Source organism: Cetorhinus maximus, chromosome 1, assembly GCF_964194155.1.
Source record: "Cetorhinus maximus chromosome 1, sCetMax3.hap1.1, whole genome shotgun sequence".
Taxonomy (NCBI): domain Eukaryota; kingdom Metazoa; phylum Chordata; class Chondrichthyes; order Lamniformes; family Cetorhinidae; genus Cetorhinus; species Cetorhinus maximus.
The window spans coordinates 25193461-25265549 of record NC_135879.1 but is presented as its reverse complement, the minus strand read 5'-3'; the positions used below and the strand labels follow the sequence as shown (position 1 = coordinate 25265549).

Here is a 72089-nt window from a genome sequence, read left to right as displayed (position 1 = left end):
AGTTGTTTGATGGTGATCAAGAACATTAGCCATCCCTGACTTCCCTTTCCCCAGCCAGGATGCCAAAACTAATTATAGCCTTCCTCCTGTTGGCTAATTGAGGCCAACCACCTCAGGATAAACTGGGATCAAACGTTGAATCCTGCAATTTGTATAGCTCTGCTACTTGCTGGATAAACTTGCTGGGTCATCAGAGAAGCATTCTGTGATGAAAAACATCACCTGCAGCAGCCAATACAATGTTCCAAGGAAGATTTTGGAGCCCATGAGATCCCAACTGCTTCACTTGTACAACGTAATGGCTGTCTCAGGTGGTGTGTCTAGGACAAAATACCAATAAATCTTCGATCCCAAGTTAATGAAATTACAGTAAATTGAAGAAAAGAAGCAAGTCATATGCTAGTTCCATACCACCCAAGTCAACACATTTGGCCTGTCCAACTATTGTCAGTTGTCAAAGCAGATCATTAGGCTATTTGGATACTTCAGAATTGTTAACATTTTGATTCCTTAGCTATCAAGAAGACATTGTTGGCACTTGAAAAGGAAATTACACCTTATGACCTGTAAGTTTTCTCAAATCTTAAGTTCCCCATTCAACCCACCACTATTTGGTGTAAGCTTTGGCTCCGTAACAGTACACTATTGGGTTTTGGGTTCAAGCCCCACTTCAAAGGCTTGAGGCCATAATCTAAGCTGTCACTTTGGTATTGCATAATTGGAGGTTCTGCCTATTGGATGAGACCTTAAATCAAAGGTGCTATCTGCCCTCTCAGGTAAACATAACAGCTCCTATGGCACTATTCAAAGACTAGGGGGGGGAGTCCTGGTATTCAGACTAACATTTAGACCTCAAACAACACCTAAACAGATGGTCGATCATTTATTTAATGGCTATTTGTGTAACCTCACTATGTCCAAATTGGCTGCTGCATTTCCTATATGACACTAGCAAATGTATAGCGCCTAATTTTAATTCTGTATATGTGAATCGGTTTTGAATGATATAAAATCTTGTGCTATGTTTCATGAGCTTGTAGAAAATAACTGGGATGTTGTTGTTTGCAAAGTAAAATCATATACTGTATGATTGGTTTTTGCACTTCTTTTAGTATCTTGCTGAACATTTTGCCTCTATTATTTTACCTGAAAATAGAATTGACTAGTTCTCTCCTACATGCATTCATCTGGTAATATATTGCTTTCTGCCCTTGAAGGCAATAGCAGAATGTGCGCACTTCCCATGCAGTTCACTGATTACATGTTAATTGCTAAGCCTGGGCATATTAGCCCATATGCAGCATTGAAAATATGGACATTTCCGTTAAACAACAACAGCTTACATATATGTAATGCCTTTAGCACATTAATATGTCCCAGGCACTTCAGACAAAAAACCAACACTAAGCCAAAGGAGATATTAGGACAAGTAACCAAAAGCTTGGTCAAAGAGGTAGATTTAATGGAGCGTCTGCAAGGAGAAGTAGAGTTGGAGAGGTTCAGGGAGGAAATTCCAAAGATGGGGGTTTAGATGGCTGAAGTCACCACAAGGGACTCACTGTGCTTATGGAAACTATAGTCTTGCTATCAACACGATAGCAAGTGTTGGGGGGATGGGGTTAACAGACTTTAATGCCCTGCTTTCAATAAATGTCTTTCTTCAGTAAAAATAACTTTTGTTCAACAGCCTCAGTCAGTTTGCTCCTTTGTTAACAGACAAAAGTTATGTTTTGCGTATTTAGTTTCTAATATTGCAGAGTACATTTTAAGTGCCTGTTGTCAGATTTATTCTTGTTGCTCTTCTCTGAACTCACTCCAGTGTATTGATGTTATTTTGTTGATAGAGTGCCCAAAATTGCACATGATAAAATTGGAAATATGGCTTCTTCAATTATATATACAAAGTTAGAACAGCTTGTTTGTGCTTGATTGGTTGGTAATGGCTAGCAGCTTTTTTTATTACAAGAACTATGACAAAAAACACATACAGCAGTGACCATAGAACCATAGAACCATAGAAAAGTTACAGCACAGAAGGAAGCCATTTGGCCCATCTTGTCCATGCCAGCCCGAGGACACCCAGGTGCCCTTTCTAATCCCACCTTCCTGCACCCGGCCCATAGCCCTGCAGCATACAGCATTTTAGGTGCAGATCCAGATACTTTTTAAAAGAGTTTAGAGTTTCTGCCTCTACCACCAACTTGGGCAGCGAATTCCAGACACCCACTACCCACTGCGTAAAAAAGTTCTTCCTCTTGTCCCCCCTACACCTTCTGCCACTCATCTTGAATCTATGTCCCCTGGTTCTAGAATTCTCCACCAAGGGAAATAATTTTATCCTGTCCACTCTATCTATTCCCCTCATAATTTTGTACACCTCAATCAAGTCACCTCTCAGCCTTCTTTGTTCTAAGGAAAATAACCCCAAACTATCCAATCTCTCCTCATAGCTACACTTTTCTAACCCTGGCAACATTCTTGTAAACCTCCTCTGCACTCTCTCCAGAGTTATTACGTCCTTCCTGTAATGTGGTGACCAGAACTGCGCACAATACTCCAGTTGTGGCCTCATCAGTGTTTTACTTCAAATTTTCAAATCTCTATCTTACTTTACAAATAGGAAAACACATATCCATTCTATTTAAGCACTTTCTCAATTTGATTTGCTTTAAACATCATTTTGGTGAATTGTGCTGATCAAAGTAAAAGATGACATTGCTGGGAACGAAAGACATTTCCTCTCTTGATTCTGTGATAGAAGTAAGCACTCTGTGGTCAGCAAAGGTCAAGGTTATTGAAAGCTGTTTCTTGAGTGCCTCAGCGATGTTCTAACGTTCAAGTTTGAGGAGAGCTCCTTAACTGCACACCACAAACCCACTTTCCATTTCTATTTCGCACGTAGTTATCCCCTGCGTCTCACTGAGATAGATAACCTAATTGGTGCCAAATTATAAACAGCGGTGTACTGCAGATGCGTTCACTGGGATTGCCAAAACATGCAGGACATGACATTCAGATCTGTAGCACCACTGGGAATGGTGCTACAGGAACCATAGGACCTCCCAGTGAGCCATTCACTTGAAGAAGTGGTCCATGCTGAGAAAGGCATTCGTGCACGCATTCAGTGCATGCCCCAGAAATTTCCCAAAAGGTCATGATGTTATTTATCCCTACAAGCTGATCTGACACTGTATTTGCAAACTTAGACTGCATGGGTCCATTTAATGCAATCGCTTGACACTCACCAAAGAGCATGCATTCACCTGCAAGAGGAGCCCAACAGTAGTGGTATTTAAAGAGCCAGGCACACAACTCACGGTCAAGATAATTTAGAAGGAAGTATGCTGGAGCATGTTTAGAAGTGTTGTAGGGAGTTCTTGGATATGGGAGGCAGTGTTGCCACACCCTCCTGGGGAGGGCAGAGGACTTGATGACCTGACCACACGGAGGCTGCATCAGATAGCTGCAGTGCCTCTGGGTCGGCAGCATGGCAGGGAGATGGAGCAGAGGTTGTGGAGAGGAGAAGCTCTCTCCAATGGCCTTTGTCAAGTTGGAGCTGGACTCCTCCATGCTCATTGACAGTGTCAGGAGTTTGCCTGGCAGGTCAGCCAATGCACTCAGCATCTCATTGCACATCCTCACATGTGTTCTCCTGTATGCCACACCATCAAAGTATCTGTCTGAGCCCCCGTGGCAGGACGTGTTGGTGTACATTACATTAGGCACAAGAACTATCCTTCCCCTGGCCTGGCTGCACCCCACTAATGCCCAGTGACTCACCATGTGAAGATCTCAATTCTATACTAGCCCCTAAGGGGTACATGCAATGCCAGTATCAAAGCTGGTAGCAGGCTGCTTATTCTCCTCCTCCTGGATGTGCTGTGGCTGGGCAGACTGCAGCTTTTTGGGTATCTGAGAGTAGGAGATCAGGGAATGTAGAGGTGAGGGAGGGAGGCTGGGATGGAAGGCATGACATCATATGGTCACACCAACCACAGCTTGTTCATCATATCAGACAACAGGATGAGGGAGATGAGAGAGCTAGGATTCAAAAGGGGTATAAATCGATAACATACCACCATCCTCAATATTCTCAGTAATACTGGATGCCAGATTCTCTGTCACAACTAGCCCCATGATACAGGAAATCAACTAATCCGTAGGGCTCAGTTGTCTTTGTTCCCCACTGTTCTGCTTTTCTGGTCGAGGTTCACCTTGTCCTGCGAGACAGAGGGAAGAATGTCAAGGACTGTATTGCACAATGTTTGTGTAATGTGTCTGCCATAGCTGAATAGCTTGAGATATGTGGAAGTAGTAGGGCCTGGGTGCAAGGTTGGCATCATTGGAATGTGTGTGAGGGTGAAGTAGAGTATCTGGGTGTTAGGCATGCACCCTGAGTGCCAGGGAGTAGTGCTGGGTGAGTTGTGGAGTGGTGCGGTGCATTGATTAATGTGGGAGGTTGGTGAACAGACAGGAGTGTCATGTGAAGATGCATTCACTGACCTTGACCACTCTCATGAGTTCATTACACATCTTCTGGCATTGGTGCCAGGTCCTTTAGAACCATAGAAAAGTTACAGCACAGAAGGAGGCCATTTGGCCCATCTTGTCCATGCCAGCCCGAGGACACCCAGGTGCCCTTTCTAATCCCACCTTCCTGCACCCGGCCCATAGCCCTGCAGCTTACGGCATTTTAGGTGCAGATCCAGGTACTTTTTAAAAGAGTTTAGAGTTTCTGCCTCTACCACCAACTTGGGCAGCGAATTCCAGACACCCGCCACCCTCTGCATAAAGAAGTTCTTCCTCATGTCCCCCCTACACCTCATCTTGTTCTGCCGTTCAAACTCTTGAGAAGTAGAGAATAATCAGCTAGCTGCTTTGAAAAACCTTATGTAAACATTGTCATTCTTATTTATTGGCTCTGCCGCTATATGTGTTTCTTATGTCTCTGGTGCACTGTCGTTAGGCGTCAGCAGGATAACAATGTTGAGTTCAGTCGAATGATGTAACCTCAAAACAATGCTGCCTTTCTAACATGTTAACTTTGATACTATTTCCAATTTAGCCCAAATTTAAACCCCACTGTGCATATTTATATCCAAGGATGCTGGACTAGAAAGGGAACTGAAACTTTTATGGCTGGTATCATTTAGTCCTACATGATGTGGTTCCTTTAGTCAAGAGGCCACCACAGAATATGGAAATTTGAAAACATGGCTCCAAGGTGGTGAGTCACTGCCCTGACATTGCTGAGAGGTGGTGGAAATTTCAAAGCCAGGGCAGGGGCGGGGGAGATGGGAACCCTCTCATCTCCAATTAACTGTCTGTTAAGTTCCTTTAGGAGCTTGTTAATGGGCTGGGGAGGGCTAGGGGGCAATTTTCAAATTGCAAATCACCAAACCTGAACAAATTAGTACACAGCTGTCAGGCGCAATGAGAGGAGCCAGCAAGTAATGTTTTCTCGAGGAAAGATTTTTGGCAATATCTCAGATCGGGTGCAGTATCTTTTTGTTGGCTGTTTGGCCACCACTTTGCTGGTGAGGCTGCTGGTTCTCTGATATCCTGCATCTTCTATTCTTCAATGCAGAAGCAGGCCCCATCATGTCTGCCTTTGAGGATTTGCAGGCATTATGTGCCTCCTGACAGCAATCAGCACCATTAATTGGCCGCCGCGTTCGTCTCCAGTCCAAAATGGGCATTTGCATTTGAAGGCATTGTCAAATCAGTGACACAGACACAGACACAGCATGGGGTTGGCACCTGGAAATTAACTGACATTCGGGTTCCCAACCCCAGATTGAAAATCAAGCCCACCATGAGTTCTTGAGTCTCAACACAGCTGATTTAGTTTGTTCTTGTTGATTCGAGACATATGGGGTACAACTCTCATGTGCCTATCACCCGGTTCATGCTGAAATTGATTTTTTTTAACTCTCCCGCTTTTTCGCTGCCTCAGTCCTTCCTGACTCAAGTCTTCAGCAAACCATCGAAATGAACACTTAGCGCTCTGTCCCAAAATGAGCAGGGGCCTGATTTCATTATTTACACTGGGTGCCTACACTGATTGTATCACCCCTATTTTTCGACATAGCTGGGTGCACAAAACATGTTTCACACTGTGCTACTAGACCTGAACGGCCTACCTTGTGATCCTTAAACGGCCACTCATAAACAAGTAACTTTCAGGCTGAAAAATGACTCTTTCGGGTCAAGAGGAGCACAACTGACCCCTCAAAAATCAACCTCCATCGTCTTACCTGTCAGCAACTCACTGAGCCTGTGGTAGTGAGGTCATGCCATAAATATCATTTCCACTACCTACCTCACACCCCAGGGAATCACCCCCAAAAATGCACCAACTAAATTACAGGAAAATAAATTTGAGCGGAAGATTTCCTCCATAGATATAACAACAAAATATGTGAAAATTATTTATCAAGGAATCCATTAGTCTGCCACCACCACATTGATAAAGGCCAACATTTAGTTGTGCAGAGCCCATGCCTGAAACAGGCATTAGGGGCTGAATCTCCAGGCCTCTACTGAAGTCAGGAATGAAGGCAAATGGAGTCTGAAAATTCCAGCACTGGCTAGCATGTCAGCTCATGCACCATTCCTGGTGCTGACTATTTTGGAGATGCCAATTTCAGGTCCTGGGATGGTGCCCTCCCCCATGAGGTGGGCAGGCAATTATGCTCATTAGGATCCTTATTAAGAGTACACTAAGGGGGCCAACTGGGATTTTCCAGTCGACATCCAGTTTCCCAACCCAACAGGGTGGCAGATCAACTGCCAGAGGCGGACAATCTACAGGAGACTGGGATGCCAGCGTTCTTGGCAGGCTTACAGGCCCTCCCTGCCTGCCCAGTGATGGTGTGCAGCCAAATATCACCCTGTAGACAGGCTCCTTGAAGTACCCTAACCCCGGCAATGGCGTTCTGGCTGCTTTATCTGCGTGTTATTTATTTTTAAAAGGTGGCTGAGGGGCACCTCCTTGTTGAAACACCCTTCCAGTTACTTAGCAGGTAGTTCAGCCAGGTGCTTACCTGAAGCTAGGAAGCTTCTGATTGGCCCTCCAGCATCAAGAACATGCCCGCTGTCTTTAACTGGACACAATACCATCTCTAAATTAATTTACAATTTACCTATGCAAAAATTTTAACTTTAATCAGTTTCCCACCCCCAGAGACAGGTTTCTGGCCCCAAAAAGCCCAGCCCTTGTTTCCAGCCTTGGTGGCAAAAATTCAGCCCTAGGCCATTAGCATGCGCAAATAATTACATTTGTCTGAGGACCCCACTGCTGGATGAGTTGCCCTGAGCCAATCAGCACCAGCACTAACTACACCAGGCCTCAACCTACAAGTTTTTATAAATATTCATACCTGAATGTGGAGCCAGGAAGAACAGGAGAGTTCAATCTGACTAAATATTCAAAGAATGTAGGTCTCTATCGATTGCTCCCTCAGCCACCTGCCTCCCTCCTCTGCCCAATTACCCCCACTCCACCCTATCCCACCTCCTGATTTACAATGCTCCCTTGCCTCTGGCCATCACTACTTTTCAATACAGTTGCCATCATCTTCCTGACCCATTTGTTTCCCCCATCTTCACTCACATAAGGTCCACTGTGATGCCAAGAGCTGACCGATCTCAAATCACACTTTGCCAGGCTAAAGGATGTTTGTTAATAGAGTTGTCAATCAAACCTACTACTTCATCCAACATGGTACCTATATTGTTCAGCTAAGACCTCATGCTGTGCTCAATGAATGAAGATTTTACCAATATATCTAATTTGAATGTAACCGGAATATCCTCACAAACTCTATTTTCTCATAAAAACACTCCCATGGTCAGACATGTCTTTTGGATCTAATTCCAGAAGGCTTGTACTGTTTGGATTTAATCATTTGAGAGCTGAATCCTATTTAATAAAATATTCTTAACATAACGGGGTAAGAATCTTTTTAACAATTTGATAATTGCTAATGTATTGCCAATTTTTCTGGCCTAGAAAGGGAACAGTTTAAACTGTTCAATCTCATTCCTACATATTGCAAATTATCAGTGTTTTTAAAAATACCAACTTTCTCTTCCTGATCCCACATTGTTACCTCGGTGACCCCCAATGATGTACCCTTGGCCCCCTCCTATTGCTCATCTATATGCTGCCCCTTGGTGATATAATCCAAAAGGACAGAGTTAGTTTGCTCATGTGTGCTGACAACACCCATCTCTACCTCACCAGCTCCCCTTTCAACTCCTCTATCGGTACTAAATTCTCAGATTACTTTTCCAACCTCCACTACTGAATGAACAGAAATTTCCTCTTATTAAATATTGGGAAGAATGAAGCCAACCTTTTTGGTCGCCGTTTCAAACTCCATTCCTCGTACCGATTCCATCCCACTCCCTAGCAACTGTCTCACAACGTTAGTGTCATATTTGACCCTGAGATGAGCTTCCAACCTTATATTCGTGTGGTCGTGAAGCCTGCGTAATTCCACCTCTGTAACATTGCCCGACTTCATCCTTGTCGCATCTCATCTGGTCCTGAAGCCTTCATTCATGCCATTGTTACCTCTAGATTTGACTATTCCAAAGCACTCCTGGATGGTCTCCCACATTCTACCCTCTGTAAGCTAAAGATCATCCAAAACTCTTATGCTCCCACTCTAACTCATGCTAACTCTCACTTATCCATCACTCCTGCACACACCAGCCTGTGTTGGCTCCTGGTTAAGCAATATTTTGATTTTTAAACTCTCATCCTTGTTTTCAAATCCCTTCATGGCCTTACTCCTCCCTACCTCTGTAATCTCTCAAGCCCTCCAACCCTCTGTGACACCTGCGGCCTCTTGAGTATCCTCAATTTTAATTGCTCCACCAGTGATTGCTGTGCCTTCAGCTGCCAAAGCCCTTAGCTCTGGAGTTCCCTCTCCATCTCTCCACCTCTCTTTCCTTCTTGAAGGTGCTCTTAAAACTTACCTTTTGGCCATCTAACCAAGTATCTCCTGATGTGGCGCTGTGTCATGTTTTGTTTTATGGTGCTCCGGTGAACCACCTTGGGACATTTTATTACGTAAACGGCGCAATGTCAATATAAGTTGTTGTTTTTTTACAATTCCCTTACATTATCTTTCTGGGCGGAATCGTTGCGGATTTGCATTAAGTGTGGTAGCGGGCAGGAAAAAGGATGATTTACCTGTCAGCCGCAATGGCAGCTTTTCATGTCGTACTGCCCCAATCCCACCTCATTAATTATGCATTCCCGGGAAACATGCCACTTCGATGGCGGGTGGGGTCTCACTCGCCCACCACATCATCACCTCACCGCTTCATCAGGCTGGGCAGCATATTTGAAGTGCAGCCACGCGCACACCTCTCAGTGCTTCCAGCCCAAGACTGCTGCACAGAAGACATGGCCCCCAAAATCAAGAAGACTGAAGCCCTCCGGTTTAATGCTGCATCTCTTGAGCGGCTTTTGGACGCAGTGGAGGCCAGCCGTGATGCCCTCTACCCCTGTTCTGGCCGCAGGTGGGGCAGCAACGTCACTAATCTGGCATGGGAGGCAGTGGCAGCAGTGGTCAGTGCCAACTGACAAAAAAGGACAGCCACCCAGTGCCGAAAAAGGATGAATGATCTCTTCCGTTCCACCAGGGTAAGTCACTCTTCTCATCACTCTCAGCTCACACACTCACAAACCCATCATACATCCACAGGGATTTCACTCACTGCCAGTTCAAGGGACATCACCATTCACTCTCTCACACACACCGTCATTGTCCTCATCCTGCCCATGGGACCACTCACCACCCACAACATGCCAGGCATACTTATCATCTGGCCTGGCAGGCATCCTGCTTACATTCTCTCTGCTTTTATTCATGCAGGACAGGCTGGCAAACAACAAGAGGCAAAGGTCACAGACTGTTGGAGACATGCCTGAAATCAAGGTCCTCATGGACTTTGAAAACAGAGCCATCCAGCTGGCGGATGACGATCTGGACCGTTCCTGTGCTGACGGTGAAGTCAGTGGTGCTCTAGCAAGTGAGGATCCAGCAGTGCAACATCCATCAGACAACCCTCCTGTGAGTGGTGTGCCCTGTTTCATAGGCCACTGCCATGGACTAATTATCTCTCCTTGCTTTTGCAGGCACATCTGGGAAACTGTCGAAGGAGTCAATGACCAAGGGCCTCCAATCAAGCCCCAAAGAATCATCTGAAGACACCTTCCTTGAAGTCCCATCACAGCATTCACCCACACCCTCCACCAGTGCAGAGACACACACCCCGGTGGGACCTAGCTTTAGAGTAGCCTCGGGATCACAATCTGGTGAGCACATTACGCTGTCTGATCCACAGCAGGTGCCTTGCGCTTGGAGGACTGCTGGAGGCCAGAAACCTGCTGAGTCCGAGTCAGATGAGGAGGCCCGAGACTCAATTAAGTCTCAATTGCTGGAGTCACAAAGGCAATCTCAGGAACATCAGAAAGGGATGTCCGCTGCACTCCTCAGATTGCAAGGCACAATGGAGGAGTCCATCCGCCTTCACTCTGAGGTGATAGTGCCAGCATGCCAATGCACCGGGTCAACACTGGTAGGATGGCAGCCACCATGAAGACCTTGATCCAGGACATAGGTCCTGCACTGCTGCGTGGACTGAACTCCATCACTGCGCTATAGTTGGCCTCCAGCAGTGTCAACGCTGAGGTGCAGCTCGATCTCACTCCAGCTACCCCTTCTCCTCAAGGAGTCAGCCAGGGGCCCTCAGGTACCCTTAGGAAGGAGGATCAGCAGGTGCACACCCAGGGGCCATCTACCCAGCTGGCTCCGGGAGTGTCCGGCCCATCCGACTCCCCTCTTCCTGTGACCCCAGCAGCTCCAGCTCCACAAGCCGAGGAGGGTGCCACTGGCACATAGCAGGACCCTGAAAGCAAGCCGGGGACCTCCAAAGGATGCCCGCCAAGGTCATCACAGACAACAGGGCATAGCAATCAGCAGGCTGCCTCCACCGCCACTGTGGATGTCAGGGGAACACCAAGATGTGGCGGCATGACTAGGAAGGTTAAGAAGATGTAGTTGCACAGCCTGGGCACAGGTGTTAATCACTCGTACACTATTGTAAATAAACTATGTTCACTAGCCTATGGCTCCTTGTTCTTATGAGCAGTGTTCATATCACTCAAATGTGAGCCCTTGGTTCCTGAACAAGATAAAGGCAGGTGTCTCAGTCCAGGGCCTCTTCCCTGAGCTTTTTGCACCTTTCAAAACAAAGTGACGGTCTGGCCTCACACTCGCCTTGCACATTACTGATGCCTGCACCTCGTCGGTGCTCGTTGTTGCTGCCAGAATGTCGTCAGGCATCACAGAGTTCTCTCATTCTCTCTGTGTGCTCTGAGCTCCTTTAAGGTGTTGATGGCTCCCATCGTGTCAACATCTGTGACCAGTGACACTGTTCTCCTGAAGGGGACAGGTGCTGAAGGCTGACAAAGGAGCAGGTGCATTTAATGTTTCATGGCTGTGTCTCCATGATATGACCCTGATCACAGAGTGCAAGCGAGCTGCCCTTGGCCAGACAGGAGTCAGACAGAGGCTGTTTGAAGATCTATGAAGTGTCCTCACTGCATGTCACCATCATCCTCCTGGAATCAAGTGACTATTAGGGTCTCCGCTGCGTCTCCATGACAGGAGCTCTTTCACAGAGGGTATGTGTGCTGCCGTCAGCCAGACTGGAGTCAAACGTTCACAGATGCAATGTGAGGATCTATGGTGTCTCCTCACTGCATGTCATCATTATCCTCCACAAATCTGGCAGCTACTGAGTGTGCCTGCCTTGTCTGACCAGTGTGATGGCCTCATCATCATCATCGTCACCTTTGAGAACATCCTTAATCTCATCCACATCAATGTCTTCCTCATCAGAGGAGACCTCCAGCTCCTCCATCTCCTCCTCAGCCAGCTCCTCTCCCCGTTGCAGCACCAGGTTGTAAAGGGCACAGCATGTGAAATTGATGCATGGCACCCTCTGTGGACTATATTGCAGGGCTCCACCAGACCAGTCCAGACACCTGAACCTCATTTTCAGCATCCTGGTGGTTTGCTCCACCAAGGTGCAGGTTGCAGCATGAGCCTCATTATACATTCACTCTGCTGCAGTCTGAGGCCACTGCACGGGTATCATCAGCCACGTCCTCTGCGGCAGGCCTTGTCCCCGAGGAGCCAACCCTGAAGCCCCTGTGGACCCTGGAAGACGTCAGAGATCTGTGACCAGCTGAGGATGTAGGAGTCATGGACAATCCCTGGAAACCATGCGCAGACCTGCAGGATGCATTTGTGGTGGTCACACACCAGTTGCACATTCAACGAATGGAAGCCCTTGTGTTTGACATAGTTGACTGCTTGTTGTGACAGAGATCTAAGCGCCACATGAGTGTAGTCGATGGCACACTGCACGTGTGGGAAACCCGAGATTTGGGCAAATCCAATCACTCTCGCATCTGGGATCTCCTGGTCCCAGGCAAAATGTACAAAGTTGTGTGCCCTCACGAAGATGGCATCCATGACCTCATGGATACATTTGTGTGTGGAAGTTTGCGATATCCCACAGAAGTCACTTGTGGAGCCCTGAAAGGGGCCACTGGCAGTGAATGCCCTTCATGTCCCCATAGTGTCAAATCCTGCAGCAGCTATCAGATGTGACCAACCAGTTCCCTAGATATGCGCAGTCCTCAGCGACACTGGTTCTTGGTCATCTGCAGGAATGAGTGGCAGTGTCTGTAGACCCTGGGTCTAGCTAGGCTCTGACCAGCGATGGCTCACTGTGGCTCTTCAGCAGTGTGTGTGGGAGTTCCAGCCACCCCTTCTTCCTGAGGGTGCTGCTCCTCCCTCTGCACAGCCAGGGGCCTCTGTCGCTCTCTTCTCCTTCGTCTTTGCTCTCTGTAAGTCATGAGGCATACAACTAGGTCACCAGGCTCCATGCTGCTGACGTATTCCTCCTGCAGGATGAAAGAGAGAGAGAGACACGTGGGTTAGCTGGGGTGTTCTAAGAACCTCTCTTGGTTAAGTCTGACGGCTCCTTAATGCATCCCAGAGAGTGCTGGCTACCACTTGGATGGCCAGAGTTTTGTGCTCTGCATTGTTGTCCAAAACCCCGCCCTCCTTTCTCCCACTCCACATGACCAATTGGCGGCAGCTTTGCCCATTGGGCTGCATGCTGTGCTCTCAGCTCAGGCGCAGGCATTCTCTTAATCCGGACTGTAAGGCTGCATTGTTAGCTTGAACCATGGAGGAGACTGGTCTAAACCTGAATGATAACATTGCAAGGGGCTGTGAGCGACTCCACAGTGACTGCCCCATGGCCAGCTTTAGCAAGGAGATTGTACAACGTGCCCAGTCATCCAACTGTTCTGCAATCCACTAAAATGCTCAATAGTTTGCAGTCTCTGCCCAAGGGGTGAAAAGCTCTGGAGCATTTGGCGGCACTTTCATGCCTCTGCATTGCTTGAGCGGGCGGCTAATCTAGAGGCCTGACTCCAGGCATGTCAATGTGCCTGCTTCTGAACTGTCTCAGCCGCAGAGGAATGGTCACTTTATACAAGGTTTCCTTAAAACGTGGCTGCTTCCCTCCCCGTAACCACGCACATACTTGGGCACAACCATCAGCCACAGTGCAACCCTTGCCTCCCCCCTCCCCCCTCCCTCAAATCACCTCAGCCACTGGGCAGCCTTTGCATCCCCCCACCGCACAAGTTGCCTCCACCATAGTGCAGCCCTTGCCCTCCTCACAACTCACCTCAGCCACGGGGCAGCCCTTGCCTCCAGTCCCCAACTCGCCTCAACCTTGAAGTCCAACAGGCGACCCTGGCGAGTGCTGCGCAACGTTACTGTGTGCTCACCTCCGAGTTCCCCTCGAAGTGCAGCCCACCAAGTGCACACCTTTTATAGACTGTTGTGAAACACGTCGGTGTGTAATCACGCTGACGTGCTCACGTGACCCAGCGTGGGGTGATGATTCTGGCGGGCCAGGCTTATAATGATATGCAGATGTATCACAATGAGGTTCCTGACACCTGATGGTGGGGAACACGGCCCACCATTGACGGACAAAACGGACGGTTGAAAACTGGCTTCACAACATCATACAAGCGATTTTTGGCCTTCTCGCCATATTGTCCGCTCACGCCACTGAACATGCCTGAACCCCGCCCTTTGTTCTTGTTCCCTTAATCCAATCTTTCTTTCTCTCTGTATTTCTCTTTCTGTACCTGTTTTGGCTCTAATTTGCCCTCCTTCTCCATTATTTCTCTGTTTCTTTCTCAATCCTTAAATCCCATTGATGAAGGAGATACACTATTGGTCCCACTGTTCAATAAGGTCTCAGTTCCCACGTTGCCCTCACCATACAGTTATAAGCTCACACTTCCAGCAGGCGCCAGGGCAAAAACATTTTGAACTGAAGGATGCAAGAAAAGATCTAATAGCCAACACGACTTGACGCTCCAGTCAGCAAGATCTGGCCCATCATAAAAGCAATTTCAGATTGAGTGCAGCTGCCAGTTTCTCAAGAGGTTCACAGACTAGGAGAGAGCTCGGGGCTGGTGGTGTTCAGAGCTATGAGAAAATAATTAATTACATTACAAACATTGGCTCTAATCAACCTAAAATAAACACTGGTACCTGAAAGTAGTGGCTCTATAAAAGGTTAATGGTCACCTTGACAGAAATTATGGCTTGCTTATGCAGGCAACACTCAAGCAAGTTCTGTCTCTTGCCTGGCCTGAAGCAACAAAATTCTGCCCTTAGGATATTCTTGTTTTCATTAGTGATCGCTGTCTTATCTTCTTATTAGGAATTCAATTACGAATATGGAGAAAATCTGCTCTCCCAAGTTCTCTTTTTAAGTACATCAAGTGAGAAAGAATGCTTTGCATTTAGATGGCAACATTGTTACTTGTCCCAGAAATATCTTTGAAGCACAGTGGCTGTAACGTAAGCAAATGAGCACTCATTCTGCACGTAGAGTGATCCCACAGACAGCAATGCTGTGAACATCCAGTTAACCTGCCTTGTTTTGGTGGCGTTGGCTGAGCAAGAAGTGTTGGGCTGTATTTTATCATCCCTCTGGAGACAGACTGGGAGGTGGGAGGACTCGTCAAATGGCAGCAGAAGGCGTTGCCCGACATCTTCCTGCCACCATAGGATATTCCCGGACGTGGGCTGCATCTAGGGTGACAGTACATTCCTGCCTTACGCACCTTCTCAAATTCCACTTATGGCCATCTGTTGACAGAAAGCAGGGCTGCCAGCTAAACCAATTAATTGGCCAATTAACGGCAATTTTAGCAAGACACCAAAATTTTACCTGCATCTGCACGCACCCCACTCAATGTCGCTGGTAGTGGCGGGGGCTTCATGGCCGCCCTATCTCCCACAGTGCCCCCTCCCCCAGTGACAATGGCCGCCCCTGAAGGTCCGACCCTGCCGCTGGGGGGTTTGTCCTTCTGATTGCAGGGGCCTGACTGCCTGGCCCTCGCACATTAAAAAAAAGACCCTTTTTTGAGGGCGTCCCCATGTCCTTCTTACTGCAGCCTCAGCAGTGGTTACCCCTCACGATGGCGCAGTCCAGGCTGCTGAATTGCTGGCCCTCTGATAGGTCCAGCTGCCTGGAAATGCAGGCTGCTGTCCTGAATTGGATGGCAGTCCCAGCAGCATGCGTGTTAATTGGCTGCCACCAGTAAAATCGCCAATGTGGCCCCGTTGTCTGCCTGCCTGGGTCTGGAACCGGCTTTCAGTACCCCTGATGGCACTTCCTTGATTCCTGTAAAATTCGGGCCATTGAAAGGATAGTGCTTGTGTCATCTCCCTGAAGCGTGAGGTCACAGACAAGTTCTGCTGCAATGGGCATCAGTGGGGTAGGGTACAGAAAAAACCACATACATCAAAATGCTTGGTGAATTTGCAGGCCTGCCAGACAGCATCTCGCCACTGTCATGGAACATGGCATAAGGCTTTATTCAGAGCTTGGAACCCATCATGTCCAGGAAAGTAGTGATGGTCAATTTTATGACAACATTTGTGGAATGACGGCATCTGCCATTGCAACACAAGCAGAAGCAACTCAATACCTGAGTACTGCAGTGAAAGCTCAGACTGTCATGAGATCCATGCTTGTTACCATGCAAGCCCAGCTTGGTGCCATGCAGGCTCGGACTGCTGCCAACATATGGAGACCAGCGCTCAAAGGAGCTTAGAGGTTTTCATCACAGTCTAACAACCTATCATCCAGTAGATTACTAGATTGCTGAGGTGCTGCCCTGGTGAGTGGCAGTGGCTCTATAGTGCACAAGCATGCTGTTCCTGCTTGGGATGACATTATTCATGCCTACACCCCTGCCACTCTGCCAGCTGCTGTCCAGCCCAGACTGGTGGTGCCCAAGCCAAAGTGGTGCAGTCCAAAGCTAGGCCTTCAAGGCCCAGAGCGGCTCGAAGGCATTCTGCAAGGCCATCTGCAGTTTCCCCAAGGAAGGCCACCAACCTTCCAAGGCCATCCTGTAGTGCAGTGCACAGGAGCATTAGACCAGTCAAAGGCACCAGCAAAACTAAGGCAGTGCTCAAAGATGAATAGTTAAGTATTGTATGGATCATTGGAAGTGTTGTTGAATAAAGTTGGTATGAAGTGGTTGCTTTGTCATGTCTTTTGTTTCAGAATTGTGGCCAAAAGGATGCAGTGATGGCCTGTAACAGGGGGATGGCAGGTGAGGAAGTGTTGAGCAACAGGGGTATTTATTCAGGGGAGCTGGGGTCTGATGAGATGCTCATGGACATCCCATCAGGAGCAATGAATTGCCACCTGCATCCTCCATTCTTCTTGCCCCTCCCCTCATTCCTCCTCCTGAGGCGGTCACTATCAAAGACTGAGCCATTTTGATGGCAAGGTTGTGGAGGACTCAGCAGCCAAACACAAATCAGAAGACACACTCTGGAGGATGAGTGGCCCAGGGGTACCATTGTTTCAGGATGCCAGTGATCTGTCTCACAACATTCCTAGTCGCAGAATATCTCTCATTGTAAGAGAGCTGGCTATGTGTACTGGGGTGGCAAAGGAGAGTCATTAGCCATGTATGGAGTGGATAAACTTGTCAGCAAATAGCCATGCTCTGGTTGAATGTAATGGTCGAAGATGAAAGGAGCTGCAGGGTGAGAGCATTGTACATGTTGATAGGGTAACACCAACATGATGTTCTGGGTATTGGTGCACACTAACTGCATTCTGAATGAGTGGTAAGCTTGCAGCCTCAGTACATCTTCCCATTGATATATGGCACCGGTAAGGCCAAATGCATACAGTTGATGCCTCCCTGCATGTCTGGGATTCTTGCTATTCTGATAAAGCCATTGCCCTGTCCTCCCACTCCTCTCTACCTAGAGGGAAGATAGTGAAATTCCTCTCTTGGCATACTGAGCCTCTGTGACATCCCAGATGCAGCAATGGAAGTTTAACTACCACATGTTGGCAATGTCACCTGCCCTGGCCTAGAAGGATTCAGAGCCAAAGAAATTGAGGGTAAGGATCACCTTGACAGCCATTGACAGCACCATTCTTGCACTGATCTGAGGCTCCAAGACCAGGTCAAGGAGGTGGCACAGATCTGTGACAGTGCTTTCTGAAGACCTGAGGCGAGTAAGGTTTCCTGTTGAGGGTCCTCCTTTTCCTCTCTCTGAGAACATATTGTCTTATCTGCTCCATTTCCCTGTGAAACTGCAACCCAAGGGGAGCTGAAACTATAACCCCTGACTGAGAACAGCTAGTGTACTAAGGGGTCTTTCAAAAGCATCTAATTCCTTCCATAGGGACAGCACCATTCCCTTTTGATTTACAAAACATCTGTCAGCTCCTTTGACAATACAGTAATTCCACTAACTCTGCAGCTGCAAATAGATAGGCAAAATTACATCACCTGAAAGTTGAATGGTGATGTCTTTAAATAGCATGGTGGTGGTGGTGGGTGAGTAGGGTCCCTCATGCTACTGAATGCAAGTACAGTTGTGTCTATTTACAGGCAGGCATTAACAGGATCAGCAAGGGCCAAAATGGCAGGTTGGATGCCAAATCAGTGTTAGACACTGACCGACATCATGGCTTGCTCACTCTGTATACTTGCAGCGCATGCACGGGATACCTGTGCTGCCACCCTCAACAGCATGGCCATCAGCATGAACTGTGCTGGGAGGCATCATGAGTGTACCCTCACCATTTCTTTCCTTACCAGCCACCATAATGCTCAAAACAGCAGAGCTATGTGGTTGAACTTTGCTGCCCTGCTCTTTTGTTAATCGGGCAAGTAGATTCTAATGAAAGGAGTGAGATGTAACTGCGGATGCACCATGTAGTGCAGCTCCTTGCTTAAGTGAAGACAAAACAGAGACTGCAGCTCTGTGATGCTATCAGATTTATTTAGGCCCAGCTTTATATTCCCGAATTTAGCAGAGAAATTTCTACATATCCCTTCTATCAATAGCATCCCTTCAGTAGCCAATCCATTGCTGTTGAATTTGAATGACTATAAACAGGTGTAAATATTTTCTAGTGAAGACATGAGAGATCAATTAATCTGTGAATAACACACATAGGAAGAGATATGAAGTTTCAAACTTGTAGAGCATAAAGAGTCCATCTTACTTTCCTGTATATCATGGACATTGTGCAAGGGAAACATTGTAAATCCAAACCATCCACAAGTAGAACATGTGCAGAAAATTTTAATTGTCAATGTTCATTTGGACTTGCAGCATTTTGCAAATATACAGATGTCCTGCTTCTTTCAAGTTGCATTTGCATCTTTGAAAAGTGCTCTAACCTAGAACTGTTCCTGGTTAAACTACTTCTAAAGACTAACTACAACATTGTAAATGATTCACAGCAGAATGAGCATCTTTCCATTTTCAAGGAATAAAATGGCCATTATTTTCACTGGATAAACTCAGAGGTCTTCTCACTGAGGTACTTCTTCACATTCAGCTAAAGCACATTGAGGTGCTGTGATTTATGACTTATTAGCAAGAAAAGATGAAGAAACTTCAACACTATATATCCATATCGACCTAAGTACTAAAATTAGCAAAGACAAGAACCTCAGCCCTCTGGATTCTATTCCAAGACTTGCAGCAATCCAGCAAAGGATTGCATCATTAGCACATGCAATAATGCCAGATATACCAATGAGTTTTTAGTGCGGTGATGGTGATCAGAATAAAGATTAAAGTGACTTAGCTCTTAGAGATCTTAACGATTCTTGGCTGTGAATTATAGGGCTGGGTAGGTAGGTGGAAAGTAATCAAGGGTGTGGGTGCTTTGATTATTTGTTATATGGTTATAAAAAGTGTGTGGTAGATAGAAATCTCTGTCTTATAGCGTTTCATTTCAGGATGCTTCCAGTTGGCAGAGAGCAGAGACTGTTATCTCTTTCCAGCCTGGGCAGGATTTGAAGCAAGGACTGCAGAGGTGAAAGAAACATTTTTTTAATCCTACATTCAGCATCCAGCCCACCCTTTTACCAAACTGAAAAAAAACACTCAAAACAATTACCACATGCAATCTTAATTATATTGCCACAGTAGTTGGAGTGTAACGTCCAGTTCCTGCCGAACATCTGTTTTCTAACAAGCGCCATGGCAGCTAGAAGGGAAAGATTAGCCCAAACAATACAAAACTAAGCAGCTATAAATGTAGCCAAAGATGCATGAAAGTACAAAATTTACCTCACACACATAGCCCTCAAAAAAAAGCCCATGATTAGTTTTTGTTTTGAATACGATGACCCTGCTATAAATTACACAAAGGTAATCTTGAAGGCACAGTGCAAATGTTCACATAAAATCTAAAGGACTGATCAAGCCAGCAATAAATTGAGCAAAATATTCATTCTCCATTATGTCCATACAAGGTCTGTTGAATGTGGAAGCTGACACAGGAAAAAGCTAATCCTGCATAAACCCTTTCGTGACTTTGCTGCCTGTGGGTTATCGGAGAGCTAGATTCTGCATTGCTTTTCTGTAGAAAATAGGAGAGACATTTTGTGTAAGAGGTGCAAGACTGCATAAAAACGAATCTACCACTCAAAAGGGGAATGCAAGCACCTATACATTAGTAAATGTTATGTAGTTCAGAAGAAGAATTTATATCAATTCGTTGTTCACTCTTGTTCAACTATTTAACCATTTTCACAACTGAGCACTATATATACTGCATTGACTGAAATGTAAATTCATGGACAGCTTAGGAAATGTGTTAACATAAATTCTACTTAGTATACGGGAGATACATTTGGCCTGGATTTTGTGTTCAGGCGTTTGTCGTTCATTACACTTACAGCTGCCCGTAAACTTTTGTGGGCTTTTGAACCACCTCTTACAGTTAATTGAGATCCATTTCCACATGGCACCTTCTACAGGGGATCTATGACATGTGTAAGCAGGACAACTTGCCTCTTCAACAAATCAGATTGAAGAATGCTTACTGAGACATGGAAATGGAGGAAATTGATTCAGTGGTGCCTGATTATTAGGTGCTACATGGCACCCGAGATGTACACACACATTTCTGATGTGAACTGCAATAGTTGCCATCTTTGTGTTTCCGTGCGCGTACATAATGATTGTTTGCATCATGTAAAGCAGGCAAATTATGAAGCAAATTAATGTGAAACGCTGATTTGATGCCAGTGCTGTCATTTTTGAAAGCCATACTCCAGTTTATGCCCTGCCTTAGCCTCCCACAGCTGACCACAGGTTAAACAGCATGAAGAGCTCCTCCACCAATGCTATTTAAAGGGAACATGAACTGTTTACAAGTTAGTTGCTGGATTATTTCTTATTGTGCATGTATTTGGTTGCCTAAAGTTTGAATGGTCTACAGGGAATGGTCTGGCTGGTGCTGAAGTGCTTTTTAGTTCATTTAAAAGCTTGTGCTGAAACCATTTGCAGCTAGACACAATAGCCAGGTTGACCTTCCTCTTGGAATTGAGCATGGCTTCGAGAATGAAGAGTGACCACACGTAGCAAGACAAGCTGCTTGAAAGAGGAAGGAGAAAAAGGGAGATGACTCTCAGCAGCAGGCCATATCTGGCAAGGGTCATTAGGAAGCAATTGTCTCCCTTCCACTTCAGCGACAACCAATGCTTCAGATGTCTCTGCTTCATTGAAGAGGTTGTGACTGAGATCTGACAACTACTGCAAAAATTTTTAAGAAATGAGACTCCAAACTTGTAAAATATGTTTTCAGTGTGAGACAGGTTAAATCGGATAGCAACTTTTGAATTTTTGAATTTAATTGTGCGTATACTATCCAATTTGCCTCGTAACAGCAGTGAGCACTGATTGTCTCACCAGTATTCTTAATGCAAAATCCAGTTCAATCTTCCTTTCCATAAGAATTGCATTACACCCTGCCACCTTCTTCACAGAACTTTGTACCCAAATCAGTTTTCTTTTTATCTAAGCTGTTTCTTAATTATCATTGCTAAACAGTTTTTACAGTTTCTAATTTACGTCAGAAACTTAGCAACAAAGTTTTGAAAATAGAAATCTCTTATTGCACCAAAACAAGGGTGAGTGAAGAACCTAATTCCTAACACAGGAAATTCCTTTCAAAGAGTTGACCACAGGTGACTATAAAAATGGAACTTGATATTGAAGCTGTTAATTTCTGTAGTAACATAATCATGTGCTTGTGTATTTTAACAGCACAATATATAAACACAAGACATCATTTTATCTGTTGTAATGCTCCATAAACAGTATAGCCATGTATAAAGTGCAAATTAACCAATGTATAGCTTTTAATATTGTTTTAATTAAACTACAGTTTAATTTAGCAAAACTAAAAATAAAACTTTGCAAATTTTGCTGCTTAGGCAGATGCAGATCTAAGATAATAGCCCAAAGCCAGATTCCTAAACAACAGAACCCTACCATGAATCTAGCTCCTTTTACCATGAATCACATCTGTAAGCCAGACACAAAGACTTGTAAACTCAAAACTTCATTCCACATAATGATGATTTAGCAACTTAAACCCATGCAACTTTTCAAAAATTCCTGGTTCTTCTAATTCTCAAACTAGTTGGTGAGTATCCTGTGACCAGCACTATACCCTTATAGGCATTAAATTCTTAAAAGCAACATTTGGGATTATATTGGCACTTAATGAGCTCATAATAAATTCCTCTGCATTTTTATAATATGAGTGTTAATCCATTAAGAGCAGCCAGAGGAATTCAGTTTAAGTATATTTAGCATTCCAATGGGAACAGCATAGTTGAGGAAATGCACTATTGGCTTTAGTGACTGCATAAGTTTCTAGTTCTTAATGTTCTTTTTCAATAATGTCCAGATTTCTTCCCTCCCTTCATAAAAGTGCTAACTCTTGCTGGAGCACATTTCCACAGAAGCCAAACATCCTGGGGAACCTTACCCAAGTGCCTTTTGTCCTTGTGTGAGATGAATGGTGAGCAGTTATTTCTAACTCCAAAACAGGTGGCTTTTGGTCCAGTGGAATGTTAAAATTTTAAAGATCTCGGTCTCAACCTTAAAGTTCCTTCAACCCATCCACTCCTGGCTTGAGCAGAGACAAGGAAGGGGACAGGCAACCAATCCATGTCCAGGACACCGGTTGGCCATTTGAGTATTAAAGTGAAGCTACGTGCCACCTAGTTAACCTGAATTTTCAGTCTAATCCTAGCTGGCAGGGTTTCCCTGGCCTAGAGGTAAATAGTAGGTAAAGGAAAATGAGGAGTGCTGTGTGGAAAAGATAAGTATCTTTACAACACAATGTGAGGATGAGGCGAAGAAAGAATGCTTCTTCCTGATCCACCAAGCTTATCTTCTACCCCCTGTGTAATCAGCCCCACCCATGATCAGAAACCCTCATTGCACCCCATCTGAAGACTGTGCCACCACAATCGGAGACCCCCAAACCCTGCCAGATCTAGGATTGAACCCCCATCACGTAATTGATCCATCCCACTGAGGATCTGCCTCTTTCAATCCTCTCTTGGGATCAGGGAAAGGAAACCCCTCTCCATTGGATGTCTCAAGTAATTGGTAATCATCCCTCACCTTGCTACCCCACAAGATCTAGATACGCACCACAACCACCACTCACCACCCCCACCACCATCAAGGTGCTCCCTTGAACACAGAAGCAGGTTCCCTCCCTACTTATGGGGCTGCAGCTTCCTCTGGAGTGTTACCTATTTGACTGGGAGCCGCGTCTGTCCAATAGGCTACCTTCCAGGCAGGGAAACTGTTTGAAAAGAACGAAAAACACTGTGGAGTCAAAAATCCACAGGGAATCAAACTCCCTCTCTCCACCTTGCTCACAGAATCTGTTCCAGCCAATAGTTGGGCCAGTGTCAGAATGCTATTTGTCACAGCCACTCAAGGTACAGTTCCTGCCCAGAGTCCAAAGGAATGTATTAAGTAGCATGGAGCACTGGTTGGCAATCCAAACCAGGAACCATGGTTGATTTTTCACCTCTCCTTCCATACCTTGGATACCGAAAGCAATTGTACCATGGCGCTTACTGACCTAACCAAAACCACCATTTATTTTATTCTTTCCTGGGATGTGATGTTGCAGCAAGGCCAGCATTGCCCTTTGAGAAGGTGGTAGTGAGCAGTCTTCTTGAACCGCAGCAGTCCATTTGGTGTAGGTACACCCATAGTGACTGAGGGAGTTCAAGGACTTTGACCCAGCCATTGTGAAGGAATGACAGTATCGTTCCAAGTCAGGATGGTATGTGGCTTGCAGGTGGTGGTGTTCCCATTTGTCTGCTGCCTTTGTCCTTCTATGTGGTAGAGGTTGCGAGTTTGATGCACTTCATCTTGTATATGGTACACATTGCTGCCAAGGAGCTCCGGTGATGAAGGGAATGAATTTTTAAAGTGGTGGATGGAGTACCAGACAAGAAGCCAGCTTTGTCCTGGATGGTGTTGAGTTTCTTGAGCATTGTTGGAGCTACACCCATCCAGGCAAGTGGAGAGTATTCCATCACACTCCTGACTTCTGTCTTATAGATGGTGGACAGACTTTGGGGATTCAGGAGTTGAGTTACTTGCTGCAGAATTCTCAGCCTCTTACTTGCTCTTGTAAGCACAGTATTTATGTAACTGATACAGTTAAGTTTCTGGTCAATGTTACTGCCCAGGATGTTGATGGGGTATTCAGCGATGGTTGAGATGGTTAGATTCTCTCTTGTTGGGGTTGGTCATTCCCTGGCACGTGTATGGCAAAAATGTTACTTGCCACTTATGACCCCAAGGCTGAATGTTGTCAGGTCTTGCTGCACATGGACACGGACTGCTTTGGTATCTGGGGAGTCACGAATGGTACTGAATCACGTGCAATCATCAGCAAACATCCCTACTTTTCACCTTGTGGAGGAGGGAAGGTCATTGATGAAGCAGCTGAAGACAGTTGGGCCTAGGCATTACCCTGAGGAATTCCTGCAGTGATGTTATGGGCATAAGATGATTGATAACCAACACCCACAAGCATCTTCCTTTATACTAAGTATGACTCCAACCAGTGGAGAGTTTCCCCCTGTTTCCCATTGAGTCCAGTTTTGCTAGGGCAAAATTTGGAGGTAGTGCCATAGTGGTAATGTAACTGACTTAGTACCCAGAGGCTGCAATTAATGTTCTGGGAATATGAGTTCAAATCCCACTACCACAGCAGTTGGTGGAGTTTAAATTCAATTAATTAATAAATCTGGAATTAAATAAAGCTAGGCTCAGCAATGGTGACCACGAAACCAACCAGAATGTTGTAAAAACCCATCTGGTTCACGAACGTCTTTTAACAAAGGAAATCTGCTGTTCTCACCTGGTCTGACCTACATGTGACGTGACACTGATCTGGTTGACTGTTAACTGCCCCCTGAGATGGGCTGGTAAGCCATTCAGTTGTACAACCTAATTCAGTACAAGTTACGAATTGAAACCAGGCCTTTCTGATTTGTATGTTTAGTTGTATCATTGGATTGGCGGTAAAGGCACCACCCATTGGACATCAGAAGTGTCCTTTCTAAATATTCTTGTGCGAGAACAAGAAGAATGTTCCAGAATGCTCTCTGTCCTGGTCAGTGAACTTACTAAATCACTTCTAAGCTTATTATATTCAAACAACATCCATTAAGTATATTTCTAGGATATAAAGAGAAAATACTGGAAATACTCAACAGGTCAGGCAGCACCTGTGGAGAGAAACAGTGTTAATGTTTCAGATTGATGACCTTTCATCAGAAATGGAAAAAGTTAGAGATGTAGCTTTGAGGAAGGGAAATGAAAGAGGCAGGGAAAGAACAAACAGGAAGATGTGTAATAGAGTGCAAGGGAGGAGAAATTAAACGACAAAATGGATGATGGTGTAAGACAAAAGGAAATGATAATGGAACAAAAAAGAAACAAAAGATGGGTCGGGAGGAGGCATAAATGAGAATAACAGAATCCTCATCAACAGCTGAAGTCCGGAAAGATAGAGGTCGAAGTAATGACCTGAAATTGTTGAACTCAATGTTGAGTTCAGCTGTAAAGTGCCGAATCAAAAGTTGAGGTGCTGTTCCTCAAGCTTACATTGAACTTCATTGGAAAAATGTAGGAGCCTGAAGACAGAAAGTTCAGAGTGGCAGCAAGGCAGAGTTTTTTTTAAATTCTTTCACAGGATGTGAGCATTACTGCCAATCCCTAATTGCCCTTGAGAAGTTGGTGGTAAGCCGCCTTCTTGAATCACTCAGTCCATGTGTTGTAGGTGCATCCACGGTGCTGTTAGGAAGGAAGTTCAAGGATTTGGACCCAGCGACACTGAAGGAACAGCAATATAGTTCCAAGTCAGGATGGTGGGTGGCTTGGAGGGGAACTTGCAAGTGCTGCCCTTGTCCTTCGAGGTGGTAAAGTTCACGGATTTGGAAGGTTCTGTCGAAGGAGCCTTGTTGAGTTGCTGCAATGCATCTTGGAGATGGTACACACTGCTTCCACTGGTGGAGGGAATGAATGGTTAAGGTGGTGGACACCCAGGCAGGTGGAGAGTATTCCATCATACTCCTGATTTGTGCTTTGTAGATGGTACACAGATTTTGGGGAGTCAAGAGATGAGTTACTTGCTGCTGAATTCCCAGCCTCTGGCCTGCTCTTGCAGTATTCAGGTGGCTGGTCCAGTTCAGTTTCTGGTCAATGGTAACCCCCAGGATGTTGCTAGTGGGGAATTCAGTGATGGTAATGCCATTGAATGTCAAGATGTTTGGATTCTCTCTTGTTGGAGATGATAATTTCCTGGCACTTGTCTGGCACAAATGTCACTTGCCATTTATCAACCCAAGCCTGAATGTTGCTCAAGTCTTGCTGTAAATGGGCACAGACTGCTTCAGTACCTGCGGATTAAAATTACAGAAGTTTGGGGTTATGCTTGCAAACTGTGCTCTGTAAAGCTGTCACCCAATCTATGTTTAGTCTCCCCAATATAAAAGATTCTACGCTATGAGTAACAAATCCCCTTCCTCCAAGTATCATACCCTAAGATGGCATTAGCGACCATTGACTTCCATTGGATTAACCCATGATTATTCTTGGTAAAGAACTGCAATGGTTTGACATTGCCTTCTGCACTATGGCTGACCTGGAAACTCTCTCAATCTTTATCACCTGCCATCATGGAAGGGTTTACAGACTGATAATTAACCTGTTCAGCCACATTATGCACACACCTTCCATGTCCATCAACTCCTGAAGTGTGACTTAACTGGACCTTCTGGCCCAGAGGTAGGGATGTTACCATTGCGCCACAAGACCAGAGTAGGAAATACAGTGCACTAAATTGAAAGTAGCACAAGTAAATTGCTATTTTAATTCAAAGGAGTATTTGGGGCCCTAGACAGTGGAAAGAAAGGGGGTAAAAGGGCAGGTGCTGCATTTCCTGAACTTACATGGAAAGGTGTTTGGGAAGGGGAGGGGTTGTTGGGGGTGGTTGAGGAGTGGATCAGGATTTCCTTTGGGATGCTGAAAGGGGAAGGGAGGTGAACATGTGTTTGGTGGTGGCATCATGCTGGAGTTGGAAGAAATCGTGGTAGACGATCCACTATATATGGAGGCTGGAATGTGAGGACAAGGGGAACCTGAGTATGGTTCTGGGAGGGAGCAGAAGGGATGTGAGCAGAATTGTGGAAAATGGAATAGACATAGTGAAGAGCCCTGTCCAGCCATGATGGAGGAAAATCTTTGTTGAAGCAAAAAGAAAAACCTATCAGAAGGGCTGATATGGAAGTTGACATTGTCAGAACAGACGTGACTGGGACGGAGCAACTGAGAGAATGGAGTAAACCTCTGACAGGAAGTGGGTTGGGAGGAAGTGTAGTCAGGACAGATATTCCTAGAACTGAATCATGTCCATAATCTGCACTTAACTTTTAATGATATGAAATTAAAAAAAACAAACTTAGCTCAGCCTAACCATAATATTTAAAATGAGGACACTTCCAATCATGATTGCCAAATGAACAAGGACAATGGTCAACATGTTTGTCTTCAGCAAACAAATAGCTTCACTTTTTAATTTCCAGGACAAAATTAAAGGACAGACTCCCAGATTAGATACAGGGTTGGTTACATGTAGAGAAAACTCCTTGGCGCGATTTTTCACTGGGTCTCTTCCAATGCTCTGCTATAACTTCACATTTATGTAATTTTTCCAGGGTTTACACAGCTTTTCCCCTGAGGTGAAGTTATGGTAGGTGAGCAAGAAGATCCTCACAGAAACTCACCCCATTTGTTTTCTATCACAACTGTACCTAAATCTAATCTCTGAAAAAAAGTGCCACTTTGTCAATCTAATAGTTCCTTTTGTTACACTACCCATGTTCTCCTTTTTATTGCACATCTGGAAACTTTGGGCAGAATTGTTCCAGATTTTCTCTAAGTGCAGTAGCGATCAGGAAAAAGGACGTTTTACCTGCCAGCCACAATTGCGGCTTTTCATACCATACCATCCATTTCCCGCCTCATTCATTATGCAGCCACAGGTAACATGCCTTCTTGCTGGCGGGCGGCCTGTGAATCGCTCGCCATTTCCTTACGCCAGGTGCCAGGTCTAAACTGCAGTCACGTACACAGTTCTCAATACTTGCAGACCGGAACTGCTCCAGTGAAGACATGGCCCTGAATGCCAGGAAGGGTTCAGTTACCTGTCACTGGAATGCCTTTCAGAGGCCCACATGTCTTCCACCCTTGCTCTGGCTGTAGGAGGTCCAGCAATCTCACCACTCCAGCTTGGGAGGCGGTGGCAGTGGTGCTCAATGCTAAGGCTGCAGAAAATGGATGAATGATCTCACCTGTGCTGCCAAGATAAAGCAACCACCTCATCACTCTAAATTTTCACACTCACAAAGCCATCACACATTTACTGGCATCTCTCTCACTGCCAGGTCAAGGGGCATCACCACTCATTTTCTCACACACACCCTCACATCTCCACCTGGCCTCATCTCCACTGGAGACTGCCTCCTCAGCCCGTGCCATCTTGAGGCCACTTGCAAAGATGAACATGTGCCCCCCCTAACATACACTGGGATACCCCACTTCCCCAAACAAGCCGTACCGTTGCAGCCATTGAAAAGCCACCCCTGCCTTACGGCTGGTCTGGTAGGGTGGAGACCTGTCCTTGATTCCCCCCTAAAGGTGATGTGGTGCTGCCTGCGAAGCGGGGTGCTGGTGACCGCGAGTGCTGTCTGAAGCAAGGTAGGCAAACAAACCTCGAAGTCCCAAGCGAAGTGCAGCTCGCCAGTTGCATGCCGCTTATGTACAGTTGTGACGTGGTTGTGCCCAGATGATCCAGTGTGGCAGGGATTATAATGATGTGCAGTTGCATGAAAATGAAGTTCTCGACGTCTGGCAGTGGGAAATGTAGCCCGCCATTGGCAGGCGGAGTGGATGATTGCAAACTGCTTTCAAGACAGTGTGAAACCAATTTTTGGCCTTCGCACCATACTGTCTGCTCACGCCCGCCATGATGCCCAATGCCAACAAGCAAGGAAAATTCCGCCCTTTATGCTCTCAATTACTTGAAGGAAACAAACTTGCATTTATATAGCAGCTTTCACATCCTGAGAACATTTTAAAGCAATTGATAGCTAACAAATTATTTAGAAATGCTATTATTGTTATATAGGCACATGATGCAACCACCTGATGTGCAGCAAGATCAGACAAACATCCAGTTAATATGATCTTGTTCTTGATCATGTATTATGAGAAATAAATATTAGCCAGGACTCAGGGAGAATACAGGGCTAAGTTTTCCTGTTTAATGTAATGAGACAGGGCAGATTGTTCTCCTGTTCTAGGATCTATCCAATTTTCTTTTACGTTGATGTTTACAAAGAACTATTCACTCAAAACTCTTTGAGAAGAGATTTTCATTGCTTCAGTCTGTTTGTATTCTGATCCAAGTGAAAGACCATAGACATAATACTGTGGCACTCATTTCCCAAGTTTGTTTTGAATATATTTTCAAAGTGGAATCTCATTTTATGGTGCCATGATTGAGTGCATTGAAATTCTGCAAGGGGAAATAACTGAATCAACCTCTCGTAAAAGAGTTTTAATTATGTTCCCTTCCAAATACCCTCACCCCTCCTGTTGCAAAGCCTCCCCACAGTGTACCTAGCTATAAGAAGATATATGTGAATGGCACAGGTAAATCTCCTTCTAGTATCTCTTTGTTTGTTGTTGTTAATTAGAGACTCCCATTTTGTCACAGCCGAGACTGGGAACTCAGTTTCTTTAGAGTCGTGTGCGTGATACAGATAGGGCAGAATTTTAGTCCTTGGACCCATTCACAGTGGGGGACACTGGCAGGAGCCAAGAGCCTAAAAGATAGTGCAATGAGTTTTGCCATGACTTTTTAACTAACTCATGGCATTAGCATCGTGCTTCTAGATTTAAAGAAAGAAAGAATTTACATTTATATATAGTGCCTTTCATGACCTTAGTGCATCCCAAAAAGCTTTATCGCCAATGACGCATTCTTGAAGTCACTGCTGTAAATTGGGAATGTACTGGTTTTCCCGCTCAAATGTTCCCATTAATGTTATTTGCACAGGTAATGCAAATGTTCAAAGTTATGAGAGGTTTTTGTAGAGTAAGTAAGGAGAAATGGTTTCTACTGATTGGTAATCAGAAGGCACAGATTTAAGACAATTGGCAAAATAACGGAGGGGAGATAAGGAGATTTTTGTTTTATGCAGTTGTCATGATGTGCAATGTACCACCTGAAAGTGTGGTGGAAGCAGAATTAATAGTAACTTTCAAAAGTGAAGTGGATATAGACTCGAAAAGGGACAAAGGCAATTCCAGATTTCACCTCACCTGTGATGAGTTCATCTTGTATTTCTTGTCTGCCCAAGGAAAGAATACATGGAAAAACATAATCAGCACAACAGTGGGAAGTAAAATGAACCTTAGACTGGACATGAGTGGTTCAGTTGACAGTCTTCTAACAAGTGGTGACTGCCAGTGAAAGAGAAGGCCCATCCACAATGTCCAGCTACTGTTGGTAGACAGAGGTAGCTGTGTGTGACTTTTGTTGTGGAGAGATCAGGCCAAAGGCAAAAGTCAGAAGTGTGGTATGGTAGTAATGCAGCTTTCCAGCAGAGTTCCATGTATCTTGTGTCACTCTGTGGCTATAAGGATGGGTGGCTATCTGCTTGGTCAAAGACCTAGATTTTAAGGAGTGTTTGAAAGGAGTAGAGGGAACTAGAGGGTCAGCGAGATTTAGGTAGGGAATGCAGCTTTGGTCCTAGAAAGCTGAAGATACAGCCACCAATGGGGCGGTGTAGGGAATGATGGATGTAAAGGAATGCTACATTGCATCCTGTTCTTTACAGGGGACCCTGCTTGTTATTTTCATTAAGCATATTGCTTGATTATTTCATGATGTCCTTGGGTTTTACTACTGCAGTTATGCACAACTGCTTAAAACTGCAACTCAACTGCCATCTGTGGGTGTTAGTCAAGAGAAAGGTATTTGGGTTCTGTCTAAACAGTACCTATGGATATCCCACTGCTGGCCCCCACTTTATCAGTTGGCCCCAGAGGGAGAAAGGCAGGATGAGAAGAGACATAGTGCAAGCTGACCTAAGTCAAAATGATTATAATCTGATACACTATACAGAACACTGTCCATTAAAGAGCTATTACCATAGAACAGGTGGTGAAGATGGGGACCTGCCTCAAGCAATGACAGAAGGGGGCCCAACCATCAGCCACCTTATGTGGGTCTGGCAACGTGCCCTGTGTTTGCTGCATGATTGATATATTTTTCTTTATCACAGTTCATGGGCCGGAGTGCAATCTCATGGAATGGTATAAAAAGAGAGTGCAGTGCTAAAACATGAGAAAATTTGTACATTTGGTAAGCATTTTCTCTCTGTGATACTCCACCAAGCTTACAATGCAGCATTGTTCAGGTCTATTATAAGACAGCTTTATAAAATTAAGCAAAATATATTAAAGGAAACAGTATTAGGAGAATTAATGAAATGTCACAGCTTTTGTTATTTTTGTAAGTATGAAGGAGTAAGTTAATTGTTCTGTGATGAGGTGAAATCTGTTATATTGACTTTGTGTTAATAGTGTTTAATCTTTACTTTTAATAAACTTGATTTGTAATTTATACAGTCTGGTAGAATGTTTATTCTTCTGTTTTCCAAGGCCTGGGAGAACAGGAGAGAACTTGTTGAACTTTCAATAAGCTAATCAAACTGACTAGGGTTTTTATTTCAATTCTGGACCATACTACATAACCTGATATTGTAAAGATGAAGTCATGCTTCAATTCATAGGCAGTAAGGGCTCACTTTCAGAAGTGGGCTTTGACTGGGCCATAATGAAATATCTAGTGAAACCCTAAAAATAGAGCACCTTCACCCACAGCTTTGTCCAATAATCTTCTCACTACCCTCCTAAACTTCATCTTATTCAGAATTGTTCCATATTATATCTGGTACTAAGCTCCACTCATTAATTACCCCTGTTCTGACCGACCTCCACTAGGCTCCTTGTCCAACACCCCCATTTACATTTAAAAATACTGCAGCTTCCTCCAGCCCCATGTCCCAGCTTGAACCCTCTGCTCATTTGTGCATTGCCTTTAATTCCCATTGCCTTCTCCTATTTCTCCCCCCTTTCAAAAGCTCCTCAAAAAATGAGTGTTTTAGCTATACATTTCCTCATCCTCAAATTCTTGTTCAATATCAGATTCCACACATGAAGTGCATTGGAATTTTATATTATAGTAAAGGCACTGTCTATATGTGAATTTAATTCCATTCTCTTGAGCTACCCATAATTGTGAAGTACTATATATCAGAAGGTGCATCATCTCCATAGCATATATTTAAGTTAGAACTGTAATATAAAACCTCAGTTTCAGCATAATTATAAAGCTGAGAAGTTATATGGTGTCATCCACAGTTGACATACAAACTCTGCAAATAGACAAGGAGAATTTGTTTTGCTTGGAAAAGTGTTTATTTAAGGTATCAGTTCCGAAGGAGGGATCAGTTTGCCTTTTTGTACCTGGTGATAAAATTCAATATTTCCAGGTCCCTTGTATTGTGGGACAGATGCAAGGTAGAGCTTCCTCTTTTCAGCCTCCAGCTGCACCAGCGTGACATTGCAATTTTACACACCAACCATCCGAGCCTCCTGTCTGAATGTGACTGCCAACTTAGTGCCAATTACTGCTGCATTGTCACCATTCTGCTAATAGACAGCTTGGTGCCACCCAAATGCTTTATAGTCAGAGAAATAGGAGCTCTCACCCCATCAGCCCAGGTTTAACTAAACCGCTTCTAGAAGTAAAAGAAAAATGTGTTAACCCATTGGGCCAATGATTTCCCCCAAACACACTTGCAAATATTTCCAAAGTAAACTTAAGGAAAATTCTTTAAAGTTAATAACTTTATCCTAGCTTTAACTTAGCATATTTCAACAATTGTATTCTGGACTTGTAAACAATTGGTGAATAAGCGTTTCCATCATTTCAATGACTTCTTCACCTGAGCCTGATAAACAATTTATATTCATGTTGCGAAATGTGAACCAATACATTTTGGCAGTAAGAACAGGGAAATGATGTACACCTATTATAAGCAGTATAAATGGGGTGGGGGAGCAGAAGGATCTTGATCTGTAGTTATATGTCATTAAATAGATGAAAGCACAAGTAGTTAAATATCTAAAAACAAACACACTCAAACTGAACATTTGGTTTTGTATGTAGAATACAGAAGTTGAACTTATACAAAACTTTAGTTGGACCATAATTGGGGCATTTTGTACAGGTTTGATATCCCAATATAGAAAGGAGGCAAATGAATGGAATTGGTGTCATATTGATTCACTGGGATGTTACTATAGATTACAGCTAAGAAAAGATTGGAGAAGTTAAGGCTTTTTTCACTGGAGCTGAGAAGGATAAGGATGACCTGATTGGAAAACGTAGGCCTTAAGTGGAATGTTATTGTTATCTCTGGGTTCTAAATCTGATAAAATAGCATTCTTAGGTACACTGTTATGGCTATCTCTTGCAGTGATGTTGAAACTATTTAATCTTTGTGGATACAGCACTATAGTCAGATATTAGCAGTTGGCCAGAAGTGGAGAGTTGATTTTGAGGAATTTCTCTTCTTTTATCTTCAGCATATATCTGGCCAGTGACCAGGCAGAGTGCATTATCTACTCATTATGGAACCAGTCAATTTTCATCCCATTGATTTCAATCAGAATAAATATCTAAAGAGTTTTATAATGGAAGGTGGATCCACTTCACCAGTTTATTAGTCAGGTGTTGAAATTGAACATGAGACCTCTTGAATGGTTGATTTTCCACAGTTTTGAAATATATTATTTGTATTTGTGTTTGTGTCTGTGTGTGCGTGTGTGTGTGTGTGTGTGTATATATGTGTGTGTGTGTGTATGCATGTGAAGGGGTGCATCTGCACCTGTCCTCCACTTTAGTGGGTTGTGTTTAGGAGAAATCCCTTCAGTTTTGCTTGTATCTGTATTCAGGTATCCACTATGGGGAGGCTCAGAACATGATTACTCAGCCTGCCTCAGTTCTGCACTTGAATACCTGCTGGGCTCTAGGCAGCACATTTTCCCAGTACAGGTGGGTCTTCAAGCATGACTCAAAAATGTGAACCTGAGATTTTGCAGCCCCATTTGCTGGGGGACTGTTGTATGTACTCTAATGTTGATTTAAGTTTTCCCACTTTTAAACTCTTGCAAGTAGAAATTATACTTTGCCCCATAAATGAATTTGTACTAATTATTGGATAAAGCTTGGTTAAAGTCCTTTCATAGACTTTTGCTGCAATTGTGATTTCTGAACAGGCGAGAATAACTATTGCATACCCTAAGCAAATTAACTTTATGGAACGTGAGGAGGATTTCTAGGCCAGTAAATGACTAGGTCATTTAGACTCGGCAGGCCTGGTGGATGTGTGGTTAGTGGAAGGGATCATGTAATACAACACTGCTCCATATGATATCTGGAACTGAATTACCAGCAATTGGAAAGATTGTTATCTTACTGTCAGGACTTTTTTTTTACCATGGGGAATTAATTGTTTCTTTTATTATTACTTGTAATCCAGGCAATGAGTTGTAAACTGATTTCTTTTCTCAAAAAAGATTGGTACAGTTTGGAGTATGGAAGTCAGAGATTGAAAGTTAATTGAGTGGAATCTTCTGGATCAAAAGCCCAGTGTAACAGAAAAAACACCAGACATGGGATGCAACATTGGAAAAAGGTGGTGACCGAGAACAAGAAGGGAAGACATACGCACAATGAATATTCAATGATAAAGGACAAAGCTAAAGAGAAACAGGGAATTGCATAAAGATAGGCCTTCACTTTCTAGATGTTCTCACCCAGAAAAACTATACCCTTTAGCCATCACATGATCAGCCTTGATGAAAGCAAAATACTGCGGATGCTGGAAATCTGAAATAAAAACAAAAGATGCTGGAAAAACTCAGCAGGTCTGGATTGCTCTGAAGAGGAGTCATACGGACTTGAAACGTTAAGTCTGTTTCTCTCTCCACAGATGCTGCCAGACCTCCTGAGTTTTTCCAGCAGTTTTTTTGTTTAAACACGATCTGCCTTGATACTTTTGATATTTTTAATGAATTGAACAATAAGGAAACCCATGGAGACACACTAATTTGTAATAGTTGTATCAATTGATCAACTGGTTGTGACAACAACTTCAAGTGGCAAGCAAAAGTAGAATACAAAACAAGCTGGCTCCCATGCAAGATGTATGTTTTTGGTTGTACATAGTGATAAAGTGCATGTTTGCTTGTAAAAATCCTCGTGTCACAGCAGCATATGACCATTAGTTTAAAACAATAGGGATGCATTAGTCATCGTTCTTTCTATTCTCACTCCTTTCTTGTTGCAGCATCTTTGCCCCGATAACCTTCAGTGACAGAAGAGGGAGAACTTGACTCATTTGAATGGAGCAAGTAGTGATTAATATTTCCCATTGAGTTACCTTTCATTTGCACCGTTTATTTCAAAGTTGTTTTGCGCACTTAGCTATCAGATCCCAGAATGTCCTAATGACACTCCATAACCCATAGCTAGGGAGCAGGATCATGTCATCCACAGTTTAGTTTTTGGCTTTGGGAATTCTGAGTTCAGTTCATCCATAATTAGCTCAGGGCTTCTTGGGTACCTCCTAGAGGCTGGTTCATTATTAGCCTGCCTTCAGTTTTTTTTCTATAAAGTTCATTGAGCATACATCATGACATATGGTAGTCTTGGGATAGTTCTCATGGCCCTGAAGTTACTAAGGCCTGAAGTTTATTGCCTTAACCTTTTAGCTGTGATAGTCACATCTCTTGCTTAGCTTCTGATAGTCAAACCAATCCCCAGATTGCCAATATATTGTTTTTGTACTTCAATGATTAATTGTTCATTTGAACAAAAGCTGTGTTGGGGGTTTTGTACATAATTTCTAATATGTTGAATTATAATATATGCAGGAAAATAAACTGGCAGAGAGTCTTTTAATATATATATTTTCCAGAGAAATGCCCAAAGGATTTTAAAAACTTCTAACTCAGGCTATACATGTAACAGTTAGATGTGAGCAGAGCAGATAACCTAGACACAGCCATTGAACTTGAAAAAGTAATTCAGTGTGTGAAACACTTTAAGATGGCTATGTGAGGGGAGTATTGAACAAATATAAGTATCACTGGTACTTGTAATTATAATGTGCACAGAACCATGAACTCTGATCTGTGCTTTAGTTCAGAACATAACATTCCTCTTTCTCTCTTGCTTAGATTAAATCGTTTTTTTTCCATCACAATGAAACGAGTTTGGTCTGTAGATAAAAATAGTTTACATTGGGAATTGGGAAGATTGTGTTTATAACAGGAAGTGGCGCTTGAGAATATAGGCTTATGTGAAAGGTCTCAAATTCGAAACCATGGATTTGCCAGTATCCTAAATGAAAACCTAATGTTTCTGACTGCAGGCTTGGCTTCCTGTCATAGAGCGATCATTTGCAGATGGTTCGCATGGGGACAGTTAAAAGAACAGAAACGAACCTCTCCGAAACACCCCCCCCCCCCCCCCCTCCAAATCATTGTGGGCTCAGACCAGGCATAACTCTGCTAAGCTAAACAAAGAGGAGGAAGTCAGATATGTCATGCTGTTCTGCTACATTCAGCAGAAAGTGCTCTAAGCTTCTGGGACCAACTTCAGGCCTTATAAATATTGGAGAAAGGGGGAGGGGGGTGGAATGTGAGCGGCCAGAATTGCTATTGCATTTTTGGTAATGTCACAGCTCTGGGAGGGGACGGGAGCTGGCGATTGATGGGGTTGGCTCGTTTCTTAGCGCCTATGGAAATTAATCGCACGTTGCTTTATGCTTGTGTTGATTCAGTTATGCTCACAGTGAATCTGCCTGCCGCAACAACTCGGCTGCTCTATCATCGAGTACGAGGAGAGCTCACGGGGGGAAAAAAAAATACTAAATACCAGTCTCCTTATAAAACTTGGTGTACATTGAAGCGCTGCTTCAGAAAGAACTATGGCCACCTCAGTTGCTTCAAAGTAGAAAAGATGGGGTCAAATGTTACTTGCTGAAGTTGTCCTTAAAGCATCTTTTTTTTGTTTCAATAAAATAAATTTGAAACTCAAAAGAGAGCCAGACTATCTTGTTCATCGCTGATAAAATGGAGGTGGGCGGCTTGGTTCTATTTTGCTGGTGGACACAAGCCATGTAAACAGATGTGACCGCAGAGAAAGGCAGCAGCTGAATACTTGCATTGTTCAGCAAATGACTCCAAAGAGTTTGCGCGGAGTTCAGTCAAGCTGCCGGTAGCGAGCTGGAAGAATGAGTTTGTAATAGGGCCCACAAAGCCAGACAGTGCTCGGGCTCAAGAACGTTTCCAACTGAAAACACTCTATTTCATGTTATCCCCTGGAGATTTCTTGAATTCAATAGGCTTTTACAGAGGTATGCTGCTCAGTCTCGTGCAGTTACAGATGTTTCGTGTTCAGACCGAATGAAAAATCTGGAGAGACAAGGCAAATTGCAATAGCTTTGCTGTTTCTGGATATAATCTATAAAGCCCCGAGCGCGCGCGCCCGCGCGCCCGCGCGCGCGCACACGCGCAAACACACAGGGGCAAAAGATTCAAAATGTGACACTTTGATTTTCGTTCATGGAAAAAAAAATTAGCCAGACATAACGCCGCAGAAAAGTATAATCGCGCCTGATTCGATGCAAATAAGGATAACGCGTTGCTGTTAAAAGTCTGGCGAGCCTGCTTTTTGGGGGAATTTAAACGCGCTGGATATGACAACCTAATTTGTATTTGACACGAAGAGTTTAGTGTCCGGCCCTGATGTAACTAATGGGATTTCGGCAGGGAAGCAAAGGAGAGGGATGAACAGTGGAGAGAATCTCAGGCGCTTTACTCAAAAAGTGATGTCGTGTCCATCAACCTCCCCTTTAGTCCCCTCTGACAGGATTGGAGGCGCTTTTCTTTACATGAATGTGTCCCATGCATTCATGGACCTCTTTTAGGCTGATGCCTCCTTTGTTGAGAGTTGAAACCCCGTGGCATGTCCCAGCCCTCGCTCAGCTGCCATATGGCGTGGATGAAGCAGAGAGCTCACAGTGGAAATAAAATCAAACAGCCAGTAACAGATTACATTGATTTATTTTACCCTTAAGTAAAGCTGCTAGGAACACGAGGGCAAAGACTTTCCACTGGTCAAACGCATCTGCTGCAACTAAACGACAGATTCAAATGGTTCCCTTTCCTTTTTATTGAAATGGTTCACAAACGGACTAAACTGTAATTGTCTGACAAGGTATCCGCCTCCATTTCTTAAAAAGCCGCTCCACTTTTCCAAATGCACACCGCCTCAGGCCCCCCGCGCTCCCCGGGTCTGCTGCAAATACCGCAGCTTCCTTCCTTAAAACTTTCTTTCTATTTTTGCGAGCATGGGAATGGAATCTGTTCAGGACGCTGACATGCCTCCCTGCTGCTGCGTGAGAGTTTGGCCAGCTTTCTGATAGTTTGTTAAATGATGCTGAACCCGTCCTGCTAATGGTGGCTGTCAAATTCCAGCAGAGGCGGCCAGAAAATGCTTCGCAGTGGTCTTACTGGGGGTCTCAGGCTGAGCAGGCTGCTTGTCCTGCTGTTGCTGCTGCTGCAAGCTCTCTGCTCTCTTTGTCCTCCCTGCATTCGGGTCAGGAGATCAATCAGGCCTTGACAAAACCTCGAAAGACACCCCAATAAATTGCAAAGTGTGGCGATGCAGTGTGCTGATGAACATACTGCTGAGATTAACATCAGCGTAAGACAGTCATATTCTCAATTTTACCTATGAACTGTCCATTGGAAAAGTTGAAGGCGAACTATGTTACAAGGGCTAACTCTAGACAGCTGAATTACAATCTATGCCGCTTACTTTATTTTAACGTCCTATCTACTTGGACGCCCTGCCTATTATTAAGGGCCGCGGGCTGAAAAGAGCACAGCCAAGACAATAGAGCAAATGGACCTCTGTGCTCTGCTCATTCTGAAACGGAGGGACGCTCAGCGATGTTGCAACACTGCAAAGTGTAATAAAAAGTTTAAAATCAAAAATACGGATTGAAGCTACACACGTTTGCCTGGCCTAACTTTCCAATGTCTCGGGTTGAGGGAAAAAAAAGTCAACTGACTTCTTATAAGGTAGACAAAGGGAAGTGGGGGAGAAAACCACTGTTTAATCAGATAACACACACACACACAGATGCTACACAAAAGTAGAGCTTCTATTCCGTTTGCCAAATCCAGAATGATGAAAAAAAATGCGCTCTTTCAAACTACCGAGCTTAACAGAAATACAATGCCATTTAAAATCAGGAGTCTCGTGATAAACGCGGGGACCGTGTCTGCAGCTTGGTATAAAAAGACATGACAAAGAATAAAGATTAACATAAGAAGCATAGAAACAAACTAGCAAAATGGTGAGGTGGTTAGTAAGATAAACAGAGCTAGAAGTCTCTAGCGGACAGTTTGAATATTATGAATGATCTTTTATGTCAACACTGCAACAATTATATTACGGTTAAGTCTTTCAGTGTTGGCATGTACAGTTGGCATGCGTTTATGTAATTGTGCGGCGTATTTTCTATTCCATATTGTTCCGACTGCTTTTAGTGCAATGCAACAGTTTGTTTAAAATGCAAAAGTTTGGGTAACTATAAGATACTACCGACTAAGTGTGTAGGAATATTTAATGCCATGTGCAGCTTTACTCACTGCAACATTACATGATTAGCAATATTGTATTACTGCTGGCTCTGGCCGAGGTTTTAATACAGTAACAGATGTTTGCGCGTGTACTAAGCAGATCTTCCTTTTGGGGGACGATTTCGCATTATAGGACTTGGGACCACTTTCTGTTGTCACCAATGTCTCGGCTCATTGTGGAAAATTGCAAGCAAGTGATGCGCAGTGTTTTTTTTTGACTGTAGCACTGAATTAGAAAGGAGAGAGAATGCTTTAATAACTTTTTTTTTAGAACTGAAAGGTCAGAGTGTCATATGGATGAAAGGGAATATTGCCTGGACAAATGTTCATCAGCAGCAAGCCTGGCTGAAGACTGAACGCCTGAAGATTGATCGATCCTCCTTTGTCTTCACACTGAGCTCTTTCTGGTATCTAGCACCTGTTGGTGGGGGCAAGGATGATAAATTAAAGTTATATAAAATGCACCAAACATCGACGCGGCCGAAACCCGTAAAAAAAATATTCCAATCAAACGCCATCGCCCTTACTTCCAGTGTGATCAAACTTAATCAGCTCAATAAGTTGTGCAATAACTTCAGTGCCTTTAGACTAGTTGGCAGTTTACACTGGCAAGCCAGGAATATAGAGTTGGGCAGATGCCACGGCTGTACATGAGCTCATTTCAAAGCACGGTTCGCCTCGTCTCGTTTGCATTTGACAATAAAAGCACGGGCGTTTCTTGTGCGTTGGTAAAGAGCCACCTGTAATTTAAAGCTATAATGAAGACTGCAGTGGCTGGTGCCCCATTTATTGCCTCATCAGAATCATTTGCTCAATTAAAGGTGTCTGTAAGGATAAATTGAAACGCGAAAGGGAACATGGAAAGTAAGGGTTTTTTTTTCCAATTGTCAATTTGATAAACAATCTATCTCACCCAAAGACATTTTAACCTCTTTCCCGAATTAGTAGCACAATATGCAAAACTCGGAAACAACAAATGGTTGCTTTCAATAGAAAGCGGCCCCGTCACATTTAATGAAATACAACAGTGCTAATGAATAGTCTAATGAAGCTCGAAATCACCAAATGGAAGACTTGGGATAAAGTAATCTTGCCTCGGGAATGGTTTTGTGACAAATTTAATGGAAAAGCCATCTACCGCTTGGGTATAATATACTGCTGAGATGTTAATTCCAGAGTAACATTTTTGGATTGGCCTATCGGCATCACTTCCACACGACCACAATGTTGCTCACTGTACTGCAATACCATGTTTGTGGATGTCTGCCGCTCCTTCCCGCATCAGTGCAATCGTGCCGGATTCAATAATTTTTGCATCGCAACTTCTAAACTTGATACATCTACTCAAAAAGTTTTTTTAAAATAAAAAATAAAATAAAAGACTGTGTATTTTTGATGCACGTGCCAAGTTGTGTATTTTTTGTGTAGGTAACGGGGTCAATGGGAGTAGGTTGAGATGAATAATCAGCATTGTTGCGTGGAGAAAGGCAACAAAGGCCGTGTGCCTTTCACTGCTGGCTAGTGGGAGCTGCAGGGGTTAATTGTATGAATGCTAATGGCACAGGCTCAGCGGCAGATGCTCGCGTGCCTTCACAAAAATCCTTCTTCAAATTCCTACGACAACAACAAAAAAAAAATGACTGATGTGGTGGCACCCCGGCGATCGAGATGCCAGAATCCTAGCTACATGCCACCTGCCAGATCCATTGTCATTCGATTGACAATGACACCGCTGTTTATTATAGATCAGGACACATTTACAGCACTGCCATTGCCGTTTACTTAGAGACGTCTGACAATTAGCTATCCAACAAGTGAATTTATCACTTTGCAATGCTCGTTAAAGAGAGAAAGGTTTAAATGGAACGTCCAACAGCAAAATAGTAACTCCTTGCAGTAAATTGTTGGTGTCTGCATTAACAAATTCACCCCCGGGAAGATAAAACACAAATGCAACAATACAGGCAATGTTTGACAATATCAATTACAGTGTTAAAAAATAAAAGTTATTCAGAAACAAATCAGCTGCAAGTTAAAATAAAAAGCAACCAATTCAAAATACCCCTTTCACTACACAGTATGAACGGAATTCTAACTTTTCGGTAAGTTTGTGGCTGTGCAGTGTAACGCCTGAAGGCCTTATATTGGTGGTATCTGAGTCGAGCCTACCGCTACCATTAGAGTTTGTGCATCTTGAGGCACGTTTCCCAGTTTGTGTACGCATCTGTACAATAGAGTTTTGTTGTGCACCGTTCAGACTATAAGTGCCACCATGCAATGACTAACTTTATTAAAGTCTGTCTGTGCACTTGGTAATCTGATTTCCAAATTTTGTGTTCAGGCACAATGCAGTAAGTAGCCCCTATCCAACCTAATTAAACCTGGCAGAGTTTTTAGCTGCATTGTACTTGGGGGTGGGGGGCGGGTAGGTGATTATGATCTATAGCCATGTCAAACTTCATTATGGCTTCATCTGCACTTGGTGCTTTAGATGCCAGAGTTTACTTGCTAACTCCACAATGTGGTCTTAAATCCGTATCTAACTTTGTTTGCTTGACGGCGGTGCAACACCAAGGAGATTCTTTGTGTTATTGCCTAGAACTTACGACAAAATGTCTTTCATTTAGTACTTCAGTATTAAGGAATCAGTTTTCACAAAATCAGATGATCCTTTTAGCATTTTGATAAAATACATTTACTGGTTACCATAAACACACAAGCAATAAAAAACTATTATCGATAATATTATAAATGAAAATATCACAGGACACGTACCAATTATTTAATTTTTTCTTATATTAGCACATTTTCATATTTTATTGTGCTGTTTTGAATTATGCAAAATGAATTGTTCGTTCTACCACGATTGCAATGAGTACATTATAGAATTAAACATAAAATAAACAAAACAATTTGGGAATGCACCAACAATTTGGGTCACTGAAAAGATGCAATTCCTCGTCAGAATAATTGTTAAGCCAACAATTTGAAATGAAATGGAGAAGACATTCATAACCCAGTGCAATGGTAAGGGAAGATGCACACGTTTTTCTAAGAAGTGATGTGATACACGACAAATAATGCAGCAGAGGAGGGCAGAGTGGAAACGCTTGTGAGTGGAAAGGATGTTTTCCTGATGAAAGTGCAGAAAGTGAGTTTCATTGCTGAAATTAGCCAGGACAAAGAAAATGCCCCGATACCCTAAAAGTGTTAACTCAAGGGTATGATTTCACAAGCACTAGTAGCTAGCTGGCAATTCAGATGGGAACTTGAAGCAAATATAAGATAAGAAGCTCAGCTCAGGGTCAAACAATATGCCAATGTTGTGACTAGTCTGCTCTGAGTGGCATAATTTAACCACTAAGCCATCGGAGAGCTGAGAATCTAGCTGAGAATTCAAATGTAAAAGTGGCCTAACATCTATATTTCATCAATCAAACCCCTGAAACTCAAGCATAAGAAAGCAGCTAAACACATATTTCACAAAATCTATATTGTTAAAAACATTGTGAATGTGTATCTATGTGCTGTAGTTTAGAATGAATATACACATGCACATGCATGGTGTTGTAGGGTCACTTTGGCCAAACATTGCAGAACAAAAAAAACACTCTCTCTTCAATAACTCATAGTTTAGTATCTCAACCAATTCCAGAAACTGTTGTCCCATCAAATAATCACGTATGAAATAGGAGCAGAAATAGGCCATTCAGCCCCTCAAGCCTGCTCCGCCATTCAATAAGATCATGGCCGATCTGTATGTGTTTCGAATTCCACATTTCCCATCTACCACCTTTGATTCCCTTGCCTAACAAGAATCTATCTACCTCCACCTTAAAAATATTCAATGACCCCGCCTCTACAGTCTTCTGAGGCAGAGAGTTCCAAAGTCGCACAATCCTCTGAGAGAAAAAGTTTCTGTTCATCTCTGTCCTAAAAGGGCGACCCCTATTTTTAAATCAGTGCCCCCTAATTCTGGACACACCCACAAGAAGAAACAACCTTTCCACAACCACCTCGTTAAGGCTGTTCAGAGTCTTATATACTTCAATCAAGTCACCCCTTACTCTTCTAAACTCCAGTGGAAACAAGTCCAGTCGGTCCAACCCTTCCTCATAAGATAACCCGCTCGTTCCAGGAACCAATCTAGTAAACCTCCTTTGAACCACCTCCAATGCATTTACATCCTTCCTTAAATAAGGAGACCAAAACTGCACCAGTATTCAAGGTGTGGTCTCACCAATGCCCTGTATAACTGAAGCATAACATCCTTGTTTTTATGTTCAATTGCTCTCATATCTCCAAAAGCAGAAACAAATCCAATTCAAGAACAATTTCAATGAATCATGAGCTAAAATTATCAATCATATTGTAGCAAACAACATTCTCTGGTAATACAGATACCATGACAATTTCTCATGAATGGCAGAGTTATTGTAACAATGAAACTTAAATCATTAAAAAAAAACAAATGTTTTGGGGGGGGTGGGGGGGAAGTCTCAGTTACCCAAACCATCTTCCAATCATTCTAATGTTCTCAGTCATGACTCAACATACATGGCCTAAGTGTCATGAACATCAAAACCTTTAGTGTACTATCCAAGTATCTCATGACCTGCCTGACTTGGCAGCTGAACTTGAATTTGAACAGTGTGTTCATCAAAAGGTAGTACTAGTCCAGATATTTTTCCTCACATAGGGTTGGAATGCCTAGAAGTAAAACAATGAAATAAACTCAGGGGTTTACTGCCGAAAAAAATCAAGTTGAGAATGCATCATCGCGAAAGCTGGATTTGAAGTCTGTGGTTGTAGAAAACAAACAGGACAGGATAGCACCGAGCTAGAAAATACAAGTGCATATCAAATGAAGTCATAATGCAGCTGTGCAGTGAAGAGAAAGAATAATTAACTAAACAAAAACATAGAGGGGACCAGGCATCAGCTCGCAAGGGAGAAGATTTCAAAGCAGAAGGAGTAAGTTGCAAAATTGCAACAATTTCATTTATGATCACAATATACTACACATCAACCGACACTAACAACAGGGAATGCTAAGAGACTGATCTATGTAAATACATGAAAAACAACATATGTAATTGTATGTTATTGAAAATTTTGAAAAAATTTCCACTTTCGCTCCTTCATTTATCCAATTGTTTCCCCCTGCCATGATTCCACAGCTGCAAGTAAGGGAAATGAACATCATGCTCCCAAACCACTCTGGAATTGATTGGTAGAATAGGCACAATATTGGCTGTAGGTGTGTCTCTCTTTGATTTTCCACTCATTTAGTTCCAGTTTTTCAAACTCCATGGTTGAGATCAAAAATCTAGTGTTTTGGGAGTAGATGTGATACCATGTTGCATCAAAGATAGTTTGCATTTATTTAGCATCTTTAAAATAAGAAAATGTCACAACATTTGGAGAGCGAGAAGAATGGGGTGACAAGTTGAAAGATTTAGGGAAGAAATAACAGAGCTTGGGGCCCAGGCAACTGAAGGTACAGTTGCTAATGATTGCTGAAAAAATGCACAAAAGGCCACAGTAAGAGGAATGGAGACTATGAGGTAGGGTTGTAGGGCTTGAAGAGGTTACAGAGATAGCAAGGAGTAAAGCCATTTAAGAATTTAAACATAAGGATGAGAATTGTAAATTTGTGGCATTGTGGGATCAGCTGCTAATGTAGGTAAGTGATGAAGAAAATGAGAAGTGAGTGGCACCAAGGCAGCATATGGAACCAGGGTTTTGGATGAACAAAAGATTACAAATGTTGCTGACTGAGAGAGCAGTCAGGAGATGACAAAAGCATTAATGCGAGTCTTAGAAGCAAATGAGCCAATTATGGATGAAGGCAGATGCTAAAGAAGTAGATGGCCATTATGTTGGAGAAAAAAGTGGTCAAAGGCTCAACCAAGGCCCAAGAACACTAAATTTGTGAACAATGTTGTTGAGCCTGGGCTATTGGCCAGGGAGGGGTTGAAGTGAATGACAAGTGTATGGATAAAAACAAAAAGCTAAAAGCTACTGCGGATACTGGAAATCCAAAACAAAAACAGAATTACCTGGAAAAACTCAGCAGGTCTGGCAGCATCGGCGGAGCAGAAATCAGTTAACGTTTCGAGCCTTCATGGCCCTTCGGTAGAACTGAAGCATAATATTTCTCCCTTCTTCTAACTATGCTTCAGTTCTGCCGAAGGGCCATGAAGGCTCGAAACGTTAACTGATTTCTGCTCCGCCGATGCTGCCAGACCTGCTGAGTTTTTCCAGGTAATTCTGTTTTTGACAAGTGTATGGAGTCTGTCTTGGAGATCATGCCTTTATCTTTCTAATATTTAGTTGGAGGAAACTACAGTTTATCCAGCACCAGATGTGAGATAATTATTCTGACTGCATGGAGGCAGCAGAGGTGTCAAGAAAAGTAGTGGAGAGCAAGAGCTGGATGTAATTGGTGTAAATTTGGACACTGACCACATTGCTTTGATGATTTTAACAAGGGGAAACATCTAGATAAGGAAGGAGGGGCCTGGGATGGATCATTGAGATACTCTAGAGGTTTTGGTTTGAGGTAGAAAGTGAAGCTATTATTAAAGATACCCTGGCTATGATTGGATAGATAGGAGTGAAATCAATCAAGGACAATCTGACAGACTTGGACAATGAAGAAGACTACTGGAGGAGGATTGTTTGATTGACTGTGCCAAAGATTATTGAGTATTCACTAAAGATGAAATGACATAATGCAACATGGTCACAGTCATTAAATAGCATTGTATGTTCTTGCTTTAACACAGTGTACTTCTTTATTAGAAATTAATACTTCTGGCAATTCAATCTACCATTTGTGCCATTGCTGTAGCAATCTTAACATTATATGGTGTTGTAAAGTAAGTGGAATTTCCAAAAATGCAGCCCATGTGGTTTCTCATAGAGTCATAGCATCATAGAATTATATAGCACAGAAACAGGCCCTTTGGCCCATCGTGTCTGTGATGGCCATCAAGCACCTATATAATCCTATTTTCCAGCAATTGGCCTGTAGCCCTGCATGCTATGGCATTTCAAGTGCTCATCTAAATGCTTCTTAAATGTTGTGAGAGTTCCAGCCTCTACCACCCCCTCAGGCAGTGTGTTCCAGATTCCAACCACCCTCTGGGTGAAAATATTTTTCTTCAAATCCCCTCTAAACCTCCTGCCCTTACATTAAATCTATGCCCTCTGGTTATTAACACCTCCGCCAAGAGGAAAAGTTTCTTCCTATCTACCCTATCTATGCCCCTCATAATTTTGTATACCTCCATCAGGTCTTTCCTCAGCCTTCTCTGCTCCAAGGAAAACAACCCTAGCCTATCCAGTCTCTCTTCATAGAATGCAAGCAGTCACAAATGACTCGAAGAATAACTTATATATTATGCTACTTTAGAGAACTTCGTCGTTGGTATATCAATGTCAGAACGATCAATCGTTTAAGCAGCTGAACTATCAATATTTTAAGTTTCTTTTTTTCTTTCTTGACAGTTGTGGCGCTATTTAATGAGAAAATTAAGGTTCAAATGCCGAAAATAAGCCATGTTAAATTGAAGTATGAGTACTTCAGAATAAAAGGGAGAGGGGAAGAAAATAAACACTGAGCATAAGCAGAAAAGGAATTAGAGCAGGTAGCTAAAGGAAAGGCTGAAAAGAGTGACATTGAGCATAATTTCCAGTAAAACGGACAGCGAAGTTAATGAAGCTCGCCATTACTTATGTGCAGATGATACAGCAACTTCAGTTGAGGGCAGATACGAGGTTAAAAAGCTGCTGTCTGAGATGTGCTGCTCCGCTGTAAGCTTAACGAAAAGTGGCAGCTCACTGGTTGCCTCACCGATTAAATGAATTGAATGGCGTGAAGTTGCGGTACAGTGCTTGCACGCTAAATACGAACTTAAATTCCAAATAAAGGTTAAAACTTAAACGTGCAAGGGCAAGTCTAACTAATGGCAGGCATGTTAGATTCACTCCTACAGTAAATTATGGATCTTTATGTGGCTTTTGAAGTTAGAGAGACATGTGAGAAAGATCGCTAGAGAAATTTCCAGGGCGCAGGTTGAAAGCTCCATCACTGATAAAATTTAAGGAGGGGATGAATGCAAAGTAAACCAGAGTCAGAAGAGCAGAAGATATTTTTTGTAAAAGGTAACAGTCTTGTGTACATATTTACAAAATTACTTTTACTTAAATATTCCAAGTGTTCAATACCTCTTATAATGGGCATTATATTAACATTATATATAAAAACTGCTTGAAGCACACATCATTCTAGAGGGTACTTCAAGCCTCCTAAGAGCAGAATATAAAATGCTCATGAATATGAAGATTTACTTTGTTCACAATTTGCAGCAAAATCATAAGTTCAAATATAATGAGTGCATTTATGATTTTGCTGCAAGTAGTAAAGATAATTTTTTGCTTTATGTTCATACTACTGCCTTTCTTTCAACTGTATCAAAACTTCAACATCTTGCTCCAAATCCATCAGGAAGACAGTAAACCAGACATGGAGGGGTGCCAGGTGGGGGAGGGAGGATTTCATCTGTTAGCTATAAAACATAAAAGGTAGCCATTTAAAAGCAGCCAACCTTGTCTGTGACTACTTAATTGAGAACTTCTTGAAAGTTGCACATCAAAGTCAGTAAACGAAAACAGCCATCTTTGTAATCATACTTCAATGATATTCTTATCCACACATTCTATCTTAGCAAACAGTCATCATCCAGCAATAACTTAGGTAATAGTATCAGAACAATGTAAATAGACTATTGCTGAGCTATTGAGGAATTTCCACATTACTCTTTCATTATCTAATCGAGGCAGTATTGACGCTATTGAGCTGTCCGCAGCATCAAGACCCTATAATTGCAATGAAGTCCAAATTTGTTTTTTTCATAAACAGCAGTTACTCAAAGTTCTATTGTATGCTGTTTAAGAAAGTTGTAAACAGCTGTAATACTTTTTAAAAATCAACAAAAAGTATTCACTGAAGGGCATCCTGGGTATCGAATTGCCACACAAGCTCTTTATTTCTATTAAACCAGACTTTTGACCACATGGTTTTCTTCATATTTCCATAGTTAGTCAATGACTATTTTTTTCAACATTGTGGCTATTCATCCCTTAACCACAGCGGTGGCCCCACTGCCTTGGTTATCACCTCCGGCTTCCAAAACTGAAAAGAATTGAAATCCATTCCTCCAGAAAGATTTCAGAAAGTGTGGATAGCCTTGTTGATTTTCTTAATGTTCTATTTGAGTGGAATTCTAGGATTCTGAATTTTTAGATCTGGATTTTTAGAACAAATTATCCATAAATTTCACCAGTGTCAGCTGAGAACGAAGAACCAGGCATTTTGACTTTTTCAAAAAATGTTTCCACCATTGTAAAGTTGTTGCTGCTCTTTATATGATAATTTCTTCACAGAGATAACCTCAGCAGGGGTACCTATGATTTTTAAGTTTTGGCCTGCATTTTAGTCATGTAAGTATTATATACATATTTTTGTTCTACCAATGACCAAGTTACAGCAGTTGAAGTTAATATTTCTGGTTTGTATGTAAGAAAATAATTCGCATTTAAATAGGGGCATCCCAAAATGCTTTATGGTCAATTGGGTACTTTTATGGTTTATTTTCTGTTGCAGTGTAGGAAACATTAAAATATACTGTGTATATATTTGTTAAGATACTGTAATGTTGCAAAAGCTTTTTTTAAATACTTATATACCCACTAATCTGAAATCCATGACCAAGAACTAGGAAGGTGGTGAATTCAATTTGACCAAAAGAGAAAAAGGTGCCATTTGGTTGTGCATCAATGAAGCCAAAATATTTCAAACTTTTCCCAAATCAGTAGTCATCATCAGCGAAAGCAAACATGTTCACTGGGAAAGTTCAATGTGATGGGATAATTACAGTGGATCAAGGGAAAAATGGATCTCTTCTGTTTTACATTGCAAAGTCTGAAACTATACAATATCTGATACCAGCTCCAAAGAACATTCATGATCAATTGCATAGTACTACTAAAGAAGTGCTACTGAAGACACTTCCTGCACAACTGCATCCTCATTTGGTCACTGCAGTTCCAAATAACACACATGGTACAGTAAAGGCAAAAGTAAAAGAGAACCTTGCAATGCTGAGCAGAGAATTTGGGCCTGCTTTGCCTCCTCCTCAGACACTGTGTGTTTCTCTTTCTGGTACTTCAAGTGCTTTTTTATTATGGAGGTTGAAGCTTGCCTGTTCCTGTTGTTCAGTTTGACAATGCAAATGCATCTGTCACTTCTACAGTCTCTGGCACTGCTACAATATCTGAGTCAGATGCAACAAAATCAGCAGCATCAGAATTAAATTTGTATTGTGGTAATGAGATAAAATCTGCTACAAATTTAGCAGGGACCTAGTCTCCGAGAAATAGGCCGAGAAAGAAAGTCACCCTACATGTCTACTGAGAGCATCTGCAGTGCCATACTTGCTGCTACCAATCCAACACCCAGTGTTGCCAGTCCAAGGCTGTGAATGTTGCAAAAAAAAACTATTTCATTTTCCTCAGGCCAAAGCAGGAGATATCCATTGCCAAGAAAATAAACCAACAAAGCAACACCTGTCATCTGGCAACATTTAACAGTTCATCTGGATAGAGAACTGAATCAATTTGCATTATTTAAACGGTTATTATTAGCAGGAATAAACAAAGGGAGCACAAGAGCAGTGTTAATCACACATCTGAAACAATTTCATGCAGAAACAGTTATTTTGGTTACTTGGAAAGTGAATATTTTAGACACAACCATTGCTGATTCACAAGCAATACCAGAGACAGGAGAGGAGCTTTAAAAAAAAGCCTTAGCATTCCTTAACAGAATCTGATCTGTCATCTCAAAATTCTGTTTCTGATACATTGCTTACTTTTGACTATTGACTGAACCCCCACCGCTCACAAAAGCAAAGAAAATAACCCCAATTCAGCAGTACTTGGAGCACAGAAATATTTCTCCAAAAAAACCATCTGGTTATTGGAAAGGAAATATTTAGTTTAGTGGGGAAGGGAGTGAAGTCTGGTAAGCATATATATAGAAGTCTAGGACACAAACAAGTTAGCCCACAAGAAAGTGTAGTTTTATAACTAGGACCTAAGTTCAAATTTAACCCAAACACATGGGATAAAGGTATCTTTTCTTTGGTAGTTTATATGAGATGCATTTAAGCAGCTAAGCTCAACTCAATTTCTAATGGGATGAGGCCAAAGTCATGGAACTGAATGTACTTTAGCACAGAAACAACATTAACTTGGCAGTTTAAATTACACAAGAAAAACCGATGTTAGAATATTAGGAGGTGCTCTTCTGAAACTGGTAGTAAGTTATATCGATTGGAGTAGCTTTGTTCTCAATCAAACTTTATCCTGGCAATATTTATTAACCAATAGTGCTAAAAAAAAATGATCAAGGGGTATAGTAGCACAGTGGTTAAGCAGCACAATGGCTGAGGAATGCATAACTGCAGAAGTGTCATGGGTGTTAACACTGCACTTCATGAAGTGCTGAAAACTCCATACATTCACAGTGGCTTTTCCTCCAGGAAGCCGTCAAGGTGCTGGACAAATGACAAGTTCACTTCTGGCAGGCAGCTGTGATGGGGCACAGAATGTTACATTGATGGAGGCACTCTGTGCTGAACATCAGATTAACCTGATTAAAGTAAGTGATAACAAGAAGCTCGGTGAGTGGGTAGGTCTGTGCAAAATAGATTGAGAAGGGAAACATCGCAAGGTTGTAAGCTGCCTCCATGTTGCTGTCAAGGATTATGGCAAAGACTCATAAGCCAAGGATATAGTTGACAATTATTTCAGGGCAAAGTAACATGTTTCATAAATAAGTACAAACATTTCCAAAACAGAGTAGTGGTGGTGTAAATGGACTAGTAATCCAGAGGCCTGAACAAATTATCTGGAGACATGAATTCAAATCCCACCATGGCAGCTGAGGAGTTTAAATTCAATTAAATAAATCTAGATTTTAAAAAGTAGTATCAGCAATAGTGACCATGAAACCTCCAGTCTGTTGTAAAAACCCATTGGATTCACTAATGCTCTTTAGGAAAGGAAATTTGCTGTCCTTATTTTATCTGGCCTATATATGACTCCAGTCCCACAGCAATGTGGTTACCCTCTGAAATAACCCAGCAAGCCACTCAGTTGTATTTAAGAAGGTGAATCACTGTCACCTTCTAAAGGGAAATTAGGAATAGGCAATAAATGTTGGCCTTGCCAGCAATGCACACATCCCATGATTAAATTAAAAATATTTGCCATTATCACATTGCTGGCTGGGATCTTGCTGAGTGCAAATTGACTGCTGCATTTCTTACATTACAACAGTAACTACACTTTTTAGGAAAGTACTTACTTGGCTGTAAAGTACTTTGGAATATCCTGAGATCATGAAATACATTATAGAAATTTATTTCTAGTCATGTGATACTTGATCTGGGAATACTTGATACTGATATAAGTGGAAAAGGGGGTCCCATTCCTCACCACTTATATTTATTATCTGACAAAAGAAAATTGGATTAAAATCTTCACTATATGTTTTTCAACCAAGGAATGAATTGGAATATTCTTGTGCCTCTTTTTAAGTGTTTGTACAATACACAAAAAAGAACAGGGAGTAAAATTAGTACACTTTTATGTCCTGATAGTTGGGCAACATTAAGTGCATTTATTTCTACCTAGTTATCTTTTGGGCAGTGAGTTGGCTGAATTCCAAAGGAGACAGCACTTGAATGGCGGTTATCATTGAATACTGGGCAATAGATTTTCATCTGATGTGTTGATTGAAGTGAGGTCTTGTGGTATCCTTACATGTGGGCCAGATGCTCCCAGTTCAAGACCCACTTCAATGCTTGATGGCCATAGACGAGGTGTTCATAACACAGCCAAAAAGGTTGATAATAGCCTGTAAATCCTTCCAATATGCCTGATGGCAGGTGGTAAGTGTGGAAGAATTTCCTGGTCAGCCATATTGCAGAAGGCAATGGCAGTACTTTGCCAAGCATAATCATGGCCTAACCCAATGGAAGTCCATAGTTGCTAATGCCCTCTTCGGGCATTGTACCTGAAGGGGGAGGAGTGTTGCTTGAAGGCAAAATGCTACTTTCACCATCCCACAGGTGATATGGTTGACCTTGAAGAAATGGAATTACTGTGTCAATCCAGCAGCTGCAAATATGGCCACCAGTAAAGTATGATGAAGGCAACATGATGAAATTAATGTGCATATTCACTCTTTGACACATGGCATTTAATTTCAATATATTAAGATAGGGAAGTAGTAGTGCAGTGATATTGTCACTAGAATTATATTTTAGAGACCCAGGGTAATACTCTGGGGACCGGGGTTCGAATCCCACCAGGGCAGCTGGTGAAATTTAAATTCAGTAAAAGTATCGAATTGAAAGTCTGATAATGAAACCATTGCTGATTGTTGTAAAAACCCATCTGGTTCACTAGTGTCCTTTAGGGAAGGAAATCTGCTGTCCTTACCTGGTCTGGCCTACATGTGACTCCAGAGCCACAGCAATGCAGTTAAGTCTTAAATGCCCTCTGAACAAGGGTGATTAGGGATGGACAATAAATGCTGGCCTAGCCAGCGATGCCCATATCCTATGGACGAATTTTAAAAAGCCTCCTGAGAACATGTGTAACAATCCTGAATATCACAGTCCATGTTTCCCCCAAAATATGTCATGTTTTCAATATTTTTACTAGAACGTTATCTAATTCAGGATCTCATTGCTTGATAAAATTCCACTCTTTATACCCAAATACCTATTGACACCAAACTCATTATGTTGAAGGCAGAGTATAGACTTGGGAATGGAGGTGCTGCCAGTCAACACATTGAAAATGAAGAAAAACATTGCTGAGCATTGAACCACTATAAAACATATAACACTGCCGATAAGAATAACTCCCTGTGGATGTTTACATTTAAGTGGGAGTTAGACTGCTAGACAAGTAAAAAGGTTGGCCGCACTCAATATTAAATATAATTGGGATTGAAGTGTCTTTGCAACAATACTAGGATACAAAGCTTCCGAGGGCCCACAATTAAAGCGATCAATTCAAACATTGCGAATTTTCACTGAATGAAGCAAATACAATCGGAATGGGCAAATTCTTTCAATAATTTGAGTTAATCTGAATCCGACAAATTTGGTCATTTCTTCCGTCCGCTTTTCTTTACTGTCACCATCTGCGCTTGTGAAATAAGAGACAGCGCTTCAGACTCCTGGTCTGTCTCAAAACGCACCCTATTTTCTTTATACATTGGGCCTCAATTGTAAAGCGGTGGTAAAGAAAAATGAATCGTGGGAGAGGAGATGCGCAAATGATTCATGATGAGGGGAATTGTCGCTTGTAGATCCCTTAGTGTTGGGGAAAAATGATTGGGCAGGGCAGGGTGAACGTTGGTAATGTTTGAACAGGTGATGGAGAAATAATGGTGGAGATAGACACACCAAATATGTAGAGGGGCAATTGATTAAGAGACAAAAGCTAGAAAAGGGTCATCATTTTGCAATGGCGGAGATGAAAGCGAATCATGGCCAACTATGAAGAAGTGCTTAATAGGTGTCCGGCGTTGCTGGCACTGGAAAAGCCCCGAAGCCGAGTTGTCAATTATGACAATTGTCACTGACCATTGACTGTTTTGTAGGCAGAGAAGAAATACATATCTGAGCTGCTCCAATTCTCGCCTCTTGCACATCCCAAATTTCGTTTGGCCACGGTGCCTTGAGCTGCGCAGACCCTAAGCTCTGGAACTCCCTCCCTAAAATCCACCTTCATCTCTACCGCCCTCCCTCTCGGACGTTCCTTAAAAGCCAAGCTTTAGCCTGTCCTGTCGCTCGGTATCCAATTAGTTTGACATAGACCCTTTGGAACGTGAGAGGCTCCCGATTGAAATGCAAGCTGGCGTCGTGAGGCATATGGTACTGAGGACTTTGGAAGTTGCTGTTTATAAATAGGGGCACCGAGGAAAGCAGCAGCATGTTGAAGAACAGGGCTGGGATAGCTGACCAGGAGTGAGGTTAACAGCATCCCACACGCGTGCCTCAATACACTCAACAATACAGAATTCGTAGAGAAGCACTAAGCCCTGATGGTTACACGTGTGACACTATGCCTTCCATTGTCACCCAAGAGCTTCCGTTGTTAAAAAAAAAGGTTCTGCGGGGCCCCTAAGATTTTTATTGATGCAACATTTAAACCTAAGTATTGTTTGCCACAGGCCAAGGATCAGTACGTGATTTTAGGGGGGTCATTACAGGCTCAATTTCCAAAGTTTACGGACTAAGCGGAAAATAAACTTTAAAACCTCCTGTCACGTGACACATGGGGGGGCAGTTTTCAAAGTTAATTTAAAAAATATATATATTTATTCTTTAAAGAAGCAGAATGTATTTATAGCGATCCGAAAACATTGCGAGGTGAGAATATGGAACTTCTAGGGTGTCGTAGTGCAGTTTTACAGAAGTCTTTTCAGGTCCATCTCTTTCGGAAAACTCTCTCTCTCTCTCCTTTTGATGATGGGGGATTGACATCATCCGAACTCCTTCAAATATCCTTAAAGCAGCAGAAAACCGCGCGATTCGGCTGTTAAATAGGTCTTGCACGTGAACTTACACAGAAATCTGATTTTCTAAGAATTATCAGAACTTCTCGAAGCAGAGCGTGAACTAATAGAATTATCCGATCACTGGAATCCCTTTGAGCGGAGGTAACGTGCCCTATTGGTGTTTATGGAGTTTTTTTTTGCTAAAGCTGAATTGATGCAATTATTGGGTCGATTGTTGGAGATTTGCGCCAGATGGCCGTGGGCTTCTAAAGCTGCAGTTGCTCGTGTTTGCTTTTTCTCCTCATATAGGATGCTAATTCGCAGATAAGTTATGAAAAGGCCGCAAAGTTGTAAAACAGTATTCATGGGGTAGAATGCCCACCGGCGTGACCTATTACTAAATACATTCATGAGGCACCCTTCTTTTATCCATGATTTTCCACACGACGCTGCCTGTATGGAGGATCAGTAATAGCTTTTAAAAGGCATTTGAGTGCAGGAGAAAGCGAGAGTCTGTGCTTCGCTCTCACGTCTGTCTGGAATCTCCTTAGTGACTTTAAACCCACCCCCTCCCTTTCCCAGCGTAACAAAAAGAGAGACCAACTCAGAAAACGAGGGACAGTGAGGTTTAGAGAACCATAGAAAGCAGAGAAAAGGGGATTATACTAAATAATAAAAAGCGCAAAACAAGCAAATGCAGATGGTTGATGAAACTTTAGTTTTTTGTTGCAATAAAGATTATTTTGTCACAATTGCAGGTGTTTATATTTCAAGCCAGATTTAATCGGTGTAGACCATGGCAGATTTTCGTGTAAGCATTTATTCTGGAGAACTCTCTGCACGTGAATTGCAAACAGACACCAAAAAAAAACACAGCCTGCAATCCGTTTATGAGTGACAGTTGCAGTTTGTTCCATTTTAATTTTAAGGTGACAGTTGGGATTTTTAGTATGAGCTTGCCTGTCTTCACAAATAAGTTTTAAAACAAGAGCCGAGTTTCGTTAGCCCTGCGCGTAAACGCTGAAGACTTTCGAGTTTTCTTTCCTCTGTTTCGAACAAGTTTACTGATTCATGAAAGAAAAACTTGAAAACAAACGTGTACAACCCTTCTGAGATGATCTGGGAAAGATTAATAATTAAGAGGAAAATGTAATAACTGGCATGTCTTCACGGAAACGTAATAAAGTTAGGAAAACACACGTTCAAGCCGGAAAATGGATCAGCGAGTGGGCTGATCTAATGCAGTTCATAAAAAAAAGGGAACCCAAATCGGTTAGTATCTACACAGCGACTTACATTGAGTGAAAATTGTGTAACTTGATGGTAAGAAGAGCAGGAAATAATTAGGTTTAGACAATCAAAACGAGTAACGTACAATGGGAATATCAGAGATAAAGCGGGAAAACGGAGGCGAAGATTTATGGTTCGGAGAAGAGAAAAGAGTAGCCAGGGGAATTAAAAAGAAAAAAAGGTAGTTCGCATTGATATTGGACCCTGGCGAGAGGGAAAGGGAGCGACTGGGACTTGTCCATGGGAACCACCCCACTTTCTGACATTGTTCGGAGCTGGCGGGCGGGAGCCAATAGGCGTGGTCGAGCCCTCCCCCTCTAAACCCACCCTCCCTCCCTCCCTCGGGCTGGGGGATGAGGTTTGTGATTGGTCGCTGAGATTTGGGAAGGCGCGACGCCATTGGCTGGCCCGCCTGGCGGCACGCGCCTTTTGGGAAAGTTTGAGCGAGTTGGAGTGAAGTTTGTGTTGAGCTGGATCCGAGTGTTGAGCCAGAGACTGAAGTGCAGCACAGTTGACCAGAGTGCGGCTGACTTTTTACAGACAGGCAGACACAGAGACAGAGAGAGAGAGAGAGAAAAATACAACAACCCCGCTTTCCTCCGCCAAATATCCTCAACGGCTGCTCAAATTTTAATCTGCAAAAGAGAGTATTTTATAGAATCGACTCTCCTGGACGGGAAAGAAGTGGCTCTCAAAGAAAGAAAGGACTGCCGGGGACGCCGCCACTTTTACATGAAGGCTGCTTTGTGTCTTTGACTGCTGTCAAAATCCAGGCGTCAGATGTGTCCCGAGTGTGAATAAGAAGGAACCGGGCCCTGCGGGATCGACACGGAGTTGACTTTTTTTTTGGGGGGGGGGGGGGGGTGAAGTGAAAACACTTGGGAGAGCGACAGAACAGGCGAGAGTTTGTCAGGAGTCTTGTTTGTGTTGGTGTTGGTGGGCGGGGTTCGCAGGAGTTTTTTTGGGGGGGGGTGTGTGCGGCCGAGCAGCGGCTCCCCGCGAAGATGGGGCAATCCCAGCGGGAGAGCGCGAGGCGCCGGGCTTTCTTCCTGTCGCTGGTGCTGGCCGGCTGGATGGGCGAGGAGGAGGCGGCGGCGGCGCCGCCGGGGGGCATCACCGTCAGGTACCGGGTGTACGAGGAGCAGCCGGTGGGCACGGTGATCGGCCGGCTGGCGGACACCCTGGCCGGCCAGCTCAACCCGTGGTCCCGGCGCTTCCGCGTGATGCAGCGGCTGAACTCGTCGCTGCTGACGGTGCGGGAGGAGGACGGCGAGGTCCGCATCGGCGAGCGGATCGACCGGGAGCGGCTGTGCCGGCCGACGGCCGCCTGCCGCATCAGCTTCGACGTGATCACCCTGCCCACCGAGCACCTGCAGCTGATCCAGGTGGAGGTGGAGGTGCTGGACCTCAACGACCACGCGCCGCGCTTCCCCCGGCCCCTCATCCCGGTCGAGATCTTCGAGAGCGCCTCGGTGGGCGCCCGCTTCCCGCTGGACAGCGCCGCGGACCCGGACGCCGGCGACAACTCCCTCCACACCTACTCGCTCACCCCCAGCGAGCACTTCGCGCTGGAGGTCCGCACCCGGACCGACGGCGCCAAGTACGCCGACCTGATCGTGGTCCGCGAGCTGGACCGGGAGCGGCAGTCCCGCTACGAGCTGCGCCTCATCGCCTCGGACCGCGGCGACCCGCCCAAGTCCGGCTCCTCGCTCCTCCGCATCAGCATCGCCGACTCCAACGACAACAGCCCGGCTTTCGAGCAAGCCTCCTACGCCATCGAGCTGCCGGAGGACACGCCCGAGGGCTCCCTCCTCCTCGACCTGAACGCCACCGACCCGGACGAGGGCAGCAACGGCAGGGTGGTCTACTCCTTCGGCGGCCACGTGGCCCCCCAGGTGCTGGAGACCTTCCGCGTCGACCCCGACACCGGCCACCTGCTGCTGCTCCGCCCGGTGGACTACGAGCTCAGCCAGACCTACGAGATCGACGCCCAAGCTCAGGACCTGGGCCCCAACTCCATCCCGGCCCACTGCAAGATCGTCGTCAAGGTGGTCGACGTGAACGACAACCCGCCGGAGGTCGCCGTCACGCTGGTGCCCCTGGGCAACCAGGTGGCCTCCGTCTCCGAGGCCGCCCCCAAGGAGACCTTCATCGCCGTGGTCCGGGTCGAGGACCGGGACTCGGGGCGGAACGGCCAGGTGGTGTGCCGGCTGCAGGGCCACGGGCACTTCAGGATCCAGCAGACCAACGAGAAGAACTACATGATCCAGACCAACGAGACTCTGGACCGGGAGAAGATCGCCCAGTACAAGCTGAAGGTGATCGCCGAGGACCTGGGCACTCCAAGTTTCACCACTGTCCAGTACCTCACCGTCCAGATTGCTGACGAGAACGACAATGCCCCCCAGTTCCAGAAGAGCAAATACGAACTGTTCGTGCCCGAGAACAACTCGCCCGGGGTCTTCATCACCGTAATGACCGCCACCGATATGGATTTTGCTGAGAACAGCCAGGTTACCTACACCATTCTGGAGTCCTACATCTCTGGCAGCTCCATCACCACTTACCTGACCATTGACCCATCCATTGGAGCCATCTACGCACTTAGGACTTTCGACCGTGAAGAGATCAACAGGATTTCATTCACTGTCCAGGCCAGGGATGGAGGGACCCCTCAACTTTCCACCAACACAACAGTTCTTTTGACCATTCTTGACCAGAATGATAACTCACCTGCCATTCTAAAGCCTGTTTTGCGGAATGGTACGGCCGAAGTACCAATCCCGACTGATGCTGGGCCCAACTACTTAGTGACTACCATAGCAGCGATCGATAAAGACTCGGGCATCAATGCCGAGTTCACTTGTAGCATCCTTGATGGCAACCAAAATGGAATTTTCATTTTGGATTCAAGAACTTGTGACATTTACACCAATGATAGCTTGGTTTGGGGTCAGGAGAAAAGTTGGGACCTCGTTGTGGCTGTGCAAGATAAAGGGACACCGAGTCTCAGCACAGTGGCTGCCTTAAAAGTTGTGCTGGCTGAACCTGGGGAAGAAATCCACCATGATGAACAAAGTAGTTTGGATGACTCCATGATCATCATCATATCACTGGGTGTGATTTGTGCAGTTTTGCTCATCATCATGGCCATGTTTGCCACAAGATGCAATCGGGAAAAAAAAGATACCAGATCTTACAACTGCCGAGTGGCAGAATCCACTTACCAGCACCACCCCAAACGACCATCCAGGCAGATTCACAAAGGGGACATCACTCTGGTGCACACAGCGGCTGGGACGTTACCCATCAGATCCCAACACAGGGCTTCTCCTTCCTCCTCCCCAACCCTCTCAGGAATAGATCGGGGTCAGATGTGCAGCAGGCAAACCAACCATAGCCGCCAGTCTCTCAACAGTTTAGTAACCTTGTCGTCCAACCATTTACCTGAGAACTTTTCACTGGAGCTCACACACACCTCTCCACCTGTTGAGGTGAGCATCTTGAATGTTGAGAGTTATTTGTGGTTCCTCCAGTTTGTGATTCCAAACAATTAAAACAGTTGTCCTCCCACTCTTGATTGACCTAAAAGACAATATATATGGGTGAAGGGGTTTGTCATATTTTCCCACTAGCCTCTACCACATTCTAGCCTGTAATTTCTTTGTGTTAAGATGCTTTACCGTAACTTTCTATATATCTTTCATATTCATTTAGTTTTCTGGAAAGTGATTTTTGCAATCAAAGTGTGGAAATATGGGTCTCCTCAGTGGTTCACTTGGTTGAAGTGTGAGCACTGGTGTGATTTCAGGCCAGCAAGAAACTTGGTTCAATCCCTGGTTTATGCTATATTAGCTCATCTAAGTGTAATCATTGGTAGGAATACGACCATTAGCTTCAGCATATCTAAGTTAGAAGGGAGTAAAATTAGCTTTTGATTGCTCTCCTGTGTGGATCCATATGTACCTGTTTAAAAACTTGGTAAGGGCTGTCGCTTATCCAATGAGATCAAATTGCCCATCATCACCCACTGTCCAGTCCAGATGAAGAATGGCTGCTTGAGTTATGTGTCAGAAGGTGACCATTGCTCACAGAAGCATAACTGAGCAAAAAGCCTTCAAGTGGCTTGGGAAGATTACAAAACAATGTTTCGACAGTTCTGAGAGCCTATGTGTTTGATAACTTGCTGCCTAGAACCTATTATGTATAAATGCCTCAGCACATGGGATGTTTCACCTCATTGACACAGCTGTTTAATTACAATTTTAAAAATTGATTTGTTGATTTATGCTATGCCATTTAAGAGACCACATTATACCACAGGAGCATCTCTGCAGCAAATATTAGTGCACAGTAATGAATATGTACCAAATTCCTTGGTGAACTATTTTACTAGTGTTATTAACCTGTTGGCTTTAAATAGGTTACAACTCCTCTAAGGGTGCACAGATTTATTGTGTAAGTGCCCACTAGTTTACTGAAAATACTGCATAAGGAATTTCAACCTCTTATTAAGTTTCAAATGAATAATTAGTAGAGGAGCACAGAGCTCAATAACCTTACATTTTTTCTTATCTAGTTCTTCACCTCCATCACCCTTCCCCCTTACAAATATTTATTTTAAAGCACCACTAACACTCACCTCCACTTCTGTGACTCAACAGTTTAGTGAAGCCAACTCTGTCCACTAATAGTATATAATTATACAGAGTGACTTTCGCTGAGCTGCAGAGATGGCATTGATGTGCAATTGACTTAAAATCTTTGCTAGCAATGCCAGGTTCAAGCACCCGCCTTTCCTTACTCTGGGATTTTAACTTTTAATGCATCCCTCAGTCCTCTTATGATTGCAACATTTAACTTGTTCCAATTTTGAAACACTCAGGAGCAAGACATTAGTTATGATAAAACAGCTTTTAATAAAATTCTATCAAATATACCTGTAATGGGAAGTAGGAAATTTTGTAATTGAAAAAAACAAGTAAATGATTGAAATTCCTGATTAGAAATCTGATGACTTAAGGTAAACGTGCCCATGGATATTGTCTGTCTTTGTGGAAACATGTAGATACGTATTGAAATAGAAGAGTTACATTTTGTAGATTTTTGGCTTGTTTGGCCGTAACTAAATGTCCAGCTTGCATATAAATTAAACAGTTGTTGATAGCTGCAGTATCTAATTAATCGTTTTACTGTTGGATTAATAATGGGAGGAGTTCCAACCTGTTAAGAGGTTAATTGAAATTCCTGTGTGGTTGAATTGTACGGTTGATTCATACATACTACTGCTCTACCCAAGGTGTGGTGCCTTACAATTCAACACTGTTTTATTGTAACTGAAATGCTTTTTAAAAAACTACAATGTTCTTATTGTTGATGTCACTTGCTTCATGTCCTTGAATGGATCAGAGAAATAAATATACAGATTATAAGGGGTGAATTTCCATTGATTCACTAGAACTTCAGAGAAGACCTAAGAAAACCCTGGAAAAATAATGTAAGCAGTGTTTATGTTGTTTTTCCAGGATTTCCACACTCCTTCCTCTGAAGTCATGGCAGACGGTTAAGAACAGCCCTTGTGGAAATACATCTCTGTGTCAGAAAAATATTGCAGAAGCTATTAGAGATTTGTTTGCTTTTTTTTTTGCCTAAGAGTAAATTTGGTTTTCTATTTCTGTTGCATCTAGCAAGTTTCTCAGCTTTTGAGTATGCTGCATCAAGGCCAGTATCAGCCAAGACCAAACTTTCGAGGAAATAAATATTCCAGAAGTTACAGGTAAGGAAAAAAAAAACCATTGCATTTAATTGCTGCCTTTTCACGTATGCACATTCGTATAATATCTATGGTTCTAATGATTTGTTATTAACTCTTTGTAGATACGCTCTTCAAGATATGGACAAATTCAGTCTGAAGGATAGTGGTAGAGGTGACAGTGAAGCCGGAGATAGTGACTACGATTTGGGTAGAGATTCTCCCATTGACAGGCTTCTAGGGGAAGGTTTCAGTGATCTCTTTGTCACCGACAGCCATCGATTTCATCCAGGTACACTAATCACATTGTTTAACATTCACAGTAAAAACAATTATTGACCTTTAAGGCTTTGCAACACTTATATCAACATTTCATGCTGATCAAAGATGGGGAACAACATTTTTTTTTAGCTTTCTGCACCTTGTGGCAACATCAGGTAATCTTAGGTCAAAACTAAATAATTAACTGCAAGATAAATCTCTTCCCTCTCGAGCTTAATTCCAACCTCCAGTGATTAATTTAGTTTTCAAATTGTGCAAATTGTTGTTGAATCCTAGTTTTTTCTGCTTTGGCCTTGAGTCCACCCAGAATTGTATGGAAATGCTCAAAGGTCATTTGACTCAAGACCCTGTAGAAGTAGAGAGATACTTCAGTTTGATTCTCTGATGTCTCCGTCTAAGCTGGAAGCTGTGGTCAACAGTAGCATAGATTGGAGAATTCTGATGTTTAGACCCATCAGTGAGCTGAACTCCCTCTGAGAGTACACCATAAACACTTCTATCTCAGTAGCCTGGTTGAAATTCTAATATATTATATTCCCTCTCTTATTTAAACTTCCTGTTTAATATACCTACAATGTTTAACCGAAAGATACATATGCAAAATGCTAAATTTATTCATAGTGTATAAGATAAATTTAGAGTTCCTGTTTTTAGCAGCAATATCAACTGCAAACAAATGAGTTGTAGAGAGTCCAATACAAATTTTGTGTGGAGTCTCAATCCCTATTGAAGCAAGCAGCCTTCTGAAAATAAAAGGATCCCATGTGGGTAATATATTCAGCAGTTTCTAAAACCTCACTGACTAATGCTTGGTATGATTTCAAGGGAAGAGACAAATGGTATTGGCTGAAATAAAGAAAGCAATAATAATTGAATATAAATTGAGTCACATAAATACTATTGATAGCACGCCTTACAACATTTTCCTGTCTAAGATGTTATGCCCTCAGTCTTGCTATTGAACATGCTGTGTTTTATAAGCTTTGCACTTTTCTAGTATTTCTACTGCGGTGCATTGACAAGTTCATCAATTTTTACAAGTGGAATAAAACACTAATTCCTGCTTCTGAGAAAAATTGGCAGTTTCCATTTTGATCTGCCCTAAAAATAGTTTTTTTTTAATTCATTCATGAGATGGGGACATCATTGATAAGGCCAACATTTATCGCCCATCTCTAATAACTTTTGAGTAGGTGGTGAGTCACCTTCTTGAATACGAATGAATGGCTTGCTAGGCCATTTCAGAGGGCAGTTAAGAGTTAACCACATTGCTGTCAGTCTGGAGTCTCATATTGGCCAGACCATGTAAAGATGGAAAATTCCATTCTCTAAAGAGTAGTAGTACACCAGATTGGTTTTTACAACAATTTGGTAGTTTTATGGTCAGCATTATCGACACTAGTTTTTTTTAATTCCAGGTTTTATTTAAAATTAATTGAATTTAAATTGTCCAGCTGTCTTAGTAGGTTTTGAATGCATGTCTGGATCATTAGTACACACCTCTGGACTACCAGTCCAGTAACATAGCCACTATGCCACTTTAGCCCAATAGTGATGGAGCTGTGGGAAAGGTGATTAGAACATCAGCTGCTGTGATACCAGTGATCACTACGATGGGCACTTTCTTGAATGATGGTTTTTAATGATTTTTGTTTTGCAGCAATGAAGTTGTGCACAGATGAATGCAAAGTACTGGGCCACTCTGATCAGTGCTGGATGCCCCCTTTGTCTTCAGGCGTTTCTGCTGATTACAGGAGCAACATGTTTATTCCTGGTGAGGATACACAACAGCTACAGGAAGATGATTGTGACTCTTCAGATTCCAATGAGAAGAAAAAAAGCTTTTTGACCTTTGGCAAAGAGTCTCAGAATGAGGAGACAGAGGACCTGGGGACTTCATCCCTCTTGTCAGAAATGAACAGTGTTTTCCAAAGATTGCTGCCTCCACAAATGGACATCTATGCAGAATGCAGTGAAGTTGGCAGTGTAAATTCTTTGGAAAATAAAAAAGGACCTTTGGGAGTGAAGCCAGTTCCCTATCCACAAGGGGTGGCAGCTTGGGCAGCAAGCACTCATTTCCAGAATCCGGTGAACAGTGTTGGTATAGCTCCTGTTAATCATATAAATCCCCCACCAATCTCTAAATGGTTGCCTGCCATGGAGGAAATCCCAGAAAATTATGAAGAAGATGAATTTGATAATGTTCTCAGCCAGCTTGCTCCCTGTAAGCGAGAGAGTAAACATGAACTCATTGATGCCAGTGAACTTGTAGCAGAAATTAACAAACTTTTACAAGATGTCCGACAGAGTTAAAATTGGTTGTGTACTTTTTTTTTTCTCTTCCTCTTTTTTGGAAACTGGAAGATCGGAGAGTCATTGCCAACGATTTGCATTTATCAAGTAAATGTGTCTATGACTTTGAATACAGTTATATTTTCACATTAAGTATACCAATTTAAGTGTAATTATGTTCGTATTTTAAAAATACATTTTGTATTCTATTTATATATTTTTCAAATAAAACTTATTTTTATATTCTACCTTTTCTTTTCATTACAAAAAGCAATTTTAAATTGCCTCGGTGTAACAAAATATATTTTAACTTGATAATTAATTGATAGCAAGAGTGGAGCTACTTTGTGTCACACTTTAGCCAATACAATTCCAATATGTTCTGAAAAGAGTACTCTTTCACGACCAGTGGGACTACAGGTTATAGAGTTAATTGATACTCAAACACATTTTTTAATTTGTTATTTGTGTTCTGTCACTGTATTGTGTATAGTAGTTACTGTTTGTTTATCTCATTTGTGGTGCCCTAGGGCACTTGCCAACATGTCTTCTGTTCCTGTCAGGTGACACTGGGGCACCTCAGTATCACTCCTACTTTAAAAGGTTGCAATTGATTCATGCTGACATGGGTGACCCCAGTTTTTCACTGGCTACCCACACCACTGTAGCTGTATCTTTCTGTAGCATATTTTTTAGTTACATTAGCATGTCTGCCAAAAACAGAACCTTCTAAAACAAATATATTTTCTATGATAATGTATTGTAACTTGAAAAGGACATTCCCTGATAAATTCGTGATATGCAGTACCTGATATTTGGAACCTTGCCTGGATTTTTGTTTACCAAAAATGCTCCATATTATTCACTCTGTACTATTTAAGAGTGTCGATTTTAGATTCTTATGTGATAATACATTAAAGAGGTACTTGCTGTACAATTGATATTCACCAATATGGATGGGCACATAATTCACTCTTGATTTTATTGCTAGTTGTGAGTTATGATCAGTACTAAATTGCCATTAATGACATGTATTCTGTTTATACATTCCAAAAAATTTAAGTGGTAAAGAACAGATTTAATTTTTTAATTTAAATGGGAATTACATTGGTTATCTGATTGATTGGTTCCAGAAATGGCACCATCATACATCATACAATTAGTTTTATTTTGAGTTAATGGGGTGGATATGTATTATTGGGATTTCCATTCATTAAACCACAAGAACAACAATTTGTATTTACATAGTGCCTTTAACCAGGAAAATGTCCCAAAGTGCTACACAGAAATAATCCCAACAATTTTTTTTTTAACCAAGCCAAAGAAGGAGATATGTGAAGTGATGACTAACAGCTTGGTTCAAGAGATATGATTTAAGGAGGATCTTAAAGTACAACTGAGGTATAGAGGTTTAGGGAAGGAATCTCAAAGCTTAGATGTAGACTGTGTGCGGCGGAGTGTTTGAGCTGGAAGGCATGGGTAGGCTTCTAAATGAATACTTTGTGTCAGTGCTCACAAATGAGAGGGACGACATGGGTATGGAAATCAGGCAGAAGGACTGTGATATAATTTTTTAAATTAACGTAGAAAGGGAGGAGGTTCTAAGTGGCCTGGCAGGTTTAAAAGTAGATAAATCTCCAGGCCCGGATGAAATGTATCCCAGGCTGTTGAGTGAGGCAAAGGAGGAGATAGCAGGGGCGCTGGCAATAATTTTCAATACCTCTCTGGCCACAGGAGAGATACCAGAGGACTGGAGGTCAGCCAATGTGGTGCTGTTATTCAAGAAGGAAGGGATAAACCAGGGAACTGCAGGCCAGTCAGTCTAACCTCAGTGGTGGGGAAACTATGGGAAGCAATTCTGAGGGACAGAATTAATCTACACTTGGAGAGGCAGGGATTAATTAAGGATAGTCTGCATGGCTTTGTTAAGGGGAGGTCATGTCTGACCAATTTGATTGAATTTTTCAAAGAGGTGACCAGGATGTGTAGATGAGGGCAATGCATTTGACGTACTCTACTTGGATTTCAGCAAGGCGTTTGTTAAGGTTCTGCACGGGAGACTGATAATGAAGGTAAGAGCCCATGGGATCCAAGGCAATTTAGCAAATTGGATCCAGAATTGGTTGCGTGGCAGGAAGCAGAGGGTGATGGTCAAGGGGTGTTTTTGTGACTGGATGCCTGTGTTCAGTGGCGTTCCACAGGGATTGGTGTTGTGTCCCTTGCTGTTTGTGGTGTGTATAAGCGATTTAGACTTGAATGTAGAAGGGTTGATCAGTAAGTTCACAGATGACATGAAAATTGATGGGGTGGTAAATAGTGAGGAGGATAGCCTTAGATTACAGGAGGATATAGACAGGCTGGTCAGTGGCAAATGGAATTTAATCCGGCTAAGTGTGAGGTGATGCACTTGGGCAGGACAAACAAGGCACGGGAATACACGATGAATGGTAGGACCCTAGGAAGTATCGAGGATCAGAGGGACCTTGGTGTGCACGTCCACCGGTCCCTTAAGGTAACGGGACAGGTAGATAAGGTGGTTAAGAGGGCATATGGGATACTTACCTTTATTAGCCGAGACATAGACTATAAGAGCAGGGAGGTTATGTTGGAACTGTATAAAACGCTGGTTAGGCCACAGCTAGAGTATTACGTACAATTCTGGAATCTGCATTATAGGAAGGATGTGACTGCACTAGAGAGAGTGCAGAGGAGATTTACCAGGATGTTGCCTGGGCTGGAGAGTTTTAGTTATGAGGAGAAATTGGATAGACTGGGGTTATTTTCCCTGGAGCAGAGGAGATTGAGGGGGGACATGATTGAGGTGTATAAAATTATGAGGGGCATAGATAGGGTAGACAGGAGGGAACTTTTCACCTTGGTGGAGGGATCAATAACCAAGGGCAATAGACTTAAGGTAAGGAGCAGGAGGTTTAGAGGGGATTTGAGGAAGAATTTTTTCACCCGGAGGGTGGCAGGAATCTGGAACTCACTGCCTGAAAGGGTGGTAGAAGCAGAAACCCTCATAACATTTAAGAAGTATTTGGATGTGCACTTGCGATGCCAAGGCATACAAGGCTATGGGCCTAGTGCTGGAAAATGGGATTAGAATAGTTAGGTACTTGCTTGACCAGCGCAGACTTGATGGGCCAAAGGGCCTTTTTCTGTGCTGTAGACCTCTATGACAGCTGAAATCATGGCTGCCAAGATTAGAACAAAGGGAGTTGTGTAAGAGGCCAAAGTTAAACAAATGCAGAGTTCTGGAGGAGGTTATGGATATGAGGAGGGGTGAGGTCATGAAGGGATTTGAACATGAGGGTGGCAATTTTAAATTGTAGGTGTTGGTGGGCTGGGAGCCAATGTAGGTCAGTGCGCACAAGCATGATGGGGAAGCAGGATGTGATGTAGGTTAAGATATGGGTAGCAGAGCATTGGATGAACATATGTTTATGGAGGGTGAAAAGTGAAAGGGCAGATAGGACAGAAATAGCTGAGTCGGAAAGCATAGTTGATCATCTGAGCAGCAGGTGCTGGACAGGCGTTATTAATGTGATAGATATAGTTGGTCATTGTGCTGGATAGGATATGCTGTCATAAGCTTAGCATAGGGTCAAATATGATTCTGAGGTTGCAAACCATCCGGTTAAGTCTAAGACAGTTGTTGGAGACAAAGGTAGAAGTGGTAGTGAGGTGATGTAGTTTGTGGGACAACCAAAGATCATGATTTAAATCTTGCCAATGTTTAACTGGAAGTATATGCAGCTCATTTACGACTGCATTAGTAAGCTCGCAACACGAAGGCAGTGGAGGGATCAAGAGAGTTGGCAAAGAGGTTGAGTTAGGTGTACTCGGTGGTAGCTGATATGTCTTTAGATGATGTTGCCAAAAATACATCTTTGAAGGCCGGGGGGTTGGGGGGTGGTGGGATCTGTAAGGTGTTTGGGTGGAAAGATAAATCATTGCACAACATTCTGTAGTACAGTTGAATAGGTAAGGGTGGAACTAAGTGAGACAGTCTCACTCAGGTGGACAATGGAAGAGAAGTGTTGGAGGAGGATGGTGTAGTTGGCCATGTCAAAAGCTGCATAGGCCAAGAAGCACAAAGTGTGATTGTGCACCATGGCCACAGTCACAGACAAAGTCATTTAGGACTGCAATTTGGAGTTATTTATGGTCATTTAAGTCCCCCCAGCTTAATTGCATAAGAAGTATGCGTCTTAAATACTTGAATCGTAAAAAATTGTCACTATTGCTACAGTTTCTGAAATTAATTTGTTCAGCCTCATGGCCAATTTTCAGATGATAAAAATGAGATTTAAGAATCAAACTAAAAAAGTTGTAATCATGAAGACCTTTCTGCCACTTTGTAGTTTATAAATAAGTGGTGTGCAGTGGCATCATTTAAAATATATTTATACACTGCTGAATGTAAACAGTTTTGGCCTGTAGAATCCAATTGGAATGGTAGTGGACATATAGCTTATATTAGTTGTCAATATGGTTGTTTTTAAAAGCATGTGAATAAAGATGCAGAAAAGTAATTTTTAAAAAGGCTGTATTTGCTGCCAATGCTGTGCATGCGCAGCAGCCATCTTTACTAGGGGAAAAATACAGCAGGGCGCATGTGCAATCATCACTGGCCCTGGGATTGCAAAGATTACAGCGCTGGCAACATCAAGTTAACACTTGTAACAATCCACTTCATCCTCAGCTCATCCCAAACCTCACAGACCTGGCTGGAAAGAGCAAATGGCAAATGGGACCCAATCCTTCCACCCATCCTCACCTCCAACCCCCAATTAAAATGACCCATCACGTTGGTGCCTTTATTAAAAGATGAAAGACATTTAATTAGTTCAGAAAGATGGTCCACCTGGTTGTGTATATTTTTGTGTATGAATCATTTTGGGGATACATGGGCGATGAAATAAACTGCTGAAAGGAAGCTGTCACTGTTTATGAGGGTGGATTTATGTCTCCTGCAAATTACATCTTTGGATTCTGTGCATGCGCAGACAGATATCAGCAGCCATCTTGCACAGCCATTTTGCTTTGGCAGGAGATACAATGTGAAAAAAAGAGGATCTCCATTGTTCAATGGATAGTTGCAACAAATAATGTGGCACTGAGCTATGCAGATAAGGAAGGCGCTGTGAGTTATTTAGTTCATGGCAGGAGGCACTAGAATGGGCTTCAGTAACTCCTGGCTAGGTAGGGGTAAATTGATCCCGCTTCTAGCTTTTTAACAGCTATTTGGTGACCCCTGCTGGAAAGTTCAAATGTGGACGTGAGGACAGATTGGGGTCAGTTATGATTCTATTCCATGTTCTGGTCAAGATATCTGCAGGTGACTGTCTAGTCATACATATGAAGAACTGTCGCTTGAACAAGGGCTTTCTATCCATGTTAAACCAGAACACATCACTGGGCAGCTTTTTCAGGTGAGGAGAAAGGAAAGTGGGATATAACTGGATACAAAAAGAAGTTAACTACAATGTTTCTCAATAGCATACATAGTCTTTATTTTAACAAGGACCTTGAAAGTAAAGAATCGTATCTGCATTTTACCATGTAACAAGTCACAATGCCCGTTAAAAATTCTAACTATTGGAAAGAAATGTTGCTGATAGCTGAGCAAAAATATACAATGAAACATTAAAATTTACATTAGACAGCAAATTAAGGTTTCTTGAATGGTGTTCTTATGGACATCACTTGATCTTATTAAAAAGGATCCAACATTTCTGCACATATCAATTTAATATCTTAAATTTTTACTCTTCTGTCCTTGTTAGATTTTACATTAAAGTGAGGGTGAGACTAACAGTTAATTTATATCATAATGCACCCAGATTTTGACATATAATTATAATGCAATCTAATTATAAACTATGATTCTTTACATAAATCAAGCAGATATAATGTCTACTATGCTTTTCGTCTGAAGGTGTATTCTGCATAACAAATATCTGAAGACATTTGTTGAAAATGACTATTCCCATTATCTGCTCATCTCAATAGGTAAAACAAGGGAGTGACAAATGCTACAGCTACACTGCTCTTTTCTTGATGGATTATTGCTATGGTGCCAGCAAAGATACAAAGCTTTCAAAAACATTTCTAATATTGGACAATCCAGGCAGCAGCCTTTTGCTTATGCTGCAAATCCTGCACATTAAAGAACAAATATTCTTTTAATATTCACAATATATATCAATGGTTTGGATGAGGGAAACAAATGTAATATTGCCAAGTTTGCTGATGGCACAAAACTAGGTGGGAATGCGAGTGGTGAGGAGGATGTTAAGAGGTTTCAAGGTAATTTAGACAAGTGAATCTAAAGTGAGTGGGCAAATACATGGTAGATGCAGTATAATGTGGATAAGTGTGAAGTTATCCACTTTGGTAAGAAAAATAGAATGGCAGAGTATTATTTAAATGGTGATGGATTGGGAAATGTTGATGTACAAAGGGATCCGGGTGTCATTGTACATCAATCACTGAAAGCAAGCATGCAGGTGCAGCAAGCAGTTAAGAAGGCACATGGCATGTTAGCCTTCATTGCAAGAGAACTTGAATACAAGAGCAAGGATGTCTTACTGCAGCTATACAGGGCCTTGGTGAGACCACATCTGGCGTATTGTGTGCAGTTTTGGTCTCCTTATCTAAGAAAGGATATACTTGCCATAAAGGGAGTGCAGTGAAGGTTCACCAAACTGATTCCTGGGATGGCAGGATTGTCAAATAAGGAGAAACTAGGCCTGTATTCACTGGAGTTTAGAAGAATGAGAGGGGATCTCATTGAAATGTATGAAATTCTGACAGGGCTGGACAGACTGGATGCAGGGGTGATGTTTCCTCTGGCTGAGAGGGGTCTAGAAAAAGTGGTCACAATCTCAGGTTATGGGATAGGCCATTTAGGGCTGAGATGAGGAGA

The 72089-nt window shown here is 42.9% G+C and overlaps 1 protein-coding gene and 1 pseudogene across 1 annotated transcript; both read left to right on the top strand.

Annotated features, from left to right (window-relative positions):
* The first annotated feature begins 51399 nt into the window (after window positions 1-51399).
* Window positions 51400-51780, top strand: LOC144682036 (small ribosomal subunit protein eS12 pseudogene; annotated as a pseudogene).
* Window positions 51781-57940: 6160 nt separating this feature from the next.
* On the top strand, window positions 57941-65403 carry pcdh18a (protocadherin 18a). Its single transcript, XM_078538629.1, has 4 exons — window positions 57941-60323; window positions 62517-62605; window positions 62707-62873; window positions 64524-65403. The coding sequence occupies exons 1-4, from the start codon at window positions 58053-58055 to the stop codon at window positions 65174-65176; spliced, it is 3180 nt and encodes a 1059-aa protein (XP_078394755.1). The 5' UTR covers window positions 57941-58052; the 3' UTR covers window positions 65177-65403.
* Window positions 65404-72089: the final 6686 nt, after the last annotated feature.

Coding starts and splice junctions, on each gene's coding strand:
- pcdh18a (XM_078538629.1), top strand. CDS start 58,053: ATGCAGCGGCTGAACTCGTCGCTGCTGACGGTGCGGGAGGAGGACGGC. Junction 62,606..62,706: donor AAATATTCCAGAAGTTACAG/GTAAGGAAAAAA, acceptor AACTCTTTGTAG/ATACGCTCTTCAAGATATGG. Junction 62,874..64,523: donor CAGCCATCGATTTCATCCAG/GTACACTAATCA, acceptor TTTGTTTTGCAG/CAATGAAGTTGTGCACAGAT.